The sequence below is a fragment of the Macaca nemestrina genome, chromosome 12 (assembly GCF_043159975.1).
Source record: "Macaca nemestrina isolate mMacNem1 chromosome 12, mMacNem.hap1, whole genome shotgun sequence".
NCBI classification, from domain to species: domain Eukaryota; kingdom Metazoa; phylum Chordata; class Mammalia; order Primates; family Cercopithecidae; genus Macaca; species Macaca nemestrina.
This window is the reverse complement of record NC_092136.1, coordinates 127,696,878-127,768,966: the sequence shown is the minus strand read 5'-3', so window position 1 is coordinate 127,768,966 and position 72,089 is coordinate 127,696,878. Positions and strand designations below refer to the sequence as shown.

The 72,089-nt window shown below is 38.8% G+C and overlaps 1 long non-coding RNA gene across 1 annotated transcript; it reads right to left on the bottom strand.

The window, feature by feature from the left end:
- Positions 1-14,394: 14,394 nt before the first annotated feature.
- LOC112425671 (uncharacterized) lies at positions 14,395-42,632 on the bottom strand. The gene is made up of 4 exons (XR_003016813.2): positions 42,456-42,632; positions 39,667-39,747; positions 37,288-37,402; positions 14,395-14,566 (listed from the first exon to the last, which is right to left on the bottom strand). It is a non-coding gene; the product is annotated as an uncharacterized lncRNA (long non-coding RNA).
- Positions 42,633-72,089: the final 29,457 nt, after the last annotated feature.

The window sequence follows — 72,089 nt, the reverse complement described above, 5'->3', positions numbered from 1 at the left end:
TCCTGAGTCCAAGTGATCTCATTGTTCAATTCCCACCCATGAGTGAGAACATGCGGTGTTTGGTTTTCTGTTCTTGCAATAGTTTGCTGAGAATGATGGTTTCCAGCTGCATCCATGTCCCTACAAAGGACATGAACTCATCCTTTTTTATGGCTGCATAGTATTCCATGGTGTATATGTGCCACATTTTCTTAATCCAGTCTGTCACTGATGGACATTTGGGTTGATTCCAAGTCTTTGCTATTGTGAATAGTGCATTTTTACTCTTAGATTAATTACTTGAAAGTTCCATTTTGCATTGAACAATCCTGTCAACATTTTATGTATTTCATTTTCCTACTAATCTTTTCTGTTGTTTTTGATGGTTTGTTTTGTTTAATGTTTCATTAATGTATTCTTTCATGTTTCTTCTTTCTATTTTTCTTGGAATTAGTCAAATTTTCTAAACTATAGAAGTAACATTTTTAAGAAATACTTTTTACTTCCTAAAATAGACACTTAAGACTATATGTTTCATTTTAAGAACTTTAGCACTGCTTTTATTACAATTCATTTGAAACATGTTATCAATTCTCATATGATTTCTGTACTGACCCATGAATTACTTTAAAATATTTTAAAATAATACAAATACACAGAGTGAAGGTGAGAATGTAGTTGTCTACCTTTATCGGATTTGTTAGCTTTATTGTCTTATGATCTGAAAAAAATCTAAGCTTAAGGTTAAACATATTTTGTTGCATAGTTTTCTTAAATCTTATCAATTATTTGGTTGATTTAATCTGTCGATTACCAGTATAATTTTTTTCACTGTCTTCTTACCTCCCTTCTTTCTGATGAGAAGTTAATAGTTATTTGATCATCATTTTCTTCTTGTATGCAATGTATTGTTTTTCTCTGACTGCTTTCAAAATATTGGTTTGTAGCACTTTGTGTGTGATATGTTGAGGTATGATCATCTTCATGTTTAGCTCCTTTGGGTGGCTGAATTTCTTCATTCTTTAAATTTCTGAATTGCTTCAAATTTGTAAACTTCAGTTGTTAATTCTTTGAAAAATATTTTTTTGCCATTCTGTATCCTCATTGTCTGAGATTTCAAATAATCATATTTTAGAACATTTAATATTGTCCCACAGGTCTCCGATACTTCCCCCGCTATTCTTTTCCTCTGGGTTCTTCAGATTGGATACTTTCTATTGATTCATCTTGATGTTGTCACGTTATTTTCATTACTTAGTTCAAACCACCTCATAATTTTTTAGAATTTTTGGTATTGTATTTTTTATTTTTATAAATTTAAGGGGTACAAATGTAATTTTGTTCCATAGGTTTGTTGCGAAGTGATGAACTCAGACCTTTTTTTTTTTTTTTTTTTTTTTTTTGAGACGAAGTCTTGCCCTGTCTCCCAGGCTGGAGTGCAGCGGCACCATCTCGGCTCACTGCAAGCTCCGCCTCCTGGGTTCATGCCATTCTCCTGCCTTAGCCCCCCGAGTAGCTGGGACTATAGGCGCCCGCCACCACGCCTGGCTAATGTTTTGTATTTTTAGTAGAGATGGGGTTTCACCATGTTAGCCAGGATGGTCTTGATCTCCTGACCTCGTGATCCGCCCGCCTCGGCCTCCCACAGTGCTGGGATTACAGGCTTGAGCCACCGCACCCGGCCTGGAACTTTTAATGTATCTATCACCCAACTAACATACATTGTACCCATTAATTAATTTCTTTCATCCACCCTCCTCCAACCCCTCCACCTTTCCTAGCGTCTGTTGTCTGTTATTGCACATTCCGTTCATGTGTACACATTAGTTAGCTCCCACTTATAAGTGAAAACATGCAGAATTTGTCTTTCTGTTTCTAGTTGTTTTACTTAAGATAATGGCCTCTTGTTCCATCCATATTGCCACAAAAGACATAGTTTCATTCTTTTTTATGGCTAAATAGTAGTCCGCTGTGTATATGTATCACATTTTCTTTACCCAATTATCCATTGATGGACACTTAGGTTGATTCCATATCTTGGCTATTGTGAATGGTGCTGTAAGAAACATGCTAGTGATGGTATCTTTTTGATACAAGTATTTCTTTTCCTTCGGGTAGATACCCAGTAGTGGGATTGCTGGATTGAAGGGTAGTCCTATTTTTAGATATTTGAGAAATTTCCACAGTGTTTTCCATAGAGGTTGAAACAATTTACATATCCACCAATAGTTATACATGCTCCCTTTTCTCTGCATCTTTGCCAACATCTGTTATTTTTGTCTCTTTAATAACAATCATTCTGAGTTAGGATGATATCTCATTGTGGTTTTGATTTGCATTTTGCTGATGATTAGCAATGTTGAACATTTTTCATATATCTGTTGGACATTTGTATGTCTTCTTTTTAAAAATATCTATTCGTGTCCTTTGCCCACTTTTTAATAAAATTGTTTCTGGTTTTTGTTTGTTTCTTTTTGAGTTGTTTGAGTTCCTTGTAAATTCTGGATATTAGTCCCCGGTCAGATGCATAGTTTACAAATAGTTTATTTTATTGTGTAGGTTGCCTATTCACCTTGCTAATTATTACTTTTGCTATGCAGAAGCTTTTTAGTTAATTAAGCCCTATTTGTTTATTTTTGTTTCTGTTACTTGTGTGTTTGAAGTCCTAGTCATGAATTCTTTGCCGAGACCAAACTTGTTCAACCTGTAGCCCATGAGCCACATGCAGCCCAGGTCGGCTTTGAATGTGACCCAATACAAATTCTTAAACTTTCTTAAAACATTATGTTTCATTAGTATCTTTTATGAGGTCATCAGCTATTGTTAGTGTTATTATATTTTATGTGTGGCCCAAGACAATTCTTCTTCTCCCAGTGTGACCCAGGAAAGCCAAACGATTGTACACCCCTGGCCTACAACAATGTCTAGAACATTTTTTTCTAGGCTTTCTTTTAGTATTATTGTAGTTTCAGGTCTTACATTTAAGTATGTCATCCATCTTGAATTGATTATTGTATATAGTGAGAGATAGGGGTCCAGTTTCATTCTTCTGTATATAGATATCCAATTTTCCAATTTTCCCAGAATTATTTGTTGAGAAGTGTATCCTCTCCCCAGTGTATGTTCTTGTCTACTTTGTCAAAGATCAGTTGGCTATAGAGATATGGCTTAATTTCTGGTTTCTCTGTTTGGTTTCATTGATTTATGTGTCCAGTTTTACACCAGTACCATACTGTTTTGGTTACCATAGCCTTGTATTATAATTTGAAGTCAGGTAATGTGACACCTTCAGCTTTGTTCTTTTGCTTAGGATTTTATTGGCTATTTAGGCTCTTTTTTGGTTTCATATGAGTTTTAGGATGTTTTTCTAATTCTGTAAAAAAGTAACGTTGATAGTTTGATAAGGATTGCATTGAATCTATAGATTGCTTTGAGCAGTATGGTCATTTGAATGATTTATGAACATGGAATGCTTTCTATTTTCTGTGCCATGTACAATTTCTTTCATCACTGTTTTGTAGTTTTGCTTGTAACGGTCTTTCACTTCCTTAATTAAATACGTTCCTAGGTATTTAATTTTATTTTGTTTTATTTTTATAGCTATTGTAAATGATATTGCCTTCTAGATTTCCTTCTCAGCTTGATCATTTTTGGTGTGCAGAAACGCTACTAATTTTTGTCAGTTTATTTTGTATCCTGTGAATTCAATACATTCATTTATCGAATCTAAGAGGTGTGTGTGTGTGTGTGTGTGTGTGTGTGTGTGTGTGTGTGTGTGTGAAGTCTTTCCAGGGAAGAGCAAGTACAAAAGCTCTCAGGTGGGAACACAGGTGGAAGACCAGAGGAACAGCGAGGAGTCAAGAGCAGCTGAAGCAATCGCAAAGAGAAGAGTAGGACAGGAGGCACTGAGCAAGTTTTGGGGCCAGTCCTCTGGGGAGGCAGGAAGCATGAGGGATTTGAACAGAGACAGTTTAATATATAGAAATAGGGGATTAACAAGAGACTGGAGTGACAAGGGATGGACTAGTACAGGGAAAAGAGGGGCTAAAGAACCCAGAAATAGTAGCTCCAGGGAGAAGTTACTGCCTGTAGGACTGAGACAGTGTACCTGTATTCGTTCATTTTCACATTGCTGATAAAGACATACGCAAGACTGGGCAATTTACAAAAGAAAGAGGTTTAATAGACTTGCCCCAAGTGGTTGGGGAGGCCTCACAATCATGGCAGAAGGTGAAAGGCACATCACATGCGGCAGCAGATAAGAGAAGAGGGCTTGTGTGGGGAAACTCCTCTTTAAAAATCCATCGGATCTTGTGAAACTTATTCACTATCATGAGAACAGCATGGTAAAGTCCTGCCCGCATGATTCAGTTAATTCCCACCGGGTACCTCCCACAAGTGGGAATTATGGGAGCTACAATTCAAGATGAGATTTGGGTGGGGACACAGTCAAACCATAGCAATACCCAAGGGAGGAGCAAACCTGGAGATGGGCCTTCGTCCTAGGGCTGAGAGCTAGACTTCGTGGGTTTGCAGGATTTCCAGTGTTTCATGATGCTCCTCTGTCTAATACATTTCTATGGTCAAGGTAAAAATGCAGTCTTCTACAGCAGGGTCTAAATAGCAGGCCCTGACCTGATTTGCCTGCATTCCAAATTGCAGCTTCATAGTTTACTCCTCTCATTTCTTAAGTGTCTTGCACAAGACAGTTAACCTCTCTGTACTTCGGTTACCTTATCTGTAAATAGGGATAATAATATTAAATCACATAGAATAACTGCTGTGAGAATTTATAAATTAATCTCTACAAAGCACTCAGAAGGATGTCGGGTGCCTAATCAGCATTCGTTCAGTGTAACTCTTATTAACATTATTGGACAGATTTCACATAATTTCTATGCCTCACAAAAATGAACAGATTTTTATGGTCATGATGATTAATTAGTTACGATAAATCTTTTGAGAAAAAATATCCTCCCCATTATGTTTTGATGCAGGGACAAGTTCAAGTTAATACAGAGTTGATTGAAAACAGTCACTCCCTCCTCCAACCAATTAGTGGGAGTGAGTACAAGAGAGTCACATGTGACTATTCACCCACATGTGAATATTCCCCTAAATTTTTTGTGGGCATGGGCTGCTGGTTTCTGCTTGTACCCACTGGGTTAAAAAGAGGGGAAATGGAGTGAGACGGTATGGCTTGGTATCACTGGAGAAAAACTGGGGAATAATATCTATTTTAGAAAGAAGATAACTGCACAGTCATGAACCCTGGGTAGAGCCCCTTAGAAGGAGTAAACACTGAACCCAAGTGCATTAGCCCTTCTCCATGCACTCCCAATCAGTGCTGCAAAAATAAACAGTTTATACATTCAACGTAACCCTAGAAGACCCCCCTCACCAATTATTTTATAAGTATTCCTCAGAAGATAAACACATTTCTCTTGCATTTCTGTCCCTGGCAGGCATTCTTCTGCTTTCAGCTATGGAAGTGGGATGGTAGCCTGCTTACCCCGGCACCCCAAGGCCCAGAGCTATTTTGGGAAATAGGGTATCTATATATTTGCCACCCACTGGTGAAGCGTTTTATCTTCTTAAATTTCCATCTCTCTAAAGCTCTCCTACCTCTCCGCCTGACTGAGTTTTTCCATCCTGGAGTATTTGAGCATGTTTGGTTGTCCATGGAGAGCACTGAGGTGGGGCCTAATGAAGCAGTGTCTGAAGTAATACTGGAACTTCTCTTCTGTTCTGTCCCATGGAAGTGATAAAATATCCGCCCTCTGTTGAATACATACTATGAGCCAGAGACTGGTGTCATTTGATTCAATTTGTATTAATGTCATGCCTGGTGAGTATTATTAACCCCTCTTTAAAAAGAGACAACTGAGTCCAAGATTACACAGCAGGTCAATGAATAGCATGTCTCCGAAACTCCACCCACCTAATTCCAGTGCTGTCCTCTTTCTACTGTGACATGTTGATTTCCTATGAGGACAGGTAGCATGCATTTCATAATTCTCATGTGCTGGGTATGGTTCACAGAGATTAATGAGACTGATTGCCAACCATTGCAAGGAGCCAAACAGGTGGCATGGAATCAACAGGGAAGCTAAAGTTCATTTTATTAGGCAAATGACTCGAGGTCACATAGTTAGTAAAAGATAGATCTGAGGTTTGAACTCAGTTCTCTTTTCCAAAACACACTTGTTACATTGCTGCTTTGCTTTTTGAGTCAACGATCTTTTAACCCTGTCTGATCTCATCTTCTTCAAACTTACCATGATCAATAGCTGTAGATCTGAGCACATTACTTTTTCCCCTATGAACCTAATTTTCCTACCTCACTGGGCAAATTTAATATGGTCTTGTTTCCCAACGTTTTTTCCTTTCATTATCTGGGAGGCTTTATTTTTTTATTTTTTAACTTTGCTTCTTCTTAATTAAAAAAAGAGATTATATGGAAGTTTTTTCCTTTGAAGAACTCATTAAGCAACTATTTCTTCAAGGACATTTTGTCCTTTGTTAAGAGATTCTTTTAAAATATATGGAGTTTCAAAGTTCTTTAGACTTTGTGGTGAAGAACTAGATTCATTTTTATTAAGTCTTGGTTAAATATGAGTTCTGGGATAAGATACCAGAAGCTAAAACAGGTCCTGGGACTGAAAAAATATTTTGTTTTTCATCTGTACACCTTTGTACCCTTTACCCTCTGGATCATTTATAGGTTAAAGTGAGCAGGGTCTAAGAAGGGGATTGAGATTATTAATAGGTGAAATTATATCAGAAATTATACCTGAGCTAGCTGGGAAATTGAGTGAATGAAAATAAAATGATATTATTTATAGAAACCTGACTTATAAGCTTTTTATTAGAGACAAAGAGGCTTTCTTGAATTCAACTGAAGTTCCAACTGAAGGCTGAATTAAGGTTGTGAGGAGTCTCCTGAATAAAATATTGAGGCTTCAAATTTAATACCAACCTAAAATTAGGTTAAAACCTTTAGAGTTGACACTATGTAAAATTCTTTTTGTAGCAGCTTTACATGTAGGGTTTGTTGTGGAAGTAGTAAATCTAGTGGGTGATACTTTAAATGCCCAAATCCTTCTTCTCTCAAAACCTACTAACTTTGGGTGAGAATCAAGCCAATTACATTCTAGATCGATGTAAAACCAAATAAAAAATAGAGAAAGTTGATAATAATATTGGTTCTTGATGTCAACTCAGGGGGTGACTCTACTTCTCAGTAAATAGGAACACTTTCTTGAACTCTCTTGTAAAAGAGTCTGGGGCTGGAAAGAAAGCTCCTCATCTCCTTCCTCCATGAGTGGCACCTACTACTTGACCACTTGTTTCACTTTCTTCACCCCCATTTTAGTGCTTGTCTCCCTCCCTCACTAGACCATAACTCTAGCATTGCCCAGATGGAGCACATAACTTTTAATGTTGATCAAACTCTAACCACATGCTAGAGTTCTCTAAAGAATTTTTGGGGGATTAACTTATTAAAATCTCTTAAGACCCCTTTTGGGTAGCTAATATCATTATGTCTATTTCACACATGAGGAAATCATGACCCAGCTAGGTGAAGTAACTTGCCAAGGTCACACAATAATTAAGTGGATTTGAACAAGATTTGAACTTGAAAAATCAGATACCAGAGCCCAAATTCTAAACTACCAAGCTACAGTGCCTTAAATCGCTGTTGAATGAATGTCAGTAGTCTATATGAATCTATTACATATTGATTATTCTATACATTCTAGAATATAATTTTACATTAATTTTATATGCATCATTTTAACATGTTTGCGTATATTTACATCATTCATACAATATCTACATACTATATATAGTTTATTATACATTAGGGTTACTAATATATACTGTCTCAATATTTATTGAATAAATGTGTATACATACATATATAACCTATAAGACATATGAATGTATAATTATTCCACAAATATTTGTCAGGGTGGAATATTACATATTGTTATATATAAGGTACATAATAAATGAAAGTTGCATTATTGATGTGGAATATATGAATATTAAATTAACATGAATACTTTTTGAGTGAATAATTTTCTCCTACTTGTACCTGTGACTCGTGTGTTCATCAAAAGATTCAGGGGCATACAACATTCAGGTTTTTTTTGGAGAAGGGATGAAATAAAAGCATTTATATTCTCCATAATGACAAATAAACAACCTTTAGTTCCCCAGTTCCTGAAAGAACAAATTCTTTTTATTATAGTAACTTCCTATCACTAGGGCTTTTGTTTTATGATGACACAGCTTGTTTTTCCAGGATCTCCTGGACTCTGAAGCTTTTTAAATTAATTCTTTCTACAACTTAGCAGTGACCTGTAAGATATAGGTAATGGCTTCATAACTATGATCAAATAGACTTCTCTCAAGAAGAAGCAGGATATTTAGCTGAGGATGTACCATTGCCTCTCTGTAGAAGGTCATCTGTATGCTCTGCTTGAAGGCTGAGCATACCACTAGTCTTCTCTACTAAAAGAAACCCACTGTGTATTATTCATCTTTTATTCTGACAATAAACTGAGAGACAAATAATGAAAATAAAATCCCCTACATTATTTTTCCAATGAGAAAAAAAAAATCTACTGTTATGATTAGACAATAAGCTGAAGCCAAAGACAGGAGTCTGGGAACGTCTACTCTGTTAATTCAGATTGTGGATGGAATTCAGGCAACATTCCCACATTGGAAATTGGGCAAGAGATGACCATCGGAACCAAGAATTAAGGAATTTAGAGTCCATAATTATATATTACCTCACCCAGGAACCAGTGTAGACAGAGAGATCCTCCATGAAAAGGCTCCAGCTTGCATATGGAAGGAGATATATATGTATATGTGTGTGTGTGTGTTCCTTTGTTGGTCCAATGAAGTTGTTTGCATTCATGCTGTTGCTTTAAGACCCTAGCCTTTAGTGAGAGCCTCCATTTTCCCAGAACAGTTCAAATGAACATGGAATTGAAAACAGATGTGGGCTCCAGCATGTTATTGCACAAGGGCAAATGGGGCATAGGGAGGGAAAGGAGGGGGAGGTGGCAGGGACTGCGTGAAGGGACCTTCAGCAGCCCCAGGACTCTCATCACTCGAGGGGGTCTGAACTCTGAATTCCACCAGCCTGCACTCTGAAAATGAACTCTTAACAGAAAACAGATGGGAGTGGACCTGGAGTTGGGGGAGGGGAAATGGAGGGAGGCCTGAGGAGAAGAGTGTGGTGAGGAAGGCTACAGAGCAAGCAGAGTGGAGCAGTGTAGAGTGTGGGCTTGTTAACATTCTTGGTGTAAGGACTCTAAAGTGCTTGAGGAGGTGATGCGCATTGGGGGCCACACATGCCTGGGACACCTACAGTCTCCTGCAGATAAAAATGCCTCTTGTTTTTGCTCTGCTGAAAAGCATCAATGACATTCAGAAGTTCCAAGAGCAGTGAGAATCCAGCCAGATTTTTTTCTTCGTTTTGCCTGGGAAACATCTCATCCAAACAGACCACTTGCTTTTGCAAATGCCAGTAGTCCTGATAAATCAAACTCACTGGAGTCAGCACAATCCTCATGTTACTTTCCATAAGGGCTCTGTCTGAGCCAAGGCATGCCAAGGTCCTCGGCAGCGGGGGAGGGAGGAGGGAGCAGGGCTGGAGCATCGTCTAGACAATAATACCTCCTAGGGCTTCCCATCCTGGGAGCAAGAGCTAATTCACTTCTGTCTCTTTGGACTGGCTTATCAGAGGTTTGACAGTTCCCAGACTTGAATGAACCTTTCCACTTTTTTTTTTTTTTTAAACAGCTTGAATCTCCCTGCTCAGTAAGTGAGAAGAAAAGGCAGATTGCTATAGGGCTGCGGTGAACCTAAGGAGAATGTCATTTTGGGGTTCTGCTATGTTAGAGTTTGAGAGTGCTGCTTGCGAGTGGGGGTGGTATTTGGCCCTTGATGTACTTGTTTGGCAAGACAGCTTAAATGTTCTTGGACAGATGCACACTATGTAATGACAAAGCAGTGGTTCTCAATGGGAAAGTGGGATTGGAGAGGAGGATTTTGCCCCCTGGAGTTTGGCAATGTCCAAAGACATTTTTCGTTGTCATAACTGGAGAGAGGGTACTACTATCTTTTCACGGATAGAGGTCAGACGTGCTGCCAAATATTTTATAATCTACAAGATAACACCCCACAACAATGAACTAATTATCTGGCCAGAAATGTCAATCATGCTAATGTAGAGAAACTATATTATAAAATAATTTTTAAACCTTGTGATAGTTTGAGGACAAGGATGGTATAGATATATAAAATTCAAGGATTATTCTTGAATACTGTTTTAAGGACACAACTCTAAGATCATACCCCACTAAAAAAATTCTTTATGATGATGATCATACAATAATAATAATAGCTATTAATTGTATTGTGCCAGGCACTATTTCGAGCACTTTATACATTAGTAAACTTGCTTTCACAACAAACTTATAAGATAGGATAGGTAAGATCATTTTCCTTTTCCTAAATTACAGAAGAAGAAACTGAGATACAGAGAGGTTTACAAATATACCTGAGCTCCCACAATTAGTAAGCGCAGGGCCGACTTTATGAGTGTTTAGCCCGTCCAATCACACGAGGCCCCATTCTCAGAAGGATTGCATGTTTGGTCTAATGCTCCGCTGTTACTGTCTTGGAAGTTGTAATAATTTTATCTTTGAATTTGTGTTTTGTAATTGAAGCTCAATGTGACAGGAATGTGCATGTGAGCAGAGGAAGTACGTGCAATATAGATGTCCACTGATTTTTATTGCTCCAACCACACGTAGTGTTGATGATTTCCTTGAACACAGAACTCCAGTGGATCCCTAATGCATGTGAGTGCAGAGAGACTCAAAGCAAGTACAAAGTAAGCATGGTGGATCTGGGACTAAGCATGGGCACTGCAGCCCCATGAGGTCGCACTTTCTGTTCAAACCAGAACTTGCGCTGAACACAAAAAGAAGGCAGTGGCGTGTCTCTAAGGAATGCCCACACATTTTATCACACCCCTGCTTACTCACGTTATTTCCCTGTATTAGCCAACTACTTATGCTTGTAATGATGACATAGAAGGAAAGGGAAAGATAGGACGAGCCATAATTCCTTTTTCTTTTCGTCCTTCCTTACTTATCAGTAAGCCAAAGGTAGAGAGTGTTGGTAGAATGTGCACATATCGAGAAGTACAGTTGAGTTAGTTAAGTGCAGTTTCCACTGTTCTGAAAAGAAACAAAACACATGAATATCTGAATTGTGGAAGACAAATTGTGTAATTTAAGTAATTCTGCGCACAAGTTAAATGGTCTTAGATTTGCATTTAAACTGGTATGCACAATGTAAAGATGAATGGTAGCATTTGTGCTAATAATTTACAATTTTAATTTTTTCTCGTAATGACACTTTACCCCTGATTTTTGGACAAGAGACCCTGCATTTTCATTTGGAATTGGGCCCTATAAATTATATAGCTGGATCTGAGGAAGGGAGCCATGATTTGAATTTTGGCAGTGCAGACCTAGAATCAATGCTCTTATCCACAAGAATATCCATTTCCATTCTGGGATCCAATGTGATAAAAATGAGCTAGACTTTAAGAGAAATTTCTCCGTCTGTGACCAGACACCTTCCAGAGTACAACCATCACCCTTCTGTTGGAGGGGTGAGAGTAGGGTCAGTTTTCTCCCAATTGGAATTGTTGGTTTTTATGTGTGATGATTCTGCTGCAAGGACAACCTCCTGAGCAGCATGCTAAAAACTGTCGAAAGCAGCAGCTGAACTGTTATGCGCTACCCTCCAATTTGTATGTTTCAGTATCACACTTTCTATTGGTCTAGAACTCTAGTTGGTCATAGTAGTACATTTAATTTACACATCCGTGTGATCCATGTGCCAGGCATTTTACATATCTTATCTCAATTTAATCTTCTATACATTCTTAAAAGTTGACTTCAGAGTCGATAATGAGCAGAGGTCTCATAGAAGGCGATTGTGCAGCCATGATTGGAACCCACATTTGAATGATTTTCATGGCTCATTTAGTCCTGACTAGCCCTGCCTCATCTCCCCTCTGCTGTAAAGCTGTCCATGCTTAGCTATTTTCCATCAGGTTTTAGTTGAACATCTTTTGCAAGTTGAAATATTATTTAGAACATTTCCTTTGATTTTTAACATACCCAGTAAAATGTGACATCTTTAGAAAGTTGAATTTTTAAAAGGCTTCTTAATTTACAGCATCTTTATTTAAAATCAAATCTACTGAAACAACTTAAGGAGACCATCAGTTTTACTCAGTCACGTTTGCTGAAATAAGTATAAACAAAATGTTTTCCTCTGAAATACATGAGGGTTAAAAGTTTCTGGTAAAAGAATTCTCAAAGGGAACATTGCTTGGGGCCATTTTGATTGTGTTGGTGATACTACTGGTCTTATCTTAGATGAGAACTCATCTAAAATTGTTTAACTTTTGCTTTGAACTCTTTTTAAACTCCAAGCATAGATTTTAAACGAGAAAGAGCTAAAGAAAGACAACTCTAAGCAAATTTGATCTTCGTCCACATTTGTACATGTCAGCATTGCTAAGATGATCACATTCATCTCATCAACGTTTACAGCCTTTGATCTAGCATGTAAAAGAATGGATACATTGGCGCACAGCCTCCCTAGGATCTATGATATGAATGTGTGTTTTACCTACAGACTCTGCTACTCAGAGGTCTGGTTCAGCATACTTGCCTCAAAACACAAGACACTAGAGCAATGGGAGGGAGGAGAATGGTAAAGATTGGTGGCACATTATACCCTTCAAAGGATACATTTCCGTCAACTCTTCAGGAAAAATCCCTGGAAACATATGAACATATGGCCTTTTAGTGTATGATGATTCCTTAAGCATAGATGTCTATGTGCACATCTTGTGTGCATGAGATCTCTTGGTTTTAGTTTTGCTCCTTGCATTGGTTTATTTTTTTGCCAGCTTGTGCAAGTGAGACTAGCAGAGATGTTAGCATAGTCTAAGGAGTCATATGCTGCTGGGTTTAATTCTCAGCACCTCTACTTACTGTACTTACTACCTTTTTTCTTCTTTTTAAACTTGCGTACGGTTACCTTACCTCTCTAAAACTCACTTTCATCTATAAATGTAAATAAAAGCAATCTGTCTACACCATAAGGATGTTAAAAGACTACGTGGCAGCAGTGTCAATCGACTGGCACACAGTAAGTGCTCAATAAGAGAATTCATGGTACTTATTATACTGAGGCCTTTCCATGCTGATAGCAAGAAAAATGGCATTTTCAGTTAATTTTTTCTTAAATGTGATGAACTATAATAAAATGTAACTTAACGTGCTGAAATCTACCCAATCTCTTCTGATACCAACACATTACAATACTGAAACACAATTGCCAAGATAGTATAACTTTTTTTTTCAACACTGTATTTTATTTTAAAATGACAAACATGCTTGGCCAGCTAAAACACATAATTGTGAGTTACTGGATTTATTTTTTCAGTGTAGGATTTCAGTTTATTGGGAAACTAGAAGTTGTTACATTAAAAGTAAATTCTACACAAACATATATGCAGTAATGTAGTTCTGTGATTTTTTTTCTTTTTCTTTTTTTGTGAGGGGGAAGGGGACAGGGTCTTGCCCTGTTACATGTGCTGGAGTGCAGTGGCATATTCACGGCTTGCTATAACTTCCACCTTCTGGACTCAAGCCATCCTCCCAGCTTCCTGAGTAGCTGGGACTACAGGCAGAGGCCATCACGCCTGGCTAATTTTCGTAGTTTTTTGTAGAGATGGGGGGTTTCACCATGTTGCCCAGGCTAACTCCAGAGCTCAAGTGATCCACCTGCCTTGACCTTCCATAGTGCTGGGATTACAGGCATGAGCCACCACACTCAGCCAGTTTGCGGTATCTTGAACTCCTGAATTAGAGCTTGATTCATGAATATAAAGCATCCCAGATCTCTGCTTAGGGATCTTTGTAACTGACATTAACACGTAAATACTGACATTCACATTGAGGAGAGTTTTGCAGATAATCATTACTAATGTATATTTTGCCCTTTGATTTGAAATCAATAAGTTGGAAAAGCATTTGTATGTCTCGCAGGGTAGTATCTATAACAGCATGGATTAACTCTTTGGTGTAAAAAAAAGTATGGAACAGTTTTTATGAGTCCTTTTTTGCATTAAGTAATATTTACATCAGTGAAAACATCTGAATTCTCATCAATCTGTTTAAATTTTATTATAATTAAGCACAACACATTTTCCCTTTTTTAACTGACGTATAATAATTATACACATTCACAAGGTACATAGTGATGTTTTCTAACGTATCATGTATAGTGATCAGATCAGGGTAATTAGCATATTTATCCTCTCAAACCTTTATTTTTCTTTGTGTCGAGAACGTTTTCTTACAAACAGTTTTTCATGAGTTGACTGGTTTTCTAGGAGAGACACTGAATTTAGGCAGATCCGAGGAAAGTAAAATGAAAACATCAGTAGTAGTATCTCTTGATGATGCTGAAATACAAGCACAGTGAGAATTTAAACATAAGGCATTTTATTTCTGTTGATGATATTATAAAAAGAAAATCATGAATGAGTGATTCATAGATGAATAAACATTATTGTATTCACTTTGTTTTCTGTACAAAGTCCTGATTCCTGATTTTCCTTTGACCTTATGTTCTTCAGCAGCACTTGTTTTTACAATTAAGAGATAATTACTATCCTGGACCCCTGGAAACTTGTGAACTTTCCAGAGGTCATTATAACTTAGTATCTGCTAAGTGCAGCTCGAGAAGGCCCAAATGAAACAAAACTTAGCAACTGTGTTCTTAACCTTGTTTATCATTAATCCGGAGACAAATGGCCTGTATCTAGCTTATATTAAAACTCAGGCATTGGAGTCTGTGCACACACACACGCATGCACACTCTTGGTCAAATGTTTTGCTGAATCAGCTGAATTAAATGATTCGTGGGAGGCAAACTTCTCTTGTCAGCTCCACATCAGATAATTGATGCTATTTATAATAGAAATGAAATAGGAGGCTAAAAACTAACAAAGAAAAGAATTCCTTGGAATTGCCGTTGTTTTCTTTGGAAGAAGGGAAGGAACCAGTGAATCAGTTTGGCCATACATTGATCTCATTAGAGAGAACAATGCCAACGAGTGGAGTAAAGCTGAATATCTTGCAAATAAATGTAACATTGAGACATGTTTCACAACGGACTCTTTCCTAGCAATCAGATTCATTATAGGGAAAGGGCTGTGACAAGTTCAAACAGGTGAGAAAAGAGACCAAACACAGAATGAATCTCCTTAGTGTTTTGGGGGCGGGGCGGGGCGGGGGCGGAGTCTCGCTCTGTGGCCCAGGCTGGAGTGCACGACCTCGGCTCACTGCAGGCTCCGCCTCCCGGGTTCACGTGGTTCTCCTGCCTCAGCCTCCCGAGTAGCTGGGACTACAGGCGCCCGCTGCCACGCCCGGCTAATTTTTTGTATTTTTAGTACAGACGGGGAGAATGAATCTCTTCTAATCCCTTTTAACCAAACCCAAGAATCACGCCAATATTAAGAAAATGACAGAATGCTTTCCTGGTTATTAGAAGTGTATTGTGAAGATGGCATTTTTGTATGACTACACAATCCAGATTATACAATATTGACTACACAAAAAAGAAAAGTTAACTATGATAATAGCTTTTATGTATTAAGCAGCTTTTATTGTTTTAGATATCTTATGTAATATAAGTAAATTTATCCTCACAACAAAGTTGAGAGTTTGCAGTATCACTTCCTTTTCAATTGTTGTATAGGAGGTTTGGAGATGATAAAGATAAAAGGAAAATAATATAATCTTTAATCTACAACACACCTGAAATGCAAGGGACGTGGTATTCCTTATAAATACCCAGATGACCATAATGAAGACATATGTATCTGAAATGACTTTGGTAGAGGAAAAAACTGTTTCTTTGTAGATGAAAGATGTTTTACAGAGACTTAAATTTTCATCCTGGGCTCATTCATTTCCAAACTTGCTTTTCCATAAGGTCTGTGAAGTAAGAGACCTAGGAAGCCTCACATCCACCATTCAATGTGCCTTTTGACCCTTAGTTCCTAATCCAGTGCTGGATGGGTGGGGTGTCTGTATCAGAACCACCCACAGGAGCTTTTTCAAAACACACAATCTCCCCATTGGTAGGACAGATTCCATGCTCTGAGAGGCAGACAGAACCAGCTGAGTTATTGTATCAAAGGGGCTTCAGAGGAATACGAGTGTGCACAGCAAGGACAGTGCTATTCACCTCTTGTTCTTCATAACTAGAAAGCCTGATAGGACAGAGTGCTGATTCACTTCTTAGTGCCCCTTCTGACATCAGAAGGTGGGCTTTGTTTGGGCCCAGGGTGAGTCTCTCAACACTAAAGTATTTCCTTAGTGATCTCATCACTCAGGGCCACCAGAAGACCCCGTTAGAAAAGCTGAGTGGTGTATTCTCACTGAACAAGCCACAGGGAACTGCAGGTGGGGGACTCGGAAACATTCAGGGAGAGATGACAGACAACCTGTGACTATATAGAAGGGCTAGAATTCTAATTTGATACATACATCACCAGGAATTAAGTGTCCTGTTAATAGAAGACACATGGAAGTTTCAGAGAGAGAGAGAGAGAGAGGGAGAAAGAGAAAGAGATATAGAGAGAGCAAGCAACTGCATGTAGATGGCAATTATAATCTTGGTTTCAAATACATCTTTCTTGTTTTATGACTGCTCCTTATTCACGGCTTCCTGTTCCTGTTATGAGTGAAATACGTATACTCGAATTTTGAAGATCTCGATTTGAATGATCTTAAATCCCTTTCCTATTCTTGAATTAACTCTTTTTTTTCTATGTATATTGGGTACCTGTATGTGTATATGTACGCTTGTACAGAGAGATTATTTCATTAGTCAGAAAACTTGATCTAATTAAAAACCTAAATTGCCTCTTTATAAATGCAAGAACCAGTGATACTGATAGTGCCTCTGTCACAACTGGCTTCTCGTTTTTCACATGATCTTTGTCCCTGGTGTTAGCTGGCTGTGCAAGGTCTCTTCAGCCCACTGTTTCTTGGTGAGCTCTTTATATAATGTGCCTGGTGAAACCTCTTCTGGATGTAAATAACTAGGATGTCGCTGAAACATGCAAGGGCCCTTCCCTCTGGGTACTATTAACAAGGTAACAGTCTGATATTAACATTTCTTAGTATTTGTGGTATTACTTTTATCCTGTCCTGGTAAATCTGGGCATCATTTATATATATAATAGCTACTGTGGGATCAAATGATCACACAGTTCATGATCACTTTTATCAGTTACTGAGCTTACCTTTCATGAAAGATACTTAAGAACACATTCTATTTAATTTAGTGATCTTTTTTTTTTTTTTTTTTTTTTTTTTGAGACTGAGTTTGGCTCTGTCGCCCAGGCTGGAGTGCAGTGGCCGGATCTCAGCTCACTGCAAGCTCCGCCTCCCGGGTTTACACCATTCTCCTGTCTCAGCCTCCCGAGTAGCTGGGACCACAGGTGCCCACCACTTCGCCTGGCTAGTTTTTTGTATTTTTTTAGTAGAGATGGAGTTTCACCGTGTTAGCCAGGATGATCTCGATCTCCTGACCTCGTGATCCGCCCGTCTCGGCTTCCCAAAGTGCTGGGATTACAGGCTTGAGCCACTGCGCCCGGCCTAATTTAGTGATCTTTAAAGTCATATAAGGTAACTGTTCAAGCCCAATTTTATAGAAAAATGAGCTAAGGTTTGGATATATTGAGGAACTTTCCTAAGACAGCAGAGCTAGTAAGTGACAGAACATTGAGTCAAATTGTGATCAAATGAACCGAAAAATTCATTCTGCTCAGCCTTAGAAAATGCAGGTCATAAATTTTATTAATTTTTCATTCAACAAGTATTTATGGAGCACAATGCCACACAATAGGCATTGTTCTAGGCACTAGATTACAGCAACAAACAGGAAGAAGCAGCAATGAGTATTCTACTCCCTACCTGAATTGCCTGATCAAAACTCTCTACCACTTTGCCTCTGCTGTCCCTGGGATGTTGCTAAGCAGTGTTCAGCTTCTACTCAAAATCCATTATTAAGGATCAACAGTCATCTTTGATTTAAATTCAGTAGCTGTGATTTCCTATCAGCCCCTTCAGAGGAGGATACTATCATTCCCACAGGGTTCCTAGAATTTCCCATTTTTACATGCCCTGTGATTGCAACTTTCAGTTCTGCACAACCAGAAAAGTTATGAATGGTACATTTTCTCCATTCTTTTCACTCTTTCCACCTCTCCCTCTCAACAGGGACAGCTGTTTTCTATTACAAAACAGGCTGACAAGGTGCTGGTCTGGAGCAGAGTCTCTTTGGCAGGTAATTTTGATGAGGCCCAGAGGTAAGGGGGTGGGTGTCTCTGATGGGTTTCCGGTCCTGTTATCAGCCACGTCCAGCAACCCCAGACACGGCTGCTGTCTGTACATAGGGCTGATTTCTGGCTTGGAGCCCATGCCTGCTGAGAGCATCAGTCATTCATCAGGGCTAATCCTTTAACTTTTTCTACTTAGGCTGAGGAAGCCTGGGAATGAGGCAAACATTCAGTCTCCCTCTAGCAGAGAACTTGGTCATTGAACACTCAGTGGTAACCCTACCGGTTCTGACTGGGCACTCATACTTTGATTTTTTGGTGGTGGTGGTTCTCGTTTTAGAAAAGTAGCAATTCTAAGCAGTAACTAATAGACTTAGTACAGAGAGAAAGTAAATACCATGTGAGAAAAAACTCCCCTCGACAGCCAGCTATCTGCAGAAGAGAGGATCCAGTGATGTTTTTTTTTGCACAGGGAAGTTTTCTCTATGGCTTCAAACCAGACTTTATATTGCCTTTGGTTTTCGGGAAAATACAGGTATCTTAGCAACAAGGTTCAACTAAAACCTACTGAGCTTTGTAACCTGAGTCCTATTCTACTTACTGCCCTTCTAATGGGTGCTTCCAGAAACTAGCTTTCCCCTGCACTCAACTTTACTGTTTAGTTGGAAAAAACACAGCTGCAAAAGACCTAGTAAGATTTGTCATTAAGAAAAAAATTGTTCTTAGTCTTAATTGGCTTTGCTAGATTAGAACGCCGTCTTTTTCTGAAGAACACCAGATGTCAGGAGACTTGGTATGTAGTCCAACTCTGTGATTAACAATAACATTAATAATAACAAAACATAACAGAAGCATTTAGCATTCAGTGACATTTAACACTAACAATATCAAGCTATTACTCTGTGTTAATATGGACTAATGTATGCATGTAACATACATTGTGTGATTTAAACTTCACAGCTCTGACAAAGTAGGTGTTATCAGCATTGCCTCTTTTACAAAAGAAGAAACAAAGTCTTAGACAGGTGAAATAACTTGTTCTAGGATAATACTTATTAAAATAGGAAGGTAGAATTTATACCCAGATTTCCCAGCTTTATCTGTTTTTTCATGTGGAAAGTAGGGATGGGGGCAGGGATTAGAGCATGTTTATAAGTTTCCTCAAAATGCCATCATCCTTAAGGAAAAGAAAATTACAGGATATTGTATCAGGCTCTAACATATTATATGAAGCTCACATTAGTAATGGTGGTGGTAATGATACCAAGTGGATTTACAGAGTTCTAAATAACTTTAAAAAACTTTCATTTTATTACTGATATGAACTGAATGTGACCCCCTCAAATTCATATGTTGAAGTCCTAATTTTCATCATAATGGTATTGGGGGGTTAGGCCCTTCAGACACGAATTCAGTTTAGGTAAGGTCCCAAGAGGAGACCCATGATGGGATTAGCACCCTTATAAGAAGAGGAAGAGACAAGAAGGAGCTCCATCTGTCTGCCATGTGAGACTGCAGCAAGACAATGGTCGTCTGCAATCTAGGAAGACAGCCCTCACCAGAAACCGTGTTGCTGGCACCTTGATTTGGACTTTCAGCCTCCAGAACTGTGAAAAATGGATAAATGTCTTTGTCTAAGTCACCCAGTCTATGGCATTTAGTTGTAGCAGTCTGGGGAGAACAATGAAATTACCTTATTTGATTGCCACAATTAATCACCTTTCCAAGATGGTTAGAGTAATTACGACTCTTTCATTGTTACAGACAAGAAAATTGAAGCTCAGAGGTTTGCTTGCTCCAGACACATGCCTGCAAGTGTCTTTGCGTGTGGCTCCTAGCCTTGGTATTCGCCCATCACTGTCTGAGTTTACAGCCTGTGTGTACAATGTATTCTATACAGGAGCTATTCTAATGGGACTTTAACCACAAGTATGCACCCGGTCTCAGAACTCTCCTTATGTATGCAAATCTCATGATGCCGGTTTCAGATGGAGCTTACCGAGGCCCTCAATTCATAGATGGGTTGTAACAAAAAATTACATAGGACTTCATACTTTTCTTTTTCCAAGGGAAGTTTTCTCTGGAATGAATAATGACATAGAGCTTTGTACCTTTATTTTACTTTACTTTTTTTATTTTTTGAGACAGAGCCTCACTCTGTCATCCAGGCTGGAGCGCAGTGGTGCGATCTCAGCTCATTGCAACCTCCGCCTCCTGGGTTCAAGCAATTTTCCTGCCGCAGCCTCCTAAGCAGGTGGGATTACAGGTGCATACCCACGCCTGGCTAATTTTTGCATTTTTAGTAGAGATGGGATTTCACCATGTTGGCCAGGCTGGTCTCAAACTCCTGACCTCAGGTGATCCACACACCTCAGCCTCCCAAAATGCTGGGATTACAGGCATGAGCCACCATGCCCAGCCTGGACTTTGTACTTAAAATTATGTAATTTTCAGAAATTTGAGTAGAATCCTTTTCCAGAATCAGAAATTTAAGCTCCTGCCAAGAACGTTTTTCTCTCAGTCGCTCTTGCTCAGATGCATAAAATCTCCTCAGTGCCCAGTCCTGACTGCTCTTTGGGCTTAGGAGAAATCCCTCTGAAGAGCCACTTCGACCATGAGGGCTTGAGAGTTGTCCTGGACAGAGAAGCCCAAAGGTCCAGAGTGCCCTGGACATTCTGCACAGCTACCTCTCTGGGCTCTGACCAACTGGCTTCTTTCGGTGGCTGTCTGGAGATGTACTCCTTGGAGACCAAAACTTCGGGATCCAATAGCTACCCTGATTATATTTCCATGCACATATTTGGGGGAACTTAAGTCTTCATTAGCAAAGTCATTTGAATGACCTCTAACATACTGAGCATCCTAATCACCGTGGAGGTGAGAGAGATAGAAGGAAGGCAGGCAAGAGAATCAGTGTTAAGGGAGCTTCTTGAGCTGGAGAGGTTGTGTTTGCTCCCATTTGTCCTCCTTCAGGCTGTCCCAGAACACTAGTGATGAGCTTTTCACTGGATGTGGCTGAGACACAGCAGCACCCACATCACCACTGTGCCACCCACCCCTTCCCACCATTTTTTCTCTTACTTCACAAAACACCTTTAGTTGTGGGTCTGACCCTTGACCCCAAACTCTGAACCAGAACTCACTGAGTCCTTCAGGTTCTCTTTGAGGAATCTGCATGGCCATGAGGGTTCAATGACAGGTACTTTTTGGTCTGGGCTTAATTTTCTTGTAATTTGTTTCCCCTACCTGGACATAGTATCCTTGGGGAAGTGCCCTTCTTAACCAACATAGGCACGAGGCTAAGTGGACAAATTCCATGTCATCCCCAGAGGGTCCCCCCGCCTAGGGGAGTAAGCGAAACTTGGCGTTGCAAACACCTACACTTCCTTCACACTATAGGTTACAATTCTGGCATATTTGACTCATCTACCTCTCTCTTATTCAGATATAGATAAAATGAATGTCAGGCAGTTAGCTGTGTGGGAAGGGTTTGGTTGAGGCTATGAGAATATAGAATATTTCACAGATTTTTCAAGTGATAAGGATTGAGCATATGACAGGAGTAGAGTAAGGGGTACATTGAAAATGTGGACTGTGTAGGGTCATGGGATCACTAAATGGTGAAACATCCACACCCACAGATACCGAATGTCTCCAGAACTGGGCTTTGTACTTATTTCTTCTTTTGTACAAATCCCTCTATCATTTTGTCAGGTTTTATTTGTTTATTTTTTTTGCAACTTTATATGATGTTGTAGAGTCAGTAACATTCATAGCATTAAAACTAGACTTTACGAGACCAAATAGTACCCTTTAAAGTTCACTTTTAAGTGGTTTGCCTTCAGGGACTCTGAATTGGCCCTAACATCTTCAAGACATGTATCCTTGGTGAACCTTAAATTTCACAACTAGAAATCTAGTTCTTTGGTTTCATAAATCTTGACATTCTAATGGTCGTAAGGAACTTAATGACGTGTTCAGGTCTTAGAGTCAGAACAATCTGAATTCAAATCTCTACCAAGCATGTGATATTCACCTTCATTTGTAAAATGAGAATAATGAAGTATTACCAACCTCTAGTGTTATTTTAAGAATTAAGTAAGGGAGTTTTTGAAATGCTCAGCAAAATGCCTTATTATTGGAGTCAATGGTGTTATCATGCTTGCCATTCTCCCCATAGCCAAACCTCAAACTATGCCAACCAAGCATTACTCAAGTCCAAAAGCTGTATTCACACCAGGTTGTATTCACGTTAGATTTGACTAACTTCAGTGATAGCATCTTACTGCCTCCTGAGATTGCCAAGTAATTTTTCAAAATTGTAATTGCTAGAGAATTCTTTCTTAATTTGAGGCTAATCTTCTAATACCCATATATGGATTTTCATTAGGGACCTTGGAGCAAAAGAATGCAAGTCAGTGACAGTTGTTCTAGCATCTGAGAGAATTCGTGTTGATGGACTCCTTTCTTCCTTCTTGTTCTCTCACTTGTTCCAAATATGATGTGCTTGGGTGCCCTTACCGCAGTAGCTGTTCTGCTTATGAATATGCTACTTCTTGTTGTTTGTTGTTGTTGTTGTTTGAGACAGATTCTCGCTCTTGTCGCCCAGGCCTGGAGTGCAGTGTCACGATCTCAGGTCACTACAACCTCTGCCTCCTGGGTTTGGTCTCCCACATAGCTGGGATTACAGGCACCTGCCACCACTCCCAGCTAATTTTTGTATTTTCAGTAGAGACGGGGTTTCACCATGTTGGCTAGGCTGGTCTCGAACTCCTGACCTCAGGTGATCCAGCCGCCTTGGCCTCCCGAAAGGCTGGGATTATAAGCATGAGCCACCGCACCCGGCTATATACTACTTCTTTAAGCTCCTTTTTAAATTCTCTAGGTTTGGAAACCCTGTAGTCCTCACTAAGCTCCTGAATTTAGGTATTTTCCCTTAATAAAAGAAAAAAACAGTTAATTAATAAATACTCATCCATTACCAGAATGGAACAACTGTTAATACTTTTCCAATTTTCTTTACACTTTTTTGGAGGCAAAGAAAATAATAGGTAAAATTGAGACCCCTGTGATGTCCTTCCTAATTTGTATTCCCTTCCCTTCCAGAGCTAGCGATTAAGAAGTATTTGATGTGCATCCAGTTCTATATATGTACCCTTTAACTATAATATATGCACATATATAAAAAATATATAAGTTTATACATATTTGCAAAGCTGTATCATTCATTTGCATTATTTAAATTAAATACAGTACATGTAAAGTTTTCTAACTTGCTTTTTCATTCAATATTATATTTTCAAGGCAGATTCATGACAATACATACGTAGGTTATTCTTTTTAACTGCAGTATATTTTATTATATGAACACATGTGATTTATCCTTGTATCTAACTATGTGTCTTTATTCACTACCACCTGACCTTTGCATTACTTCCCCTTTTTGCTACAACACTGTTGTATGGGACATCCTGGTATATAGTTATCTCTACTCTGTAAGAGTTCATAGATTTTATATAGGCCAAACACACACACAGGGAAGCATTCTCACCTTGGATGGCTGGGCTACAGAGTATAAATGTTTTGGGGCGATGCCACTGCTCTTTGTGATGGTTCTATTAGCACACTCTCATCAGTATTAAATGAGAGTTCCGATTTGCTCTCATTCTTGGCTAAATATTGATATTTTTGACTATCTGGTGGATTTTAAAGTGTGTCTAACTTTTTAAAAATGTTCCTGATCATTTTTATAGGTGAGCATGTTTTCACTTGCATTTTACATATGCAGTTTTCCATTTCATTTGTCATTTTCCATGAATGACACATGAAAATACTTTGCCCATTTTTCTATTACATTCTTTTATATTTTTGTATTGAATATATTTATTTTCATATTCTGAGTGTAGACTTATATGTGCTGAACATATTTCCTTTCAGTGGCCTTCAATTTTGTTTTATATACCATTATTTATGCATAACTTTTAAGTCTAAATTGGTCAGGTTTATCAGAGTTTTCCTTTATGATTTTGTCTTCTTGTGTTTGCTTTAATAAATCTTTCCCTGCTCTGAAATCTTAAATATGTGCACCTATATTTTCTCCTAATAGATTTAAAGTGTTTTTAACATTTATATTTTAATTTATTTTATTAATAATATGAAATAAGAAAAATCATTTATGCCTACTATATATGAAAAATACATTTTATGTATATGGATAGACAGCTCTCCTAGTGTCATTTACTAAATACTTCATTCTTTTACTTTGCTAATTATATCTTTACCCATATCCAATTTAGATTTTGTTTCCTCTGTCAAGTTTTTATTTTAATGACTGTATTTTTCACTTTATGATTTGGGATTGGTTGGTTTTATCATCCACCTGTGTTCAGTATCTATGTCTTTTGTTCCATGACACCATTTTTGTTTTATGAATTTTCACCTCCAGTTTTTAAGGATCTTGAAGATTTTAATGTCATTATTTTCAATATTGTCAGGAGTGAATTTTTGTCTGAAATGTTTTATTTTGTAGGCAATCTCTTCTGCGTCTTTTTCTTCATGGCCTTTGTAATTTCTGTTTGCAAACTAGTCTTGTGTAAGGAGATGTTTTTCCTCTGCCTCTCTGTATTTTCACTTCCCTGCTTTCCCCTGGGGCCCCTTTCCCATCCTCAGCAGGGCAGAACCATTCTTCCCATCATTGCCCATTCTGCCCTGTGACTGGGCTGGCAGGAGCCAGGCCATGGGCCAGCAGACCAGCACTTGAGTGACACAGCTTTATGTAAGCTCTGGGCTCGGCCTCCTCTTTTTACCACTACGCCCTGTGCCAATGAACTTGGTTTTTGTCCTATACAGCATGTGGGTTGTTTTGAACACTATGGTCCCTAAGAGTCAAATTTATTGCTTATGTATTTTAGTTATTTTCTGGCCAACGATGAGGTTTCTTTCATTTTGTAAAACTAGTGTGTTTTCTCTTTTCACTTGAAATATGATTTTGCAGCATTACATATTCGGAGGATATGCACTGACCGGAAATTGTGTATGGTGTATTTTTCACTTTCTTTGACCACTGCCAAAAAAACTGTCTTGCAAGAAGTAGAAACTACTCTGATTAATCAATCACAGTGAATGAAGGGATGAGTAGAGCAAAAGCATCGCATTACCAATTCTCGTACAGTGGTCTGGAATAGACTGGAGCAGTGTGTCCTCAGCTTGTTGTACAGAATGACCTAGAGATTCAAGTTTTTTTTGTTTTTTGTTTTTTTTTTTTTTGAGACAGAGTCTCACTGTGTTGCCCAGACTGGAGTGCAGTGGCATGATCTCGACTCACTGCAACCTCTGCCTCCTGGGTTCAAGCGATTCTCTTGTCTCTTGTCTCAGCCTCCCAAGTAGCTGGGATTACATGTGTGCACCACCACACCCGGCTAATTTTTGTATTCTTAGTAGAGATGGGGTTTCACCATGTTGGCCAGGCTGGTCTCAAACTCCTGACCTCAGGTGATCCACCCGCCTCGGCCTCTCAAAGTACTGGGATTGCAGGCATGAGCCATTGTGCCCGGCCAATTTAGTTTCTTTTTTTAAGGGTTTCAAAGTTGATTCTTATGCTCAGGAAGGCTTGGGAAGTGCAGATCTAAAGGAATGTGCTCTGGGTGAGGAAGTCAGAAAGCATGATGTTCAGCTCTCTTTTTCTTAAAATCTAAATTTTATTGGGCCAAGTCCTCTGTGGGCTCTGATTCTCTCACATGTAAAATGAAAGGGCTATATTATATAGTCGCTGAGAACATTTTACATACTGAATACACTTAATTCTTATACTAGTGAACCTTTTTTTTTTTTAAATTAATTTTGGCATCCACAGTCTACTCGTGATTTGGATTGAGACTGTAGTCAATTAAAACCTCAGGCCTTTTTCCATGTGCTGCTCTCAAGCCAACATCTCTCCAGTCTGCAATTAGTTTTTACCTGCAGGTAAGGACTTGGTATAATTTTCTGCCTACATTTACTTTAATATTTGTAAACATTTTTAATGCACTATAATATGCATAAATATAAATGAGCATATTCCGGGAATATATTTGCTAATTTTTTACCAGCTACACCTGTGCATCCAGCACCCAGCTAAAAGAACAGACTATATGCACCACCCCAGAGCCCTTCTTTGTATTCCTTTCCAGATATTACCCATCTCCCCATGAGAAACCTCTACTATGACTTATAACACATTTGTTTGCTCTTTTGGGCTGTATCTAGAATCACAAATATATACTGTCTTCTTTTGTTTAATATTGTGTTTTTGACAATTGTGCATCTTGGTACACGGATTTATAGATCATTAATTCTCATCGTTGCGTAGTATTCCATGGTGTAAAATACACCATGCTTATCCATTGTACTGATGGTGAGCATTTGGGTAATTTCCAACTTTGGCTACTATGAATAATGCTACTACGAAAGTTCTAGTAAACGTATTTTGGTGAACATAGGTTTGCACTTCTCTTGGGTATATAACTAAAAGTGATATTACTAAGCAATAGTTCACTTACATATTTAGTTTCAGTAGACACTGCTACACTGTTTTCCAATGTGGTTGACTCAATTAAAGCTCCCACGCACAGTGTATCAGTCTTCCAGTTGCCCCACCTCTTTGCCACATTTAGAATTTTTCATTGTAGTTATTGTAGGTTGTGTGTTGTGGTATCACATTGTGGTTTTAATTAGTAATTACCAATGATTAATCCAGTTGAATGATTTTTTTCACATGATTATTGGCAATCTTGATGTAATCTTTTGTGAAGTATCTACTCAAGTCTCTCATGCATTTTTTCAATTGGTTATTTGCCTTTGTCTTTTCAATTTGTTTTAGGACTTCATCTATTCTAGATATAAATCCTTTTAAAATATATTTATTGTAAATACGTTCTCCTGCTCCTGCTTTTAGCAGCCTCGTGGGAATTAGGTGAGAAATAGTTCTGAGAAACAGGATGGTGGTGAGGGTTAGCCAGCATGTGGTGCCTGGCTGGAAAGGGCTGGCCTGGGCAGGATGCTGATGCCAGGGCAATGTGCTAACTTAGGACCAGAAGTGTCAGCGAGCTCTGAGAAGTGGAATGGAAAGGCAGGAAAGAAAAATATTTCTTGCCTTTAAATTGCATGCAGGGCTGACTAAGAGTAATTAACCGTGTTGATTTTGTTTTTCCATAGAAGTACTAGCAAAGAACAGTGAATGTTTCCATTACCCTCGCCCCCTCAACTTGTCATGCCAGTCACCACGAGTCACCCGGCTTTCCCCAGTCTCAGTTTCTCCTCTTCATAGAGGGAGATGGGTGGATGGCTGTCTCATCACTCTCTGTGCTGGAGCCTACTGCAGTTGTAGGGTTGTAAAACTCAAATGAGACTCCATGACCAGAAATGAATTATCTCACTGCATCTCAGAAGACTACTCTATTACCCTCTTCAACCTCCACACCTTTATGTGTGAGGCTGAATGTGAGTGTGTGTGTGTGTCAGAATTTAAGACCAATCTACCAGAATGCAAGCTTGGCATTGAAGGATATTCTCTGGAGAGAGGATCCATGATAGTGGAATCACCCCAGCAGAGGCTGAGGTGACAAACATTGAGGGGGGACATAGAAGAAGCGTCAGGGGAGGTAGTATAGAGTGTACGAAGGGTTTTTCGACTCCTGGTTTTATACAAGAAGCTGGCTGTGTGCTCACTCCACATGGGAAGTGCATCTGGCCCTTTTTGCACATCAGTTATTAACATCTGCCTGTTCTTAGACTGAGTATATTTTAACACTATATTTACATGTACTAGTGCTGATAATTTTTTTAACTGAAAAAAATTTTCTGGAGAAAATGACATTAAGGTTACTTTTCCTTTATCAATTTAGTATCCAGAGTTAAATCACCTCAATTTTTAAAAAAAATTTATTTTACTAAACTTGTTTTCATCTGGACAAATCCTTTTTAATGTAAATTTTACAAAAAATGTCTCATTTGAATTTAAATCAATTTTTACTCATATGCAATTGTAAAGTATCTTTTGTGGCCATAACTGCTACAAAGTCCAAATTTTGTGTCTAAAAATGTTAGATCTAAATTTCTGAGGATATTTTGATATTTTAACAAATATTATTGTCATCAATATTTACTGTGTATAATTTTACTTATTTTCAGTCTATCTAAAATGATTTCTATCAAGTTTATTTTTTGTCTGTTTAATCGTAAGGTGATTCTTTGCTCAATGTTTCACTTTCAACAATTCTACTGTGTGGAGTTTTAGCTATTGTTAATTTCTTTGTGTGTTGATTGCTTCTACTATGCTTGATTTTTTTTTTCTTTTTTGAAACAGAGTCTTGCTCTGTCACCCAGGCTGGAGTACAGCAGCACGATCTCGGTTCACTGTAACCTCTACCTCCCAGGTTCAAGTGACTCTCCTGCCTCAGTCTCCCAAGTAGCTGGGATTACAGGCATGCACCACTACACTCGACTAATTCTGTATTTTTAGTAGAGATGGGGTTTCACCATGTTGTCCAGGCTGGTCTGGAACTCCTGACCTCAGTTGATCCACCTGCCTTGGCCTCCCAAAGTGCTGGGATTACAGGCATGAGCCACTGCACCTAGCTGCTGCTTGATTTTTTTTTTTTTTAATAATGTGTCAATTGTGTAAATGTTTACTTTACCAGCTAGTTATGATTCTTGACTTAATTTTTTATCTGTAGTGGCAGGTTCAAACTGTTCACATGAGTAAGTTTTACTTTTACTTTTCTAAATCTGCATTAAAATGGCCTTGTACTTGAAAAAAAATCTTTTTTTCTTCTTTAGAAATACATGTTCCATATTTCTCTACACAGATACAGAGGAGAGGGAGAATATATGTTCCTGTGGTAAGCAATCCCTTACACATGGAGCCAAGGTAGAAAGCAGGCAGGAATGATATGAAATCTGAAGTGAGGACTGGCTCTGAGAATAGCCATGTCTAGTGGCGGCTGTGACAGACCTACTAACCAGAGACAAGTGATGTCTCAGCTTGTAAAGAAGTCCTGACTTTTTAATAATTGCCATACTGACTGGCATGAGATAGCATCTTACTTTGGTTTTGATTTGCATTTCTCTAATGATCAGTGATGTTGAACTCTTTTGCATATGTTTGTTGACTACATAAATGTCTTCTATTGAGAAGTGTCCATGTCCTTTGCCCACTTTTTAATGGTTTTTTTTTCTCATAAACTTGTTTAATTTCCTTGTAGATTCTGAATATTAGACCTTTGTCAGATGGATAGACTGCAAAGATTTTCTCCCATTCTGTAAGTTGTCTGTCCGCTCTGCTGGTAGTTTCTTCTGCGTGCAGAAGCTCTTTAGTTTAATTAGATTCCATTTGTTAATTTTTGCTTTTGTTGCAATTGCTTTTGATGTTTTTGCCATGAAGTCCTTTCCTGTGCCTATTTCCTGAATTGTGTTACTAGATTTTGTTCTAGGACTTTTATAGTTTTGGATTGTAAATTTAAGACTTTAATCCATTTTAATTTAATTTTTGTATATGATGTAAAGAAGGGGTCCAGTTCCAATTTTCTGCACATGGCTATCCAGTTCTCCCAGCACCATTTATTAAATAAGGAATTATTTCCCCATTGCTTGTTTTTGTCAGGTTTGTCAAAGATTAGATGGTTGTAGATGTGCGGTCTTACTTCTGAGTTCTCTATTCTGTTCCGTTGGTCTATGTGTCTGTTTTTCTATCAGTACCATGCTGTTTTGGTCACTGTAGCCTTGTAGCATAATCTTAAGTCTATTTGTGGGAATGTAAATTAGTTTAACTGTTGTGGAAGACGGTGTGGTGATTCCTGAAAGACGTTGAACCAGAAATACTATTTGACTCTGCAATTCCATTACTGGGTATATAACCCCCAAAATAGAAATCATTCTATTATAAAGATACATGCACATGTATGTTCATTGCAACATTATTCACGATAGCAAAACTATGGAATCAACCAAAATGCCCATCAGTGATAGACTGGATAAAGAAAATGTGGTGGCCGGGCCCGGTGGCTCATGCCTGTAATCCTAGCACTTTGGGAGGCCGAGGTGGGTGGATTGTGAGGTCAGGAGGTCCAGGCCAACATGATGAAACCAGGTCTGTACTAAAAATATGAAAAGTTAGCTGGGTGTGGTGGTGTGCACCTGTAATCCCAGCTATTCCGGAGGCTGAGGCAGGAGAATCACTTGAACCTGGGAGACAGAGGTTACAATGAGCCGAGATTGTGCCACTGCACTCCAGCCTGGCAACAGAGCGAGACTCTGTCTCCAAAAAAAAAAAAAAAAAAAAAAAAAAAAAAAAAAAAGAAAAAGCAAGCAAAAGATGTGGTACGTGGTAGATATACACCATGGAATACTATGTAGTCATAAAAAGGAACGAGATCATGTCCTTCTTTGCAGGACACGGATGGAGCTGGAAGCCATTATCCTCAGCAAACTAACGCAGGAGCAGAAAACCAAACATCAGTTGCTCTCACTTATAAATGGGAGCTGAACAATGTGAACACATAAACACAGGAAGAGAACAACACACACTGGGGCCTGTCAGAGGGAGGGGAAAAAGCATCAGGAAATACAGCTTATGCATGCTGGGCTTAATACCTACGTGAGGGGGTGACAGCAAATCACCATGGCACACACTTACCTACGTAACAAACCTACACATCCTGCACATGCACCCCATAACTTAAAATTTTTAAAAAAGAAAGAAATTTATCTTTGTGCTGAGGGGAATTCAGCAGGGCTGAAGCAGAAGCCAGGGCTCCCTGCTGAAGCCACAGTGCATGTGTTACATGTTTGGTGATTTCCCTAGTAATGCACTGTGTGGAGAGGCTAAAAACTCCATTCTCCTTTGAGATCCCCTTGCTGCCTTATCTTTCCAGGCTAAGTCAATCCCCCATTTCCTCCAAAATGTGTGTTATATTCTGAAGTGGAAATACTCTGAATTCCACTTGCAGCTAAGGGCTTACTTGAGCATAGAAGAGGTTAAGTCTTCCGACTTAGGTCTCCTTTGCGGTTATTTGAAAAAAATCAGAAATGAGGATCTCCTTGAGCTCAGGAGATTGGTTTCCCAGGGGGACACCCAGAACCAGATTCCTGCACTGAGCAGCCTTTGCGTGGCTTCCCATGACCTGCTGCTATCTAAAGAATTTTTAAATACTCAAAGAATGCCTTCTTGTTTCTAGTGAAAAGTAATTCAATGTTTGAGGGATTTATTACTCAAGCCTGAAGGATAAACCTCTGCATTCTTCATTTTGGACCAAGGTGCTCTCCCAAGAGCCTCTCAGCACCCTTGTGTCTTCTGGGCCGCACATTTCTTTTTTCAATAAGCTTCCGAGGCAGATAAGGAGAGGCGACCTCTGTCTCCACCCACTCTTCTGAAAGGTGGAGTCCAGAGAACAAGTCTCACATTTATATGAAATTAAAATCATACATTCATTATTTAAAAATCATTTATTGAGCATCTGCTATGTGCAAACTATTGTTCTTTATGTTGTGAAAAATACAAAAAATAAAAACCCAAAACAGAAAACAACCCATCAGAATATATTATCTCTTTCCTCAAGGAGACAATACAGGAGAGAGGAAAAAGATGAATAATGTTACATCTCAAGCCAAAAACCTGGACACTACCTTGTGAATTCCAAGGGAAACCATTCAAGGGTATGGAGAAAACCCAAACATGCAAGGGCAGAATGTATACTTTATTTATCTCGGGGGTAAACAGAGACATGGAGGTAAAGATACTTTGTAGGATAGTTCAGCCTGAGTCCACAGCACGCATGTTGTGGTGTGTTGGGAAATGAGGTTGAAGGTTGAAAAGGGTAGACTGAGGCTATGCTGTGGCATGTTTTGGATACAGAATAATACTGTCCTGCCCAAAGTCAGCATTCTTTGCTTGCATGTGAAGAAAGCGGAATTTTATGATTAATCTGGTGCAGTTAGTAGGAAATCAGAAACAGGAAACCAACGCAGCATGCCCAGTGATGATAATTTTAATACACATATTAACTGGAATCTTCCTAAGTATTTATAATATATAGGGAAGATATTATTGTCTGCACTTTACAGATGAATGCATTGAAGGTCAGAGGGGTTAAATGACTTGTTAAAAGTTACACATAAGGGCCGGGTGTGGTGGCTCACGCTTGTAATCCCAGCACTTTGGGAGGCCGAGATGGGTGGATTGCCTGAGGTCAGGAGTTTGAGACCAGCCTGGCCAACATGGTGAAACCCCGTCTCTACTAAAAATACAAAATAAATAAATAAATAAATAAGTCAGGCGTGGTGGCGCATGCCTGTAATCCCAGCTACTCCGGAGGCTGAGGCAGGAGATTTGCTTGAGCCCGGGAGGCGGAGGTTGCAGTGAGCCAAGTTCGTGCCACTGCACTCCAGCCTGGCCTACAGAGGGAGACTCTGTCTCAAAAAAAAAAAAAAAAAAAAAACCACCACCAACAACAACAAAAGTTACACGTAAGATAAAAGGACCAGCCTTCACTTAGACCCAAGCTTCTTTACTCTCTGTGTGTCTTTGGTATACCAAGTCCATCTTGTTCCAGAAAGAACTAATCAGACCTCTTCTAAAATGTTCTGGAAAATTTAAGTTTTTGCAAACAGAAGGTGGCTCTCGATCCACAGAGGTGGGAGGTGGGCATAATTTTGCAAGATATCTTTGCAGAGGTGTTTTAAAAGTAGAGGAAATATATGCTGACTTTCTGAATTCCACCTTTTCATTTTTTAGGCAGGGTCTAATTCTGTCGTGGAGACGAGTGCAATTGTATAGCTCTCTGCAGCCTTAACCTCCTGGGCTCAAGTTATCCTCCCACCTCAGCCTCCCGAGTAGCTGGGACTATAGGTTTGCACCACTACGCTGGCTAACGTTTGCATTTTTTGCAGAGATGGGGCCTTACCATGTTGCTCAGGCTGGTCTCTTATTCCTGGACTCAAATGATTCTCCTGCCTTGGCCTCCCAAAGTGCTGGGATTACAGGTGTGAGCCACTGTTCCCGGCCTAAATTCCACTTCGTGAACAGTCCTGTCCATTTCAGTGTCTTATGATGAAGAGATTTTATTTGAAGACTAGTGAAAATATAGCGGAATTCATTCAGTGCTGAGATACTTCCTGCTAGTGAGTGATTTATAAAGGCAAGTTATTTTTCTTAGACCAATAGCATGTGATTGAACAATTATCGTAACACTTCTGTGTTCATAGGTCCAAAGTTACAGCTTTCTTATTGCTAGAGGTGGAATGTCACATCATTTAACTTGGCATCTGATAAGTTTACCAAGTTCTATTCAACATAACTTTTTTTTGTTCCTGGCTTCATTTATGATGCAAGGGATGGTTGGGACTCTAAGAGGAAAAATACAAGGGATGAAGGTTTGGAGACAGGTGCATAGAAGCTGTGCTGGCTACTGCTGCACTCTCTGCTTCTTTACAATGGCAGCTACTCCAGACAGTCTCCTGCCTTAGGAATGCACCATAAAAGAAGCAGTTATTGGTTTTCATTCTAGCCTATAACCTTTAAACCCCAGTGCATGCTTGTCATACCTGGGTGAAATTTCTCAGCTCAGCAGCAGTACTGATTTAAGCATAAGTGATTCTGCAGCTCCACTTCATTAGGCTGGTGAATAAGTTGCCAATCTTCTTGAGGCACTTCAACTCCATCTCTGTGGAGACCCTCTTGGAAAATCCCTCCAGTAGGGTTGGGGGTGGTGAGGAAACCCTCCCAATGGGAAGGAGAAAGGCCAGAGCACTTTTCTCGTGCTCTTCCTACTCTAACAACTCTCATTTATGAATTCCTTTTAGATTTCTGGCCTTTGGTTTGTAGAAACTGGTTGCTTCTCCAGAAGCTGCCTGGCTTGAGAGGCACAGGACTAATCCTACTATTTTTTATTAAGCCCTAGAAGGTATATGTTGTAATTCTAAGATATTATCTTTAGGAGAAAGGGGCAATTATCTATTGCCCCTTAATTTGGGGCTGAGACAAAAGGAAAATTCTATTTAATATTCTGTTTAACATTCTTTTTACTCCCAGACCCAATATAATGTAAGACATATAGTAGAGGTCTAGTCAATATTTATTTAATGGAGGAATGGGTAAATGAGTGAATAAAAGAATGATCAAATAATTAAAACTGGAGAAAAAGGAAAATCATTAGCTGAATGACCTGACTCATGGTCCCTCATGAAATTGTGAGCAAGGTGTTGGCCAGAGCTGCAGGCATCTGAAACCTTGACTGAGCTGGAGAATCCATATCCAAGATGGTGCACTCATAGAGCTGATGTCTCCGCCACATGGTCTCTCCATAGAGCTACACACAGTGTGGCAGGTGGCTTTCCTCAGAGCCAGAGTCAGAGACAGAGACTATATCAGAAGCTGCAATGTCTTTTATAGCCCAGTGTTGGAGGAGACATAATTGCCATTTCTGACACAGTCTATATTTCACACAGGCCAACTCCAGTATAATGTGCAAGGTGACTACACAAGAGTGTGAATAGCAAGAAGCAAGAATCATTGAGGCTCATCTTGGAGGCTGGCTATACCATAGCAGACTCTTCATATGTCTTAACCCTTTGAAAGCTCATAAATTCAACAACACAGAAAAAACAGACCAGTTCCTTGAAAACCACCGGCCACCCAAACTCAGCTAAGATGATTTGCCAGTCTGAATATTTCTATAACCATTCAGGAAATTCAATTTGTAATTAAGATGTCCTGAGGAAGAAATGTCCAAGTCCAGGTGGTTTCACAGGAGAGTGCTACCAAACTTTTAAGTATTGACACCAATTTTAGATAATATTTTTCATCTCATTTTTTGAGACTAGAATTACTCTGATACCAAAAACTGAAAAGAAAATACAAATTTTAAAAAACAAAGAAAACTATAGACAATTATTCCTCATAGCAAAAATCCTCCACAAAATATTAGCAAATCAACTACAGCAATGTATAAAATGAATTATACACCATGACTAAGCAGGCTTTATTCCAACTATGTGGGGCCGATCTAACATTCAAAATTGATCAGTATAATCTGCCATATCAACATGTTAAAGAAGAAAAATCACAAGATCATATAAATCAATATAGAGCAAAGCATTTGACAAAATTCAACATCCATGGATGGTTGAAAAAAAACTCAGAAAAATAGGAATAGAAGGGAACTTCTTCAACTTACTAACGAGCATCTTCAAAAACCCTTTATCTAACATCAAACCTAAGTGTAGATGACTTTCTCACCAAATTTTCTCCTCAAGATTAGGAACAAGGTAAGGATATCTATCCACTAATCTTAATCAACATAGTACTAGAGGTTTCAGCCATTACAATAAGGCAAACGAAACAAACAAACGAAAAGGTTGGAAGTTTCTAAAGTAAGAAAATTGTCCCTATTTTCAGATGACATAATTATTTACATAGAAAATTTCAAGGTACCTGCTTCCCAAAAAGTCTTCAAGTTTTCAGAATACAAGATCAGCACACAAAAATTAGTCACATTTCTGTGTACTAACAACAAATAACTGAAAATCAAAATTAGACACATAATTCAAAACACAATCTTTTACAAAATAACTGTAAAGAAAATGAAATACTTAGCTATAAACTTAACAGAATATGTACAATCTCTTTATGCTGAAAATTATAAAACGCTATGAAACTTAAAGAAGAGCTAAATAAATGGGAATACTGTGTTTATGAATTGAAAAGACTCAAAATAATACAATTGTCAATTCTCCCCAAATTGATCTATAGGTATAATATAATTCCTATCTAAATCTCAGCAAGACATTTTGTAGACATATACAAATGTATTTGAAAATTAATATGAAAAGATATATAGCCTAGAAATGTGAAAACAATCTTGAAAGTAAAGAATAAGGTGGGAGGAAGCACTCCACCTGATATGAAGGCTTACTAAGGCTGCAGGAATCAAGACAGTGTAGAACTGGTGGAGAGACAGACCTAGATCAATAGAAACAGAGCAGAATAGATAATGCAGACGCAGACCTAAAGATGCCCATATGATTATGTAAATTAAACTTTTTATTTTGAGATAATTATAGATTCACATGCAGCAGTAAGACATAATACAGAAAGCTCCCATGTAACCTTTACCTAGTCTTCCTCAATGGTAACATCTCGCAAAACCATCTTATAATATTACACCAGGATATTGACATTGATACGGCCAAGAGATAGAAGAGTTCTGTCACCACAAAGATTGTGTATTGCTCTTCTGTAGCCACAGTTTCCTACCACCTCCCTCAGTCTTTAAAAATTATCAATCCATTATCCATTTCTCTAATTATGTCACCTAAAGAATATTGTATAAAGGAAATCAAATAGTATGTAGGCCTTCAGGGCTGGCTTTTGTTTTTTCTTTCACTCAGCCTAATTCCTTGGATACAAAGTTTTGCGTGTATCGGTAGTTTGGTATTTTTTTTTTTAATCACTGAGTAGTGAGTGTTTCGTGCTGTGGATGCAGCACAGTTAGCTGAACCGTTCATCTTTTGAAGGACATGTGGGTTGCTCTAGTATTTGGTCATTATGGATACAGCAGCCCTAAACATTCATATACAGGTTTTAACCACCATATTGAATTAGGTTGAACAAACACATATAAGGAAATGTTCCCATTTGTAGAAATATCTTTAGTAATTATAAAATATTACTGAGATATTTAAGAAATTACGGAGAAGGGAAGGTGTTCCAGAAGATTGTAAGCACTCTTCTCTTTAATCATCATGCTTCTCCTTTAAACTCTTTTTTTATTCAGATGTCCCTGACACCCCATCCTTACCTAACCTTCCTTGAGACACCTTATCTCTTTCCACCAGATACTGAAGTCTGCGTGTTTAGCTCCCTTCTCGTGCCTCTCAAATTCCAGTTAGGAAAAAGAAGGATGGATTCTGATTCTGTTTGGATTGATGAAGAAAAGGAAAAGAAAATGGTTATCTCCAGAAGTTCTCTGATTTTCTCCTAAATTCCTAAACTCAAACATAGTTCACCAACATTGCTATTAATTTCCTTCCAATGATGAGTATCTAGCTTGAATAAAAAAGTATTATCCATTTATTAACACGACTTTTGCCTTTTTTCTTGCGAAAGAATAACCAAGATTTAGTTATTCTAAAAGCATAGATACCCATATCTTGGCCTTAAATTCATTTTAAGGCTTTATTACATTGACTAAAAATGCCTTTGTGTGAGTTTTTTAGATAAATGGCACAATGCCAAAAATTCATCTAGCATCTGACATATAGATTCAACTCAATAAACATCTGATGAATTAATACTCTGTTTTATTTTTTTTTTTTATTTTTAGAGCATAGTGGGGATTAGGGAGAGAGTGAAAGCAATTTATAGTGCCACCTGAGGCATGGTGAAGGAAGCAGGAAGCTGTTTACGTATATTTTAGAGATCATATGTGAAACTAGGATTGGATTTATAGAGATGATAGATTATCATACATGTCTTCACAGAGCAGAGAGATGGTCAATGGATGGAACTATCAGGTTGATAGACACAGGCCATCTTGTGAAAGATCTTTCCAATAATGAGCTATTTAAAACTTAGAATCTGCTGATTTTTGAAGTAGTAATCTACCCATCATCAGGAATATTCTACTAAAAACTTCAGCACTAAGGGAGAAGATATTGTGGCATTGAGTGAAAAGTAGAGCGACATAATCTTGAAGGCCCATGCAGTTCTAAGATTCTACATGTTTATGCCCCTTGATTTTAAAAATTCTGTAATTTTTAAAATATTCAAAAATGTGCATAAATGTGGACTTGTGAACAAGTTCCTATTAAAATATTCCTATACATAATGCCATTGGAAACAAAGTCATCTGCTCAATCACCAAGTGGTCTGGGCATCTTTAACTAAATAAAGTAAAAACTAGATGCATGAAGAAAACATCGACACTGACTGGCAGAAGTGTAAAATCTGCTACAAACTCTGACAAATTTCAGAGCATTAACTCTATTTTGCGGAATCCCTAATGTTTTATTGAAAAGGGAATAGTCTTTAACTCATCACTAGACTAGTTGTTATGGTTAGTCTTCTGAGTTAACTCAACCGAAAAGCAGGTTATTTAATCAAAAGCTAGTCTAGGTGTTACTGTGAAGGTATTTTGCTGATGCAGTTGTCTTTAAGTAAAGGGTATTACCCTTGATAATGTGGATGAATGTCGTCTAGTCCATTGAAAGCTGAACAGCACAGTAAGTTGAACCATTGATCTGTTGAAGAATAGCCTAAGGGCTATCCTGGAGGAGGAATTCTGTCTCAGGGCCCTAGCATCAAATCTGTGGCATCAAATCCTACCTGAGTTTCCACACTGTGAGCCTTACATATGCGTTTCAGACGTGACAGTCCTCACGACAGTCCTCACAACTGTGGGATGAGGCAACTACTCAAACAATCAATCAAACAAACAAAGGTGAATTTACATATTCTCTTTGTTCTTTTTCTATGGAGGAGCCTGACTGATACACTAGTTCTCTTATGTCCACTACTGAATTGCCTGCCTTAGGGAGAAGATATTGTGATTTGATTGGTAGATTCCAGAATGTACTGAAGTCAAAATCATGATTGCATTAAAATGGTATAGCTCTCTTTCCCTCCTTTATATTTCTTTTGTGCCATACCTTCATTTATGCAAGCATTTTTGCATTAATTCATCTTTATGTGGTGGCCTAATTCAAGAATTTGGTAAGATTACTCACTGTCAGACATAGAAAAGATCTTAGAAATCAACCAAGCCAAACTCTCACTTAATAGACATGGAAGAGAGAGAGCAAAATGATTGCGATTGCTAGTACTGGGCTAAGCAGCCATGTTTCACACACATGGTTTTATCATTCTACTCTGCCTTCCTCTTCCTCCTGCCAGTAGTCTCCTCTCTTCCTGAGAAAATGAAAACTGCTGATTTTGCTACCATAGGGTAAACCAAACTAGCATCTGGAATTAGGACAGATGATTATGGATGGAGTATATGAAATCATGAGGAACAGAAGTTGCTACATTCTGTTCTGGATTCCTACTATGAACAAAGGCATTCAAGTCTCCAAAATTAGGGTGACCAGCCACATCCTTTGATTTTTGGAGCCCTCTAGGAACTCTGGCACAATCAAAGCTAATACATTATATTGAATTCACATATGGTTCAAATATATACCTTTCTCTGTCCAAATCTAAAGCATCCAAGAAAGAAAAAGATCTTTTGCATCCAACAGCAGCTGTAGAATTTGTTTCCTCTCTAAATATAGTTTCATTTTTGAAATAAAACCAAGAGATTAACCAACAAATTATGATATTGGTACAGAGAAAGCGAAATGCAGTGTCTTAGATTTGATGCTGAAGTGGGACATTGGCTTTCTTCTTGGAAGTGTGACTCTTCGTTGTATATGGTTGTGAATACTCTTTCAGCTGGCATTTTATACCCTAATGTTAGATACTCAGTTTTTATTGGGGAGCATGAATTTGGGTTATGAGGCAAATAAATAGTTGTTCTTAATGCCTGGAAACAGGTTGAAATGCAGTGTTATAGATCTTACAACATTTTCCTACAGAGGTTAAAAATATTCAGAGATTCCTGGGTTTTAGTCACATGAAGTTTTGTGCTAATGCCTTTTTCTCAATTTTGTACATTAAGCCAAAGAATAAATGAATGACTCTAAATTAATGACTAAAAGGTTTCTAGACATAGTACCTCATTGGATCTTGATGTTAACCCTATGATGCACATTAGGCTGAAAAAACTAAGCTAAAGTAGAGAGTTTTGTGATTTTCCAACATCAGTTAACTAGTGATCAGCAGCGTAGGGTCTTAAATCTGTTTTTTGTCTCTAAATGTCATGTCTTTTGATTAAGATTTTTGGCCATATAGATTATGAAAAAGAAATGTTAAGTTAAACAATGGAACCACTCTATTTCTTATTTATGGTTTGAGAAAGATTGACTCTCCTGGAATTTAATTCTCAATGTCTAAATTTAAGATCAAGATTTCTAATGAAGTTTTATTTTTATATCTGTGGAATGCATGTCTGCCATAAATGTTGAGCAATTTCCACACTGTTGTAAGCAATGAATGTGAAATTCAAGTGCTTCCGTGATTTATGCCAGGTTGTTGGCATTCAAACATGACTCACAACTCCAAGCCAGCAGTTCTAAATCTCAACAGTCCCACCTTTCAGTTGGGGAGTTCCCAGGGTTAATGGTCTTTGGAGCCAGTATGCTCCCTGAGTTAGCTTTGAAGGTGATTCATTGCTCTGGTATGAAGTTTGAGGACTAGCCAGTTGAGGTGGATTCCATTCAGCACCCAGTTCAACAGAGAACACAAGACTGATTCAAACCCTGGCTCTCCCACCTACATAAACGTTACAAAATCAACAAACATTCACTTTACAATAATTTGATTTGTATTTTTAATTCAGTCACCAGTTATCTACATTGGACAATGTGGAAAAGAAAAGTTGACTTGCTTATTACTGTTGGCCTATGCTGGCAGGAGGGTTAATCTTTGCCCAGAAAGTGTACACCTCACAGCTGAGTCACTCTATCTGTCTAGAACACTCCTCAACACTTATGCTGTTACTTGTCTGAAGAAGTCTGTTTTTCATCCTCTGTTGTGATGAATGCCCATATTTTTACTCAAACTTGAGCCTTTTTTCAACCAGTAAAAATAAACCTTCTTGTCCTAAATAAAAAAGACCACCTCAAAAGATGGCTCAAAAGGAGTCCTGGAAATCAAGTAGCACTTATGCAGCATGATTTGCTTGTATTACTATAAGTGACAATGACTCAAAATCATATGGATTAAATTTTCTTGCAAATAAATACAGGCTCACTAATATGGAGTTCGGTTTGTATTTTGCCAAAAATACAGCAACATAATAAGGATTTGTAGCCTTTCTTGAACCAGAAGGATCTGCTGTTCAACAGTAGAAAGTAAAATGGATCACAAATATGAAACGTTCCAATAGATATCAATAAGGCATTCTGAATTCTTTTTAAAAGTTAGGCTAGCTGTTGATTTTGATTATAGTTAAAATTTTGCAAATGCTGTAATTTTTAAATTAACATAAACAAATACTGTTGTGGGTAATTAAAACATTTCTTTTCTCATTAAAAGGCATTGCCAGTAAAGAAACTAGGGACAAATATTTAAGATGAAAAGGGACCAAGAGCAAGTCACTGACAAAGCAAAACAAGAATTGAAAATTTCTTCTTCCAAGTCCCTTACTCAATCTTTCTTTGCCTTCTAACTTCATGCTAGTGATTATTTTAAAGATAACATGATATTAACAGTAACACATATGATGAAAATAGTACTAAATGCAATAATGCAACCTTAACTAAATGTAATTTAACATCCATGCTTAGAAATGGATTACTTAATGATTCAATAGTTGGACTAGTCCAGCTAAAATATATGCAAAATATGGTTCTAAACTGGAGAAATCATGATTTGAAGATAATTGATAAGATCCTGCTTTTTTCAGCCATATCACCAGTTACATGCAAATAACTATAGGTTATAGTGAATAATTCAACTTCATCTGGATAATGCTGAACAAAACTCTAGAGAGGAACTGTAAAAAACAAATGTTTTTATTTTTATAATTTTGACTAGAAGCCAAGTCTTATAGGATTTTGCTTGGAATTATATGCTGTTATTTGCAAGCAAAGAGTTCCCTAGGCTTTTAGATTGGCAGAGCTAGTAAAATACTGTTCATCTGAGGCTATTGAATCTTAGCATTCTAAAAAGTTCCAGTCTATTACTGCTGCTAAACTTAACCTCAGGTGAGCCACACCACTGAGGCATGAGGTTCAGTACTCTTTCCAGTATACGAAGTGAAAGTTCCTTCTGCCTGTGGTTTGACGAACACACTCAGACAGGATCAACCTGAGGAAGGCCAGTCCTTTAGTTTTTCATTGCTTTACCAATTATTATTTTAGTGCTTACTAGGTATGCAGGTACATGTGAGGTCCAAGCAATGTTTTTAGTTCCAGGGAACTCAAAGTCTGGTAGTGGAGAGACATGCTGAAATAAATAATTATGGTCAAATATGAATCTTATAATAGAAGTAGACACAGAGTGCTGTGATCTTTCAGAATTCAGAATGACCAGTTATTTGAGATTGGAGTTGGGGTGAGGCTATATCAATTGTCTAGTGCTGTGTAACAAATCATTCCAAAACAAAGAACCTTCAAACAAAAGGTATTGTTCATGATTTTGTTCTGGGATCTGGGCTCAGCCACACAGTTCTTCTGTTGGCATCTCTTGGGATTACTCATGGTGTTTTGGCTGCAGCCAGAGGATCCAAGAAAGTTTCCTTCACTTACTTGGCAGTAACATGGAATTTGCAGCTGAGTGTCTTGGCTCTCCTCCATGTGGCTTTTCCAGCATATTGACCCAGGTTTTTAATATAGGGGCAGCAGCTTTCCAAGAGAGTGAGAACAAAAACTGCAAGGCCTCTTGAGGGAAACTGGGCAGTCACACAGTGCCACTGCTACTGCATTCAACTGGTGAGAACAATTAAATGGGCCATTCCAGAATCAAGAATGGGGAAAACTGTCTCTACCTCCTAATGGGAGGAGCTGAAAAGAAGTGGCCATTCTAAATCACAAAGGTTTGTTAGGGAATATGTCAAAGCAAGCACTCTTGAACTGGGTCTTAAAAGATTTGTAGGTGTTTTCTGTGCTTAAACGTGTGTGTGTGTGTGTGTGTGTGTATGTGTGTGTGTGTGTTGGGACAAGGGATATTCCAGGAATGGCAGAGGAAACATTCCAAACTCAGTGATTAGCAGGAACAATGGGTGGTGCAATATTTGTGAAACTGCAAGTAAATGTACATGGATGAATATAGAATGCATCATATCCTCTGGGGTAGGGGTAACCTGAAGAAGAATGATGGTGAAAGGAGTAAGAAAAAAATGGGTCTAGAGAGGCAGACTGGGCAAATATTGTGAAAGAGTTTATGTGAGCGATTCAGTGATTTGGAATTTATCCTGTCGGCACTGGGCAACCAGGAATCATTTACACAAGTTTCAGGACTTTCTGGGAAGTCACTGAATAAATATTTGACAAACAAATAAAACCAAGTTAGTGACAGAATTTAATTTGCCATCCTTGAAAAACATTTGATAAGATTAAGAAGACCTTATAATTCTCCAACTGACCTCTGTGTCTTGTTTAGTCTGGGTCCCTGAACTACCAGTAGTAGACAGATCCTCAATCTCATGGTGGCTTCCAACGTCTTTCAAGTGGCAATCTAACTAGGGAAGGATGGCAACTAGGAAAAGATCTTGAACAGGATACTTGGTTTTACACAACCGGTGTGCTTATTTGGAGTAGGTCTGGAGGTCTGCTCAAGATTAACAGTGGGGGTGCCAAGAAACAACATGTTGACACCATGACTGAGGAGCCCCTGTGGTAATGTAGGTCAACAGTTGAAAGTTAATGTTGATGTTGATGATAATTGAATAATAGAAACTTTTCCTTAGCTTAAAAAAACTTTCTAAGTAATTATAGACTCAGAGTGTTGTGCAAAAGAGTACCTAGGAACCCGTGCACCATTCACCCAGCTTCTCCCAAGCATGACATCTTATTATAATGATAGTACAACATCAAACAAGGAAATTGACATTGGTACATTGCTGTTAACTGGACTATAGATCTTAGTTTTCAGTACTTTTACATGTATTCATGCAGGTGTGTATGTATGTGGTTCTGTGCAATTTTGTCCCATATACAGATTCATATAATCATTATCACAATCAAAATACAGAATTCTTCTATCACTACAAAATAACTCCTTCATGCTACCCCTTTATGTTTGTACCTCCTGTATTTATTTATTTGTGTTTCTATAAAGGAATGTCTCAGGCTTGGTAATTCAAAGAGAAAAGAGGTTTATTTAGCTCATAGTTCTGCAGGTTGGACAAGAAGCATGGTGCCAGCATCTGCTTCTTGTGAGGGGCTCAGGCTGCTTCCACTCATGGCAGAAGGGCAAGGGGAGCTGGCATGTGCAGATTATATGGCAAGAGAAAAATCAAAAGAGAGGGAGAATGTGCCAGGCTCTTCTTAACACCCAGCTCTTGAGCAAACTCTTTCAGGAAATAAGAGAGAGAACTCACTCATTACTGCAAGGATGGCATCAATCCTTTCAAGACTGATTCATCCCAAAGAACAAACACCTCCAATTAGGCCCTACCTCCAACACTGGGGATCAGATTTCAACATGAGACCTGGTGGGGCCAAGAAAACCATATCTAAACCCTAGTACCCCTATTCCTCTGCGTTTGATTTCATAAATGTGATGGTGTCGGAATGACTGTATTGGAGAAGCATGCCTTGAGACACTAAAATCTGTTTTCTGGGAGCTTTATGGATTACATTTTATGAGTTACACAAAGTTTTGTTTTATTTTCAATCCTGACACCACCTAGCTTAATGTGTGTGGGCAAAGAATTGGATAATTTAAATTGGTTCTAAGTTTAAAGACTTGTTTTGCTTGCATGTTATTCTGTTGCTTAATGAGATTACCCCATGATCCTTTCTGCCCTTCCATCTCCCCTAGTCCACCAAAAAGATCAATCTCAAAATTTACTCTATCTTCCTTTGCAGAGGTCATTGCTTTAGGTATCACTACTCTCTTCTGAAAGCCCAATTAAATACACACATATGACGTGGTTTGGATCTGTGTACCTACCCAAATCTCACACTGAATTATAATACCCAATGTCGGAGGTGGGGTCTGGTGGGAGATGATTGGATCATGGGGGTGGTTTCTCATGAATAGGTTAGCACCATCCTCTTGGTGCTCCTTTCATGGTAGTGAGTGAGTGCTCACGAGATCTGATTGTTTAAAAGTGTATAGCGCCTCCTTCCTCTCTCTCTTGTTCCTCCTCCAGTCATGTAAGTCACCTGCTCAAGCTTTGCCTTCTGCCATGATTGTAAGTTTCTTAAGTTTCTTGAGGCCTCCCAGAAGCAGAAGCTGCTATGCTTCCCGTACAGCCTGAAGAAGTGTGAGCCAATTAAACCGCTTTTCCATATACATTGCCCAGTCTCAGGTATTTCTTTATAACAGTGTGAGGACAGACTAATAGAATATATATTTATACAATATGTAGTGTATTTGAGATACAATTATCATGACTTTAGAGGTTCTAATCTATTAATTAAAAGCTAGTGGAAATAGAATGATTAAGTGATTAAGGACAGGAGAGAAAGTGATGACAGATACAGTGATGGTAGTGATTAAGGATGATACAGATCAAAGTCTAATTTAGTATCATCCGGACACAAAATAATCCTAGACAAAGTTATTTGATATGGATTTTGGCTATTGTGAAAAATATTTCATTGTGAATTAAAAATATGAAGGGCCTACCTTTCATTATTTTTGTCAGCATCTCTCTTGTCTCTCCATTAATCTGTGGGTTTATTGACTGTTAATGGAAGAATATATCCCAAGAGGAAAGTAGCACACTTTTTTTTTAAAGAGTATCTTAGATAATTGAGACTTGACTATTCCTATTGTACGACAGAATACTATGTGAATTAGGATGCTGTAAGGGAAAGAAGAAACACTTAAATGGTCTAGTATAACATCTTTATTTCACAGTCTACGGAGATAATGTGACTGTGCTGGTTACAAATATTTTAGCCAATTTCAATATACAATTCCTGTTTCAAAACCCTATGAATCAGTTATAGTCTGACTTATACACTCACACAAGATATACTACAACTCTATTTATTTTATTTATTTCCAATCAATTCCTCAAGAAGCCACCAGGAGACTTTTCATTTGAAAATGTTGAAGTTGGCATCTTCTTCAGGACAGAAGTAAATGAGAAGGCTCCTATTGGAATCAGCCCTAGGCCTGGACATTTCACTGGCTGGGGATTAAAACTCACTCACAATGCCATCGTCAGGACACAGATTCTTCCTCGTATGTAAATAATCCTCACTTACCATAAAACTCTCCCCCAAATAACTGTTTTGGCAAAAACTTATTTAATTCAGAGATCAGTAATTAAGAAGAACAAGTGCAACATATATAAAATAGCATTATAAAACAAACAAAATATAGAGAAACTGGTGAATTTATAATGTTCAACAGAAATATGTGGCTATAGATCAAAATCATCTTAAATATTTCTCGTGATTTTTTTAAAAACAAATACTGTAACAAAGCAATTGAATCTATAAAATAAGAATACAAAGTAATGACACAAGAGTCAGATGACTATACACTAGAAAGACGTGAAATGTGAGTATCAAAAATTTTTTAAAAAACAAATATTTAAAAATGTAAACATAACAGAAATGAGTGTGAAAAAATAAGGCACACAAAGGGAGAAAAGACACTTCCAATAAGACAGAAGACAGGAATGGTAGATGTAAATACAGTAAAATGAAACTAACATAATCTTAGTATGAATGATAAAAAACAACATGTAGAGAAGGCAGAGAAAGCAGATTCAACATACACATAATTGGGAGTCCAAGAAAATGTTCAAATAATCAGCTTCAGGAAAAAGTTCAAAATGAAGTCTAACATATTTTAAAAACTAAACAAAGGTTTAAAAAGCACAGAGTTTTTCAGGACTGACAACATTGAGACAAGTATCATTAAACTTGATTTGGAAGAGATTTTTTTTTTTCTTTTTGGACATAGCCTTGCTCTGTCACCCAGGCTGGAGTGCAGTGGCATGATCGTGGTTCACTGCAACCTCTGACTCCGGGGTTCAAGTGATTCTCCTGCCTCGGCCTCCCCAGTAGCTGAGATTACAGGCACCCACCACCATACCTGGCTAATTTTTGTATTTTTAGTAGAGATGGTGTTTCAACATGTTGATCAGGCTGATCTCGAACTCCTGACCTCAGGTGATCTGCCCGCCTTGGCCTTCCAGAATGCTGGGATTACAAGTGTGAGCCACCACACCCGGCCTGGAAGAGAAATTTTTTTGTACAACTATATAAAAAGACTTGTGTATTCATATGGGAAAAATAAAGTTAGAACATTACCTCATGAATTATAGCCAAAGTAAATATATAACTGGATTAAATATTTAAATGTAAGATACTAAATTATTAGATGAACCATGGAAATGCATTGTAATATTGTGGTTCCAAAGGCCTTTTTAGGGAATTAAAACTAAAAAGACTAACACATTTAAATACATTTTAAGAATCACTGCATGACAAAAATCACCAAAATAAATAAGTTAATAAAGTTACTAATCAAGTGAAAAAATGAGAGCAACAAATTTTGATCTCCTAACTCAGAGAAAAATAACATCTCTTAATCAAGAAGTAACATAATGGGAAAATGAGAGGCAATTTAAATAGATAAGTCACAGTAGAAAAAAAATACAAATGGATATTCAACCTAACCAAAAATATGAAGTGTTACTTTGAATAAATTAAGTAAAAATTCAAACCTAGGGATTCAATCTTTCATCTATTAGATTAGCAAAAGTTTAATAAGGTGTGAGGAGATAGGACACTATGGCTTATACTTTGTTGGTTAAAGTATAACTCGAAAATTTAAAAAAAACCAAAGCTCAAAGCACAGAACAGTGTGTAGAATGCTATTTGTGTGGAAACAGAATAAGATTTCATATATTTGTATATAATATATATATTATATATAGAATATATGTGTGTGTGTGTGTGTAGTTATAATGCATACCGTATCTTTGGAAGCACTAACAAAACTCTAATAATCCAATAGTTTCTTGAGAGTGAAACTGGGTGGATTGGAGAAGGGATTGAATTAAGACCTATTATAATATGTTCTTTTGAAATACTTTAGTTTTTCTCTCTGTAAATTTATTTCTTATTAAAAATATTATTTCTTATTAAAAATATAAAAAATGTGTTGTATTTATTTAAAAACTTGCACTGCTTCCTTCTCCTGTCTCAAGAACCCTAGAGGCTTACTCTTCCCTGAGGTGGAGTCGGGGTTCGTGCCTGTTGGGATGAGGGTAGGTACCTACTTCCAGTGGCAGATGTAGACAGAACGGTCAAGACAGCTCCGTCCTCTACACTCAATGCATAGTGTATGCATTGAAGATATGGCACCTTCCCCAGGGTGCACTTACTGACTCACACATATTGCAGGGCATTCATGGGGCTCAAACTTGTGCTCAGGGTTATAGCTCTCTGTAGCTCACAGTCACCATGCTCAGCCTTTATTCTTCAAGATGAATTTATTGATGTTGAGGCAGGGACTGGAAACGTTTCCAGTATCAGCCACACACTGAAGAAACTTGAAAGCCGCTCAAACACATAGATGTCTAGACCGGGCCTGATGCGAAGACTTGACACCCACCTTTATCAACATAAATTTAATCCCTAAACTTCAATGTTCTGCCTGCCCCTGGGCTTTGGTCACAGCCCCTCAGGTGTGACCTGGTCTATTGTGACGGGTCTGCCTGGACTGTAATGATGAGAAATGATACTATGCTTTCCTGTCCAGAAAACCTCAGCCTCTTTTTTGCTAGCTGGCTCATTTTATCCTCTAGATCTAAGCAGTGTGTATGGAGGGGCCAGGGAGGATTTTCCAACTCGCCCAAAATAAGCAAACAACAGGCAAGTAAACAAACCAAAAACTCCAACAATGACAGTAGTCAGATGATTGTTTCTCAACAGTCGTCAGATCCACCTTCATTGACAGCTTGTGATGCTGGAGCTGGGTCATGTCCATGTTTCTACTTCTCCACTGGAGAGTGTTGCAGGAGCGTCTGTTCTCAGCCTTCTCCATGGCCAGCCGTGTGGGGCACGTTCAGGTTGCCAGACCCAGGCCAGTGATTCCCTGCCCACAAGCACCAGCCAGCTGCCAACCCAGTAGATTATTTCCTGCTTGTTGTTTTCTACCCACTACCCTTGGCCTGGCAACTGGCATCACCTCTGGCCTGGAACAGCCCAGCAAATGTTCCCCCCATCCAGCAGGCTCTCGTCACACCCTCAACAACATGCTCTGAAACCCAGCCTCAGAGATGGGAGTCCCCTTCCTAGTTTGTTCCTTTCTGGGGGGCTCTACCTCAGCCTTAGAATATTCTCCAGAATTTTCCTTCTTTCTTTCTTTTTCTTTTCTTTCTTTTTTTTTTTTTTTGAGACAGAGTCTTGCTGTGTCGCCCAGGCTGGAGTGCAGTGGCCGGATCTCAGCTCACTGCAAGCTCCGCCTCCCGGGTTCCTTCTTTCTTTCTTAGTAGCTAATCTTCTACTAACAGTTAATACTTTGCTAAAATTCACAGTGCAAATTGCTATAGGATTTCTGTCTTCATCCAAGGTAATATGCAAACTAACTAGGTGGAAGGCCTTTGTGCATTGTTCTTCCAGGACACTGAGCATCAATTTGCTTTACATTTGCTTAATTCAGTGGGGCCTTCAAGCTTTATTCCAGGTTGTCGTAACTATATGGTGAAAAGAACGTGGTTAGGTACTTGCACTAAAGAAGAAAGAAAGAAAAATACATTATGAGGAATTTAATTACTGTATTATAGGGAATTTAACTATATTAAGTTGCTGAGATCTGGCAATATGTAGGAGCTTGGGGATCGGTGTGTGGTGGGTGAGGGTCAGAATTTTCTGCTGACTCTTACCAGCAGCAGTATGCTGTTTGGTACACAGGACTATCTGCTTTCCATTCATTTAATATGACTACTAGGTAAACTTTATCTCTGCAACTTTTCATATGAATTGAATTAGGAAAGTAACGTGTCACTTTTCAAAACCTCACAACAGTGGTGACGGGTGCCTGAGATGTTTGATTCATCCTGTGAGATTCATCTGTGAGATAAAACACAGAACCGTGGCAGTCCCTCGTGGTGCTGTTAGGAGCAATGCGGAATGAGACCACAGATTTGAAAACAGTTGAAAAACGAGTACTTTACCTGCTGTGCCTAGTGGTTTCTAACATAGCTGGAAAAAAACATAAATGCTTTCTGTTTGTTTCTTCGTTGCATTTTCAAGATGGTCCCTGAATAGAGACTTTAATGAGACATTGAAAGAAATGCCATAATGAACACTGGGGCCTTCCATTCGTCAATCTTCCAAATCTAACGTAACGTTTTCATGAGCTTATTGAGCTATCTTGCACTGATTAGAGCTATATTCTCACAGAAAACCTTGCTATTGATGATCTTAGTTTGGAATCTTGCCCAGCCTTGACACCTATGTTTTTTCTTTTTTAACAAGACCCTTGTCCATGGATCAACCAACCATGGGTTAGAGAGGAGGCTCTGAGACATATTGTACTTTCAGCCAGTGGATAATTAAGATCACATGTCTATCTGTGGGGTGAGCTGTGGGTTTGTTGGCCAAATATATGCCAACCACATGTGAAACAGGATCTCCCTGCCAAACACCAACCACAGGAGGCTGTCGTTAATAATTTCATGAGTAGACAATATGGTGAGATGAGTCCCAGCTCTGCATGCACTGGGTTTCAGGAGCAGCTCTGGACAATGGGAGCTGTATTAGAAAGTCTCCCCTGCTCATAGATGTTGTCATAAACTGTACGCAATGGATCAACAGCAGCTGTGAGGAGGATTGAGTCCCTCGTCAGCTGTTGACAGGGAGATCTCTGGCTACTTTTCAAGCCTGCGAGCATGACATTGCCCAAAGGCTAAAAGGCAGGTTTTGATCTCACTGAATGTCCCAAGTCCTCCAGTGATTCAGGAGGTGTTGCAGAAATGAGAGTGGCTCAGGCAGGTCTCCTAGGCTTTCCTAAGCATGTCAATCCATCCCAACCTTCCACCCTCATGCACTGTTGTTGCTGTGTTTGGCTGATTCCATTTTGATGGCATCTCGGCTCACTGCATGCATCCAAGTGTGCAGCAAAATGGCCTAAATTTTATCTACTTCATTTAAAAGAGAATGATATGAGAATGGGTATTGATGGCGAGAGAGCAAAAAAATCACCCTGCAAAATGTCATCATCCCCATTCCATTCAACTCACTTTTAAAAGGTAAGAACATAAAAGTCTACACTGAGAAATTTCCCCAATGTCCATCATGAGTTTCTCTTCAGTGGGATCATTTGAAGCTACGTGATAGAGACCAGATTCTCGGCACAGATCAGCGTATTTCACATAGAGACCAATTCTTCACCAGATTGTGTCTTCCAGTTTCAAGCAAAATTAGTATGGTTTAGTGGAGTTTTCCTAGCAACTTGCCTGCCTGACTACTTCTGTTCTCTTAATGACTAAATAATAGGGCATTCCTTGTTTAAGCTTTGTCATATTATTTTCTGAACACTTATATCAATATCCTGAGCTCCTAGTTGGCACTTAGTAAATGCTCAGCAATGTCTACTGGCCTAGTGAATGTTAATACTGACCCTGAGCAATGTAAGGACCTGCCATTCTGCTCTTCCAACTTTCTGATTGTTTGCAATATCTCTTGAACATAACCTAATAAAATGTAAGGAACAAAGGACTTAATATTGCAAAGTGGTTAAGAGCACAGAGGTTTCAGGATCACACCTGAGCGTGAATCTCTGGTACGGTCTTGACTATACAACCTCTGGTAAGTTATTTAAAATTTAAGTGTCCCCAGTGTCCTTATCTGTAAAATGAGTTTAGTATAACAATAGATCATAGAACTTTGTGAAAATTAGATAACATAAAGTGCCTGACATATAATTAACACTGAGTATATATGAGCTATTAGAGTTGCTAACATTACATCACTCATCTAGTGTAGGATACCATATTCCAGTCATTTTTAGATTGGTATCATGGAAGTCTGCCATGTCATGTTACCCACGATGCCTGGACATGAGAAAAGATGTGGAATACGCTTTCCCCAGTGGCATTTATTTATTTATTTATTTATTTATTTATTTATTTATTTATTTCTGAGATGGAGTCTTGCTCTGTTGCCCAGGCAGGTGTGCAGTGGCCCTATCTCGGCTCACTGCAACCTCTGCCTCCTGGGTTCAGGCAATTCTCCTGTCTCAGCCTCCCAAATAGCTGGGACTACAGGCACGTGCCTCCTTGCCTGGCTAACTTTTTTTTTTTTTGTATTTTTAGTAGAGACGGGGTTTCACCATATTGGTCAGGCTGGTCTCGAACTCCTGACCTCAGGTGATCCACCCCCGCCTTGGCCTCCCAAAGTGTTGAGATTACAGGCGTGAGCCACTGCACCTGCCCCCCAATGGCTTTTATTGGTAAGGACCTTTGAACTCTTTAAGGAAAGCACATTATAACAACTGAGGCATTCCCATCATTTGTGGCACCAGCAATAGCAGCAAAAGTCAAAATAACTAACAGGGTTCCCATCACATTTTAACAACCTTTAGAAGGCAGTATTTCTAGACAGTTGTCACGTCACCAGGTTTTTTTTTTTCTTTTTTTTTTTTTTGCAACAGAGTATGGTAATGTACTTAGCTGTAAGGCTCTTATTTTCAAACAATTTGCATCATATTCATCTGTGTTAGAAAAATGGAAATAAAAAAATTTGAGTCAGCTAAAACTGATTGTCTCCTTTCATTGGCTTATGGGATTCCACTCCACACAAACAACTACAATGCCAGCTGGTATTTCAGCTGGAAACATCTGCAGGACCATAAATCTTTTATTGCATAATTTTTTTCCTGTTAAATTAAGTCCCCTCTGTTAGTAATTTTACTCATTGAAAAAAAAATGTGCTATGGAGAGTGACAGTCATGAACATAGATGGAACAGAATATTAAATTACAGAATAAAATATTGAAATAAGACAATTATTGGATAATTAGGGCAAAAACTAAATGTATTTGTAACTTTCAGGTAATCAGAGCTAAAAAAGCATAATACAATCAAATCAGTTTTTAACATGTAGATACTACCTCTTATTTTTGTTATAGTTTCCAATAAAATCTCCCAGTAGCACAAATTATCGGTAGTAAAATCATTGATTAGTGATAGTAGATAGATAACTCATAATTTTCATCTGACAGCTATTTGACACAACCATGCAGGAATATAATTTTATCATAAGAATATAGAATTATTTGATATATTAATAGTAATTTAACATGATAGTCATCTAATAATATAATAGGATTGATTTATCACAATACACTTATGGATTATAATACATAATGCCAAATGACTTTATGGTAGTAAGGCATCCATTTCACTGATGACTCTCACTCTCCATCTAATTTACGTCTTAGAACAAAAAGAATGCTGATCATCCTTGGGTAGAGTAATTGATTAAGTATTGATTGAGTTTCACTGAAGGCTAACTTATTTTTTAAGGCCCCTAAATATGATGGTACTATAGGGAGTACTATTGAAGTGACTTACTGTCCAACAATCAAGAATAAGCATAATTACTGAACCCCCTCCCTCCAATAGCTTTATGATTTTGGAGAAGAGAGAAGATGAAGTAGGGAAATATCTCTAGAACAGCATTTATTAAAAGTGAGCTTTAGAGATCATTTGCATCTGGATTATCCATAGGGTGTTTGATAAACTCACAGAATCTCAGACTGAGATGTAGACTCCATCTTTGGGCATGGCTTGGATCTGTACCTTTCACAAGCTACTTAGGAGACTCTTTGGTACATTAATGTTTGAGAATTCCTGACCTAGAAAGTCATGAAATTGGGGAAAACAGGTTTATCAGGCCTGTAATTCGTTAATCCTGTGAAATGCTTCCTGGAACCACTAGCATTGGTTAGTAAACACAAACACCTTGGGGGTGCCAGTATCTAACTGAAGATCTAATAGGAAGGTTAAGAATGGTACCATTGCTATTAGCACTATCACACCCTCTACCAGTCCCATTTGGTACATGCTGTCCAGAAAACTCAAATCCCGAGGAAAGCAGCCATTATTACATTTAATCTCACTTCTTAAAATCACTGGGCAAAGTAATTTGGGATTATACTCTGGAGCGCAAAGCTCTTTATTTGGTTCTTATGTTTTTGAAGTCCAATATTCAGATAGATTCCTTTTTCCACCCTCTCCCTATAAAGAATTCAAATCCTAAAGAAATGTGGAACATATTTCTTCCCAGCCTAATGAAAAACAGAATATTTTACAAATTGTGAATCCACATGTGGGAACTCAGGAGTTTATATACCGATGTGTGTGAATGTATGATTGTGCAAAGAATTAGACTCCGTCGCAAACACCATCTCAATAGTTCTGCTCACCAAAATCCCTAAAGCCTTACTTAACATTGCATTTTTAATTTACATTACCATTAAAACCTTTTATTGTGTTATTTAATTCAAGAAGGTAGCTGAATCCATCAAAGTTTCTCATAGATTGACACATGTTCTGGCAATCCATGGAATTGTCCTTCATGAAGGTTTTCGTTACCTTGTGTTTCTATTATTATCTGCAGACATCTTTCTGTAGTCTGTGATACATTAGGAGTTCAAAAAGAGAAGGTGACTGCAAATGTGCTTTACAGTTTGACCAGATGTGTAGCCAGTGTCATGAAATACATCCAATTATACTATAAATAGAGGGCAGAGGCTTACTATTTACCACTTGGTGATTAATAAAATGTGCAGAATGCTGAGACATATCTCACTCCCTATTACTCAATTACTATAACCACTCTTCTTCCAGAAAAAGACAAGTCTTGCAGATGTTAGAGAATGGATTTCATAGTGGAAGTCTCTTTAAAATAGCCTGAGAAAATGGAGCTTAGATTGCAAACCAGAAGAGGCTGGATTTTTCTTCTTTTTTTCCAAAAGTAATAAAACTGCAGACAATAAAGATATTCAAATAAATAAAACAAATCTCTGATTTTATTAAATATTCTCTAAATCTGAAGGTAGAAAGCTACACATATATTGTGAAAAATTTGCTCTTGCAATTGGGCTACTGTATTTCCTATCAAATTTACAGCAAAAAATATATTAATCTGTAGTTGTTAAGAAAATTATCTGTCTCATGTGAAAAGTTTTCTACCTTCTTTCTCCCTGTGGTTTCAGGTTTAGACAGTAAGGACATTTCTCTATTTCAATTTCTTGTAGGCTCACATCCAGTAGAATGTGAATCATGTCTCGTATCATGTGGGGAAGCTACTAAGTTAATTAAAGTAGCTAAGAAATAGGAGAGGGCAAGAAAAAGAATATATATATATATATATATTATTTTATAAACAATATATTTCTTTTAAATACATAAATATATAAATGTAAATATATATATTTATCTGATGCATACTAGAAATTAAAAATCCAGAGAAATATATAAGTTGCATTTTTGGGTGGCTGAATGAATGTATACACTTTGTTGATGAAGTGCTTTCCACTGTAAACTTTAAGCCAGGCACTAACCATTTGCCTGCTCCCACACTGAGACCCAGGGCAGGCATGTAAACAGAAGTGCAAATTTCCCAGAACAAAATTCCTGCTGAGGATGCGGAGATTATTTATCTAAATTCAAAATAAATCCACAGTCTATGTTTCTCTAACAGCCTGGGCAGACATTCACCCATTCTCTGCTCTCCCACCACCTCAGTTTTTTTTTTTTTCCTGATAGAATTAAATATTGTCATTTTCTGAACATGATGATTGATGCTTGGGTATTTCTTTCCTGTGGCTGGCCTTGGCTGTACTGATCTCTCATTTCCCCAGCTGTTTCCTATGTAACTGTTACATAAGATTAGTTTTGCCTCTGCTCACTCCTTTACGGGGGAACCGTTGTGGTTCAGTTGCTTCCAAATGCATTTCAGGGCAAGGCAGTATAATAGAAGCAGGAAGAGATGGCTTTTTGAATTGGTGTACAGCAAAGCCAAGTGGAAAGTAAAGAAATTACATAATAGATTTGAAATATTTTGAGCAATATTTTGGAAAATTCTGAACTGGGGAAGACTTTTTGCTTATCTTCATTGGATTTCTACCATCATTGACTTCAAGTGTTGTTTAAGACATCTCTGATATTTAAAGATGATATATCTGAGTGCGAAGACTACTGTGATAAATTCATTGATTTACAGCCACTTTCTGTTAGCTATTTAATTATATCTTCCCACTTCTTTTGTGTGTTTCTTTATCATATAGGACATTTCCAAGCACTTGGATATAGTCACTTGTGGCTGAAACTCTAAGACCTGACATGCTTTAAGAGTTGATGATGGATGAGGGAAAAGATATTTGTTCAACCCTTCATATGCTTCTGGAAATAAACAACAAAATAGATGGACAAGAAGAGAAGAGACAGAGAGAAGAAGAAGAAAAGAAGAGGAAGGAAGGCAGGAAGGCAGGAAGGCAGGCAGGAAGGAAGGAAGGAAGGAAGGAAGGAAGGAAGGAAGGAAGGAAGGAAGGAAGGGAGTGGGGAGAGGAAGAAAGGAACTGTGTCAATATGCTTATGGTGAAAGTTTCCAGAAATAACCACCATATGTGGCTACATGAACCACCCCTGGGACTATTGCCATTTGATTAAAAAATGAATATGTTACTTGAGTAAGGAACACAGTCTCAAGTTCTGATTCAATAAATTGGCATTAGGGTGAAAAATACCCATTAACTTACGTTGCTGCCTTCTCGTTAAAAACAAAACAAAACAAAACAAAACAAATGATCCCATAGTATTGACCTCTGGGACTCAGTATAAACAGATTTCAAAATATCTTAGGCTTGAAGGCTCCCACCATTTCCCTCAGAGACTATTTCATCATCCAACTGATCTAAAACATAAGGAAGTTTTTCCCAGTTATTATTCCCCAAGTTCCTTTTTTACTAAATGTCATCCTATTATTTACACTATTCCATTGTGCTTTATTTTTATACCTTGTATTTTATAGCCACCAAAGACTGGATGATGGCTGGTCATCTAACCCTCTTTATGCAACCTGTTGCCAAGAGAACACAAAAGAGTTATTAAGTTGTGCATTTTGGAGGTTTGTAAACCCTACTCATAAATCAAGAATCCTTCAGGACAGGGATATGATAAAAGGCAAAACTGCCTTTTACATTCACTTTTCTTTTTTAGTTTCAAACCCTTCTACCAACTGAGGTGTCTGCCAATGTTCTGATAGATAGAAACCCTAGGGTGTGAATGAAAGAGCCATAGCCTGTCAGGGTAGGAAGGAACCCTCCCTAAACATGATCTAGACAAATCCCTTCATTGCTAGGAGCTTCTCACATATTCCTGTCAAGTCATCATTCATACTTCACTAACAAGGGATACGAATGGAGAAAGATAACTCCATAAAATAAGCAAATTTCCAGATACAAAGGCACAGTTCTCATCTTCTATGCGATGGAGCCACATCCCCTGGCTTAAAGGAACAACAGAAACCACAAAACTCAGATTCCATGCGTGCCCTTTCACAGATGAGGAGTTCTAGAAATTAAATGTCAACCTCATTTAACTCTCAAATCCTCATAAGGTAGATTTATCTCCATTTCAAAATGAGAAAATAGGATTAGAGAGTGAATTAACGTGCCCATGCTCTCACAGGCTTTAACTGTTGGAGTCACAGTTTGTGATTAGTAAGGAGCTCCATGACACGTTTCACGGGATCACAACTTGAAGATTACACCTCAGGTTGCAGAACAAATGCCTAATTATCCATCAGACCAGCCACAGAGATAGTCGTATTTGTTTCTGTGATGAACAGCTAATTCTTACTTCAATATTTACTGAAGACCTACTATGTGCTTGGCAATTTTTGATTACTGGAGGTACAGTTGTAAATGAGAAGATAAGCATTCTGTTCTCACGGAACTCACTCTAAATAAAATGAATATATAGGATGCATAGTTTATCGGACAGTTACAAGTAGTACAGAAAAAATAGAGTGAGAAAGGGAGGTGAAAAAATAACTAAAGAAATAAACAAATATATGTTTATCAAGCCATTTTATGTGTGGAGGAGAAAAATGGAGGAAAGAAGAGATCTAGGTGGGGCTGGAGTGGTGATGGAAGCCTTCTCTCTGGAGATAGTGTTTAGACCAAGACTTAGAGAAGATAAAGGAGAAGGCAAATATCTGTGGGATGAGCCTTGAAGGCTGAGGAAAAACCAAGTGCAAAGCCTCTGAGGTGGGGAATGTCCAGCCTGTCCAAGGAAACCCAAGAATTTGTCCCTCTGAGCGAAGTGAACTATGGAGGCTGCAGTGGAGAGTGTATCAGAAAGGACTGTGTATATCCTGTTACTCTTTGTAGGCTCTGGTAAGAACGCTGATTTTAATTCCATGCGAGATGAAAAGGCATTGGTTAGTTTTGAGTAGAATGACATTATCTGGCTTACATTTTGAAAGGATCAGTCTGGCTGCCATTTTGAAAATGACCTGCAGGAGGTCAGGGGTCAAAGAAGGCCAATTAATATTTAATTGCTAATTATTATTTCAACAATAACAATAGACATTTATTGGATAGTTTGATATTTACTTTATACCCATTATCTCATTAATTTTCACAGTCTGAGGGGTGGCTATCGTCCTTATCTCCTTTGTGTAATTTCTAGTTGAAGTTTCATGGGATTTTTGTGACAGTTGATTCAACACACATGAGAGAGTGTGTGTGTGTGTGTGTGTGTGTGTGTGTGTGTGTGTGTGATATTTGACTTGAATATATTTAGTTTTGAAATAATTTTTAATTAACAGTATCAATGTATTCGAGATTGTCACGCCAATTCATATAGTATTTGGAGATGCTTAGAACAACAGTGATTGTCAACCCTGGGTATACGTAAAAATCACTAAGGGCTTTTAAATTGTCTTGTCTCAGAGATTCCGACTTAAGGAGCTGCTGGTGGCCCAGGCATCTGTGCTTTTGAAAGCTTTTTAATGTCCATTCAGAATGGAAAAACACCTTTAAGCGGACCTCCAATACCTGAAAGGACAAAGCATCAAAAATATCCCCAAATAGTCTGATTTTGAATGACATTATTTTCAAGAAGTAAATGCATTGCAGTCAAATTTGTGGACTACCTCTCACATGTTCATCAGGGCATACTGTGTGTATTTTGCAGGTGAGCTTTCTTCTGCCTTCTTCTTTTGCCTCCATTTCTTTACCCTCTTCAAGTAAAATTGTGTCTGTTCTTATAAAGTCCATAATTTTTAAAATACATTAAAAATATAGTACCTGAACACTCAGCAGATAATTCTTAATACATATTTACCTAGCTGCATGAACTAACTCAAATTTTTATGAAAGAGAAGGAAATTAAACAATAATTCCACAAATCATCAGGTTTCTATGGAGAAATGTACAGAACTTTCAGACTAGAAAATATGGCACTTAAAACCGGGGGTGTAAGGGGAGGGAAGGGATGGTTATGGGAGGAGGATTTTCTACTTTCCCACAGTCTTTCTTTCAGCCCAGGCTATTTATATAACGATATTGCAGATAGCTACTTCTTGTCAAAACTGGGGCTCAGGCAACAGCTCAGTGAGGCTGGGGAAGGTCAAGACCACAAAGCCACAAAGAAATAGCCTTAGGGACAAGAGAACTTGTGAGGCTTGTGCAGGGGATCAGAGTCAGGGCAAGGATTTCTAGAAATGGGCTAGGATTCTTCAATAAAGGCCCACTGCTGTAGCAAATCATGCCAACATTTCAGAAGCTTAATGGAGCAAGATCTACTTCTTGTTCATATGTGTGTGCAACCTCAGTCCATAATGGTGGAGAAGTGATACTTTGTCCATTGTATCACATTTGTTGAAGTGGGGACTCAGAAGTCCCCCATCTGCTGACTCAATGGACTCCAGGGAGTTGTAATTATCCAGATTCTCTTCAATCTGCTAAACCATGAACAAGCAGAGAGAAGATCATGGGATTCTGGGGGCCAGGCCAGAAACTCTTATATATAAGCTTCACCCTTGTTCCACTGGTCAAATCTAGGTCACATAGTGCCACCTCATAGCAAAAGGAAGAAAATGAAAAATGGTAGAATTGTCTGCCACAGGAGCTCGGGGATGTGCAACTGAATGGTAATCTTTTTTGAAAGCTATTTCAAATGTGTTATCATTTCAGAAATTTCAAACGTTAATATGTCTATTTCAGGAAATCACAGATAACTGATCTTTCAACATGACATAATCAATGATCACATTTGAACTGAGAAACAGGGTCCACATTTTTAAAACATTTTGTAAAAGTATAAAGGTAAAATAAATGTACTCTGTGCAAAATTAGGTGACGGCATTGGCTGCCTGATAGGGGAGACGTGGGCATCTAGGGGAAGCAGCATCAGCTATCTAGGATGGAGTCAAGTGGAGAGTGGGGTCCAGGGTCAGGAACTGAAATGTGGGGAAAGTGGGACATAAGGGAGTCCTAATGACACCCCTCACTCTTACTCCAAGCCAAGAGGTGAGCATTGGCTCACCAAGAGCCAAGAGACTGAATCAGGAGATGGGTGTTTCACTTTGCCCGGGCTTCAGTGATTGGATGGAGTTGAAGTGAGCAAAGATTCAAGTGGGTCTTTACTGTGCCATCACGTCTTTAGGTGGCCACGCTCTCCCTGCCGCTCTGTGGCCTAGATACTGGTTCTCCTGAGTGCCTGAAGCCCTCTCATCCAGGACTAGTCGTGAGCACTGCATATGCCCTTTGATGAGGGCGGGTGGTGGGAGGGAGGGGTTCTGAGGCTGTGTTCTCACCTGCTCTGTGCTACTGAGAAAACCACAGCTCGCCTGTTCTCAGAAGCTCACATGGACAAACCCTGTACTGGAAGGGACTTTAATATGGTCATGATCCCTTGATATTGTAAGACAGAGAAAATCTTTCAGGGTGTGGTTTCCTGACATTCCCCATAACGAAGAGTCTACGAGCTCTGTGTGCGTGTGTGTGTGTGTGTGTGTGTGTGCATGCACGTGTGTGAGAGAATTGTAGGAAACAAACTTTAAACAAAACCATTTCTTGAGAAACATCTCGTGTAGACCCAAACATGCATTATGATATTTTGCTTTAAGCCCCATGTAGAGCTGAAACATTGTCCTGAACCTGGACTCCCCTTGGCCCACTCCCCTCATTAAGAAGTGCCCTTTCTCCCCTCATTGAGAAGTCCCCTTTTCAAAAGGGAAGTAAGAGCTGTGAGTAGCACCTATGTTGTCAGAGAGGCACAGGATCAAGTTCTACTTTGGTCTGTTTTATTGATATCCCCAGCCAGTCATACAAACACCTTCTGGTCTCTAGGTTTGGAGCCATATAAATAAATAAGAAAAGACTTTTTTTTTAAATAAAGAGATTTCTAGCCTAAAAAGGTATTACTGTTTTCTTTCTTTCTTGTCTCTTTAATTTCATTTATGTTCCAGATATTTTTCTTGTTGTTTGGAATAGAAATTTAGGTGAATTTACTTTAACATTTTGTTATAGACTTTTGGCCTTGTGATAGGAAGACAAGTTACTTCTTGCCCACCAGCTAGACAGTTAGCTAGTCAATCAACCAACAGATGCTTAAGAAGATCCTACTATGTGCAAAAGCATTCAGGTAGCTACAGTAAAGTTTAAAGCAGAAAAAAGTCAGTTCTGCCTTTATTTTATATATATCTATATAATGTCTATATATACATATATCCATATTTTATATTAACATATATGAATGTATTAATATATGCATATTTTATATATGTATACATACATACATATATGTATACATATATGCATGTGTGTTTATATATTTATATATGTGTTTATATATGTATATATACATATATGCATACTATATATGTATATGTAATTATATATAAAACATGCATAAATACATACATATATGTATATATAATTTATATCATATATAATTAATAACTACTATATACTAGGTACTTTGCAGTGTCTCAACTGGAGATACATTTGTCATTTGGAAACATGGGCAAAGACAATGGAAATTGTAGAAGTCAAGCAAAATATCTCAGCCAAATATGTTTTCCATATTTCCTTGCAAATCTGTTCCCAGGCCTTCGCTTTCTATGTGTGCCAAAGTGACCCTGCTGGGAAGATGGACCATGCAGACAACTGGAATGACTTTCACAGTGGGAATCGGGTTTTACCCTTGTCCTTCATAACATATAAAAGCCTAGCCTGAGTTCAAAGGCAGGGAACATCAATCCTAGATAACACACATTTTTTAGGGTACTGTGAGGAGTCAGGAATGTGTGACATGACGTTCAGGGCTGGGATGTGAGGTGGCTGCTGCTGGAGACGTGCCTCACGTTACATAAGAAGCACTTGCTTTCTCCGGAGCTGGACATCGAACCAGCCTTACGAACGCTGGATGAAGCTGTAGCCCACGCTTCTGAGGGAAGGGGGAGGTTTTAGAACACTTCAGGACATCCTGGCTGGTGGAACTCAGGGATTTATGAAAGCCTCATATCACAGAGCACAGTCAACAGCGCAGCTGAGTTTTGAAGCCAGGCATTCCAACTTAGATTTCTTTCATCCACATTCCTAGAGACACAGCCAGTCCTCCCTCTGTCAGGAAGAGCTGCCTCCTTGTCCTCTTCCTGCAATCCTGCCTGACTTGTCTGTATGCCCTTGACACCTCAGAGGTTACAGGTTACCTTCTCTAGAATGTGTGTTTGTTTGTTTTCCCCTGACCCAAAGCTTAGCTAGATGCATATCCTGTGAACTCAGTGGCCTGCCCCTTTACTGTGTAATAGCATTTTTACCTGATCATTTTTGCTTGTCTGCCTCAGCCTCTGAATTTATTCTTTGGGTTGTGTCTCTAGTGCCTAGCATGGTGTCTGGCAATAGCAGATGTGAAAAAATGCTCATTTGCTCTCAGATGAATCAATGCCTGCAGTCTCCCAGAGCACCAGTCTATGCTACAGTATGTGGCCTTCTGGGAGCCTTTGCCTTCAGTTCCTATGGAAACTGGGTGCTGCATTTCACTTAATGTAGAACATCTGAAAACAGGCCTGGTGGGAGGAGTCCTGGAGTGCAGGACAATGAATGGCTCATTAGTGTCAGTGAAACTTCCCTCCATGTGCAAATGTGTACACCATTAGCATCTGGCCTTGAATAAGTGGGGGACTCCAACAGATGTTCCAAAGGCTTCATGGCTAGCTTTCTCCTCATTCACAAAATTGTGTTCCTTGCTACTCCCCTATTGGCCTGGAGAACAAGGAAGTGATCTTCTGAATAACCCTAACTCTGTGTCCCTTGAAATAAACCAGGCTCCTCTCCTCATTGCAGCTTCTGGAAGGAAAGAGACGAGAGAAAAGATAGGCAGATAAGCATAAGTAACAGAGATAGATATCTATGTTGGGCACAGAGCTGCTGCTGCTGCTGCTGCTATAGCTGTGTGTGTGTGTGTGTGTGTGTGTGTGTGTGTGTGTGTATTTCACATTATATTAGTTCGTTAGGACTGTTGTAGCAAAGTTCCATAAATACCTCGTGGTTTAAATACCAGGTGGCTTAAACAATAGAATTTTGACTTCTCTGTTCTAGAGGCTGGAAGTCTGACATCAAGGTATCAGCAGGGTTGGTTGCCGGTTCCTTCTGAGGGCTTCGAGGCAGAATCTGCTCCATACCTCTCTCCTAGCTTCTGGTAGCTTCATGTGTTCCTTGGCTTGTAGATGGGCATCTTCTCTCTGTGTCTTCACTTCATTTTTGCTCTATACATACCAGTCTCTGTATCTCCCGGTTGATACGGGGTCATTCTAGTGAGTTGTAATCCAATATTATTGGCTCCCCTTGAAAGGACCCCATATTAACTTAATCATCTGCAAAAGTCCTATTTCAAATAAGGTCACATTCACAGATAAGGGGCTTAGGATTTCGACGTCTTTTTGAGGGACACGATTTAATCCATAACACATGTTAAATTATTGCAGGCCATTTTAAAGTAAAAGAAAACTGGGGCACAGAGAAGACAACAATTTTTTTTTTCTTTTTTAAAATTTATTATACTTTAAGTTCTGGGATACATGTGCAGAATGTGCAGGTTTGTTACATAGGTATACATGTGCCATGGTGGTTTGCTGCACCCATCAACCCATCATCTACATTAGGTATTTCTCCTAATGCTACCCCTTCCCTTGTCCTCCAGCCCTCAACAGGCCCCAGTGTGTGATGTTCCTCTCCCTTGTTCATGTGTTCTCATTGTTCATCTCCTACTTATGAGTGAGAACACGTGGTCTTTGGTTTTCTGTTCCTGTGTTAGTTTGCTGAGAATGATGGTTTCCAGCTTCATGCATGTCCCTGAAAAGGACATTAACTCATCCTTTTTTATGGCTGCATAGTATTCCATGGTGTATATGTGCCCCATTTTCTTTATCCGGTCTATCATTGATGGGCATTTGGGTTGACTCCAAGTCTTTGCTACTGTGAATAGTGCTGCAATAAACACACGTGTGCATGTATCTTTATAGTAGAATGATTTATAATCGTTTGGGTGTATACCCAGTAATGGGATGGCTGGGTCAAATGATATTTCTAGTTCTAGATCCTTGAGGAATCACCACACTGCCTTCCATAATGGTTGAACTAATTTACACTCCAACAAACAGTGTAAAAGTGTTCCCATTTCTCTACATTCTCTCCAGCATCTGTTGTTTTCTGACTTTTCAATGATCGCCATTCTAACTGGCATGAGACGGTATCTCATTGTGGTTTTGATTTGCATTTCTCTAATGACCAATGATGATAAGCTTTTTCTCATGTTTGTTGGCCGCACGAATGTCTTCTTTGGAAAAGTATCTGTTCATACCCTTTGCCCACTTTTTGATGGGGTTGTTTGTTTTTTTCTTGTACATTTGTTTAAGTTCATTTTAGATTCTGGATATTAGCCCTTTGTCAGGTGGATAGATTGATAAATTGATGATAGTTTATTTTGTTGTGCAGAGGCTCTTTAGTTTAATTGGATCCCATTTGTCAATTTTGGCTTTCATTGCAATTGCTTTTGGTGTTTTAGTCATGAAGTCTTTGCCCATGCCTATATCCTGAATGGTATTGCCTAGGTTTTTTCTAGGGTTTTTATGGTTAATTTTATAATATTATATTGAACTGAAACTGGGCCTACTTGATTTTGATCTCCTGACTTTTACATTATTTTATGCTATCAGGAGGAGAGAGTGAGAGGAAGGTTATGTCATAAAAAAGTTTGTCCATTCAATAAAATGGCAAAGCCTAAGCAACATCACATAAAAGCAGGAAAAGCCATCGTCTGTTAAACTTTTGTGTTCTTATTGGTTTATTTTTACCTCATGTTTTATTTTGAACCAAGATTAACACTACTGACTCTAGTCAAAACTTTTTTCACTCATTCATCCTACAAATCTTAATTGAGCATCTACCATTGGCTTAGGAGAATTCTAGGAGGTAAAAGTACTGCAGTGAGCAACACATATCCCTGTTGTCATGGAACTTGCATTCTGTTCTGTAGGGATGGTCAAGAAAAGGGATATCATTCATTTATACTTCTATTGTTGATATTTATATTTATTTCCTCATGGTAAAATGTCAGGTCATGAATAAGCTAAAGCCAGATAGAGGGATAGATAGCTACTGGGAATAATATAGGCTGTTAAGGCAAGGGGTCTCTGAGAGAGGCTTGAGAAAACGTGGGTAGGAGCCTGTATTAGTCTGTTCTCATGCTGCTAATAAAGACATACCCAAGACTAGCTAATTTATAAAGGAAAGAGGTTTAATGGACTCACAGTACCACATGGCTGGAGAGGCCTCACAATCATGGTGGGAGGCAAAGAGGAGCAAAGGCACATCTTACATGGCAACAGATGAGAGAGACAGCATGCACAGGGAAATTCCCCTTTATAAAAACCATCAGATCTTGTGAGACTTATATCACTATCAGGAGAACAGTATGGGGGAAACACCTGCTCTCATGATTCAGTTACTTTCCACTGGGTCCCTCCCATGACATGTGGGAATTATGAGAGCTACAATTTGAGATCTGGGTGGGGACACAGCCAAACCATATCAGGGCCAAAGGTGACCATGCAAATAACATTTCAATATGGAGCAAAGAATCAATGCAAACCACCGAGGCAGAAGCATGCTTGGCAGGTCTGAGGATTCCAGAAACAAAGCACAATGAGCCCTGGCACCATGATTTAATTTGGTAGTAAGGGCTACTGAGAAAGAAGGAATCTATTTAGCCAAGGAGTAGGCTCAGGAAAATGCAAGGTAAGTTGAACGGAAGAAGAGGAATCACACAGAGCATAGCGCAGCAGTTATGAAATAAGAGAAAATATCAATCACAATGATGACCTTCTTTGGTCATCAGAACCAGAACACTGAAGTTAATCATTGCATTTTCTCGGTCCTTGATTCCATAAACTAAACTGGCTACCAACTTTTGCCAGTTGTACTCTAAGATTTTCCTACTATCTATCCTTTCTTTCTGGTCACCCATCCCTGCATTTGTTAGTATTCTTCAGGTCATTGTTCATTTCCCAAGTTTATCCTTCACAATCACTAGTCATCTTCCATGTGTTTCCACTTCAGAAATGCCACTCTCTGCCCTTAAAATATAAACTTATGGCCCTTTCCCCACAATCTGAACTTGTTACCACTACTCTGGCCAGCACATTCAAAGGCCCAAGAGCAGAGGAAGCAATTTAGGATAGAGGAGTACTGGAGGACACTGGGAATATATATCCATTAGATTGTTTCTCTTGCCACTCTGGAAGATGTTCTTGCCCATTCTTAGTCCCCATATGACCCCCGCGTGACTCCTATTCCCCATTATGACCATGCTCCTCTGGCCACCATTATTTGGTCCAGTAGACGGTACTTGGTCAAATTGGGCCAAGTGGTATCTTTTAGATGGACAAATTAAATTAAGCATAGAGAGAGTCTGTTGTTTTTCTAAGAGTGTGGATCTGTAGTATGTACATTTTGGAAGAGATCAACCCTTTGGTCTGAAGAATTAGAGAAAACTAGCAACAAGAAGAGGGTAGGGTGGGGGGGGGCATGGCTGGGAAGGAGAAAGAGAGAGAGAGAGAGAGAGAGATAATGCACACAATTGTACAAAACGGAGTAAAATTGAGGAATAGAAATAGACTACTGATAACACGTAAGTCAGTAGTTTAAATTCATTCCTAAACTTCATCTGCTTTGTACCCCTAGATCTTGTGGGATATCCTTTTCTTCGGTTGAACTTGAATGGTTTCCATTTTGTATGCCATCAAGGGTTTCATGAAGTCCATCCTTCTTTCAGTTTTGCCCCACCCTAATGTCTGCTACTGGGCATCCTTATGTGATAGGTTGGTAAGTTGGATGGCATCAGTTCTATACTTGACAGTTGCGTCTAAAATATACATGATTTGTTTGCTGAAGTTAAATGTGTGTTCTTAAAGTGTCTGCCATTTGCTGCACTGGAAGGAAAGAGCAAACAAAGTCTATTTTTACAGGGTGCAGTTGTGTTTTACTATTTTATAAAAATGAATGATCAAATTACAAAAGAATCATTTACAACTGTTACTGAGGGCATTCGATATTTGAACAAAAAGATAAGACCTAGGCATGATTAAAACCTTTGTGTTTACTTTCAGTTGAAAAACCAATACAATGAAAGTAAGGCACAACTGAAAAGGCAGTCTGTCAATAGAAGAGTAGAATCCCATCTGTAAATGTGCACATAAATTTTCCCAAATACACAGACACTGCATGAAGCAATATGGGGCTGGGAGATTTAGGAAGGGTCATAGAGATGAAAGGCAAGGAGCTAGCATTTATTTGGTGCATACTGGGCACCAAGCACTCAGTACATGTGTGTTTAACAAGTTATAAAATCTTCTATAAGAACCCTATTACATATGTACTAATCATCCCTTTTTGCAGGGAAAGAAATTGAGACTCAGATAATTTAAACCATTTATCCAAGACCATGTGCCTATTGGAACTAGTATTAAAACACAGATAGCTCTAATTTCAGAGTCCATGATCCTTCCCTGTCACTCTTCTGCCTTCCAGTTTCAAGCTGTATGCCCTGACCTCATGTGGAGTAGGAGCTTACAGATCACAATCAGTGGATTCTTAGAATTCACTGTGGTGTCACAGTTGAATCTACAGGTTTATCTCTACTTGGTCTCAACCAGATATCTTCCACCTACATATGCTTGACTCAGTGTGCTGGGCTTCGTGTGTAAGATTTCTTCTGGAAAAAATACTTCATTGCTTTAAGAAGTTTGAAAGCCATCCTCACAATCCACATGAGGTCGTGTTTGTCCAAGTTTAATCCCATTTTGTCCAAGTTTAATCCATTGCATCTAGGACTTTGAAAAGAAACAGATTATGACTTTCATTTAAAAATAAATAAATAAATACATAAATAAAAGCTTAGTTTGGCCGAGTGTGGTGGCTCACACCTGTAATTCCAGCACTTTGGGAGGCCGAGGCGGGTGTATCACAAGGTCAGGAGATCAAGACCATCCTGGCTAACACGGTGAAACCTTGTCTCTACTAAAAATACAAAAAAAACAAAAACAAAAACAAAAGCTGGGCGTGGTGGTGGGCACCCGTAGTCCCAGCTACTCAGGAGGCTGAGGCAGGAGAATGGCATGAACTCGGGAGACAAAGCTTGCTGTGAGTCGAGATCACGCCACTGCACTCCAGCCTGGGCGACAGAGCGAGACTCTATCTCAAAACAAAACAAAACAAAACAAAACAGCTTAGTTTTTTAAAACTGAAGTGTAAATAAAGAAGATTGTCTACAGTATATGCATCAGAAAACCCCTCCTGAAACAGGGAAATCAACTTACATACAATCAGAGTGGTAAGGAGAGCAAGGAGATAATTATTACATGACAATTACCAAATAACAACTTTTAAACTATAGGTACAATTCCTTTATGAAGTAAGTGTGCAAAATTACAATGGCTCTAGCTTCAAAACACTCTAAGAGTATCTAAGAATAACTACTTTCTAATTTTGAAAGGCATGCATATCCCCAAATTTAGCATCGGCAAGCAAGCAAACAAGATCTGGGTTTCTGCAAGCCACATGGTACAAACATGGTTTGGACCCGACCCACTTTCATGGTTCTGATTTTCCCTGTGGGTAGCTGTTTTCATTGCAAAATTGCGTTGCTGATTGGGCTTGGGTCACCTTAGGCATTGGACTGAGAAGCCAGGGGACGCTGTTGCAAAGCCTGTTGTTTATGACAGGGGTTAACACTGAAGCACCACAGAATGGTATTCAGTATGGTGGAAGCAGTCTCAGGCCTCAGGCCAGAAGGGTGGAAAGCAGCTAACCTGGGGAGGTTTCGTGGTATTGATTACGGAGTAACAGGAGAGGAGGAACTAAAGGCGGAATATGCATGTTAAAGTCCTGACCACCTAACCTCTCAGATCCTCCATATGAAGTGGCATTCATAAATTAAGTTTATAATGAGGTTAATCATCAAAATGTTGTGTTTAAAAAATAGGCCGGGTGTGGTGGCTCATGCCTGTAATCCCAGCACTTTGGGAGGCTGAGGCGGGCGGATTAGCTGAGGTCAGGAGTTTGAGACCAGCCTGGCCAACATGGTGAAATCGCATCTCTACTAAAAACACAAAAATTAGCCAGGCGTGGTAGTGGGTGCCTGTAATCCTAGCTACTCTGGAGGCTGAGGCAGGAGAACTGCTTGAGCCTGGGAGGTGGAGGTTGCAGTGAGATGAGATCATGCCACTGTACTGCAGCCTGGCTGACAGCAAGACTCTGTCTCAAATAAAAATAACAATAAATGACATAATGCATGCTCTTGTTTCTTTCCTCCTACTATATTCTTCACACTGTACTTTTTGTTCAATGTCTCTGTGTCCCACTGGACTGTAGTTCCTCGGGTCGAGTATGATGTTGTTCTTGCAGGCTGCTCTGTATCTAATCATCAGCCCAAAGCCTTGTACAGAGATGTACCTAGACACACTTCTGCTGAATGAATGAATGAATGAATGAATGAATGAGTTTAACAGTATTTTGTTAAGTATAAAGAATTGTTACTTGAGCTTTTGCCATTTCTTGACTGCTAACTGGTTAATTTCTTATCCAGAGAAAACCCTCCTACTCAAAAGTTGTTTACAGGGAATGACGCCCTTGAGTCACATCACAGTGATAAAATATGTACTCGGCAATCCCTCCTCACCCCCAAACTGGCCTCTTGCAATCTCCACCGCATGATAATCTTGTGACGTCTAGGAAACAGCCCATTCTGTAGAGAATAAAAAGCTCTGTCCATCTCTCATTGTTCCTCCTTATAACCTTCCTCTCCTGCCCCGGCTTCTCACCCCCATCCTTTTCTATTTTCTGCTCCCTGATCCATCTTGTCCCCAGGCCACTACTTGAAGTATGAGCAGTCTCCCTGCCTTAGGTGATTTATGGGTCCAGGGACACCAAGGTCAGAGCACAGATTGTTTTGCAAGCATCCCTGAAACCCCTGTACGGAGCTGGGGAGTCAAGCCCAAAGAGACAGTTCACCGGAAATGGGACTGAATTTGCAACAAGCGGCACAAAGCGGCACCGGATATCACCAGACAACCAAAACACTCATTGTTTCCTCCCCACCCTGTGACCCAGGCCTGGATTTATAAAGAGACAGCAGCTGCAGTCCTGGAAACCCCAGGTGAACACTCAACAGAGGGCACTGTTAGAAGGAAGCCAGGTGCTAGGCTTTGAGTGAGGGATGTTGACTGAGATTTCTGGGGTTCCATTCTTGTCTAGAATTATGTTTGCCTAAGCAATGTACAGGCGATAACAAGATTCTTGTGGAATTTGAGCATGGGAATGGTCCAATTGTGAGTCATTTCCTCAGTTACTTAGTCAGCAACCTGGTACTTACTGAAGGTCTTCTACGTGCTGGGCACCAAGCTAGGGGTGGAGACAGACAAGGGAAGATGCTGAGCACATGAGTCTTCAGGCCAAAGTGAGCTTGTGTTCTAGTTCTCATTCTGCTTCTTACTCTCTGAGCAACCTCAAGCAGCTGTATGACCTCACGGAGACAAATTGTAAATATTAAACTGAGATAATATATATCAACACCTAGGAGCTCAATGGGATAATTTATGTACGTATTGAAGTTCCTGATTTCAAGAGCTTGGTTATAGTTCTCTGCTCTTAACACTACTGCATAAGAGAATGATCTGGAGAACTTTTAAAGAATGCCAATGCCTAGGTCCCACCTCCAAAGATCCTAGGAACATTGCTCCATTTTAGAAGCTTCCCACATCACTTAATGTGCAGCCAGGATTGAGGACAACTGTGTGATAAGACAAAATTAACACGTGGCATAATTAGAGAAAAGTTGATCACAACATGTCTGCATTCCCTTTCAAATAACATTAGTCCTCATGGCAACATTCTCATCCAAATTATCCAGATGAGCTTTGCAAATTTCCTACAAACTCACTGAATATCCAACAATTGCATTAGAGGCTTCTTCTAAAATCCATATTTACCTCTTTTACAAAATTTCCTTTATCTTTAGTAAAACTTTGGCCTCTTTCTCTTGCCTCCCCCCTCCTCTGTGGACTGTAAAAATGTGAAAATGTTATCTTCAGAAGCACATTCGAATACTTTCTCTATAAGTTCACTTCCCATGAAAGTTAAAACAAAGACAGCAAAGAGGAGAAATAGAGAATACTAAGTACCTTTTACAATCCCCTCTCTCCACTCTCCCTCTCTCCAGCTCCCCAAACTCCAGCTCATCTGATTTCTATTATGCCCACATAAATGTCTCCTAAGCCTTGGGCA